This window comes from Mauremys reevesii, linkage group 2 (genome assembly GCF_016161935.1).
Source record: "Mauremys reevesii isolate NIE-2019 linkage group 2, ASM1616193v1, whole genome shotgun sequence".
Lineage (NCBI taxonomy): Eukaryota > Metazoa > Chordata > Testudines > Geoemydidae > Mauremys > Mauremys reevesii.
In genome coordinates this window covers 53397313-53469401 of record NC_052624.1, presented here as the reverse complement: position 1 = coordinate 53469401, position 72089 = coordinate 53397313, and the positions used below count along the sequence as shown (strand labels likewise).

Below are 72089 nucleotides of genomic sequence, written 5' to 3'. Positions count from 1 at the left end.
TCTCTCTATATATAGATTAATGGAGTTTGTAAAAAATTTGAGACAGTCTGTCTTTGTCCTGATTTGGGAAAAATGTTCAAAAATCTAATACATTCTCACAGGATGGGAAAACTGTTTAGTGCAAAGGAGCAGGGAGAATTAGGCCTGATAACTTACAACTAAGAGTAGTTTTACTTTTTAAAATTTTTTTCCTCTGGATAACTTGTACAGTTTCAGTCTTGGTTTTTCCTCAGTGTCACCTAGCTAATTCTTCCACCACTATCCTTGTACTGCAACAAACTCCATTTGAACATTTTTCTCTCTGTCGTGCTCTGGAGGCTGTTAGAATCATTTTTGCTGAAGTATTTGGAGCATGGCTATTAATACTTCAGAATGAAGTACCGGTATTATGCAGATCGACTCCTGTTCCTGAGTCTGTAGGACTCTGTACAGGAACCATCTGCGCAGAGCTCATTGCAGGATGAGGACCTACATTTTTAATCACAGATAACTGAAACCCATTCCATATATAGTATGATGGGGTTATATAAAGTAGCTAAGAGTGGACAAAAAGAGGGGGGAACATTATCAAATACAGTGTGAGATGCTACCTGGGTGTAATGATTTTTTGCTTATAATTATTACTGAATTGGAGGATTTATGTTTAGTGATCATTCTAAGCTAATTACATTTTTAGCAGGGTAGGGCAGATCATAAAAGAAAACCTTAGGACACACTGAAGGGATTGTCTTTTCCTTTCAGGTAGACAGGACTTTATGGTAGGAAACAATGACGGGCTAATATAAACAACTTATTTTGCCTACCTTTATGTTTCAATAGAGTAGTTCAATATAACCACATTTCTCAAAAGACTCATATTCTGTTATTGAAAGGTAATGGTGGGAACCAACTTAAGAACATGTAAAATGCAAGATTTTTTAATCAATGAGAAGCTATTAATTTAACCAACCCTTCCTGTAATAATATTGAGACAGACTGTCTGCCTGTTTTTACATTATAGCTAGCTTTGCAATCTGCGTAGAACCTAATGAGGTGTGTAATTTTTGTGAATTTATTGTGAATAGACCTAGGAATTAAATGCTGCCAAATTTTTAGCATTTCTCTCCATTTTTTTTAAATGAAGAACTTACTACACATAATATACTATTTTAGTATGAATTGTTGACTTTTGCCACTACACATGAAACTAATTTCACTGGTCTCAAATAGGCCATATTAAGCAGAGACCTGATGTGACCCAGTCCAGCATATAAAACCTGCTGTGTCTGCTGCTACAACTGCTTTCATTTAAATTATGTTCTGTCTGTCTGGGCAAATGGCAGCACAGGTCTTGCCAGCCTCAGGTGCCCAAATAACTACCCTTCTCTATACAGAGATGCTAAACATTTCCTGAATATACATAATCAGCAGCTGGACAAAGTTCAAAACCCCTCCTTGAGCTTTATTATAGATAAAGTGCTGCACCTTTAATGCCCACATAAATTCACCAGGGCTTCCCTAATTCAAAGTATATGCCTTCATTTAAGCATATACTACCCCACCCTTATGATTACCACCATTGGCTTAATGGCTTCCTGGATTGGGGCCATACTGCTCATAATGCTGTATGTGAGCCTGCTATTCACTGATGGGAGCTGTCTGACATGGACTTTGAGGATAACAGAATCTTACAACAGAGTCCAATTCACCAATAATTGACCTAGGTCTTCTTTCTTTCTTTCTTTCTTTCTTTCTTTCTTTCTTTCTTTCTTTCTTTCTTTCTTTCTTTCCCTTAATTCTATTCAATTCAATGTAGGTTCCTATACTGCGGTATCTGAATGCCTTCCATTAGTGCATTAAGGGCCATGACTAACATCCGAAATATGACTCATATCTGGCTTTTGCTCCGTCTTTGGAGAAATATAACAGATGTGTTATTGGCATATGGGATGCAGAGAATTTAAGAGGTGCCCCTCACCCTCAAGTAGGGTTGACCAGAAAACAAGAATTCCATCTTGTAAAAAAATTTGAGGTTTCACAGTTGGTTTTTGTTCTACATCAGAACAAAACTGAGACTTTTCATGGAAAAGCAGAGAGATCGACCCAAGACTAGCCAAAAGCCCAGTGGTAAGGGCACTGATTTGGGAGAAACAAGTTCAAGTCCCTGCTCTCAATCAGGCAGAGGAGGAACTTGAACTTGCATTCCACACATTGAGCTCAGTGCCCTATGCAGGCCCGACCTGGAACTGAGACACCTTCCTGAGAAGAATTTAATTGAAACCAGCATGTTTCCATGAAGTTTTGGTTTTGATTAATCAGCATTTTCCAATGAAATGTCAAAAATTCCTGACTGGCTGCCCCCACCCGGAAGATATGGGGAACTTCAGAATCTCCAGGGAGCTGACATTTTCTTGTGGTGAGCCTGTCCCAGGAGAGTTTATACTCTGATCCCACATGGCAGCAGAGTAGGTGGATTAATGGCACATGAGTGCATACATGCTACCTACCCACACAGTCTTGACTAAAGACTGGAAAAGCCTACCTGTCAATCAAGATTTGACACATACGTGTTGTACATCTCTTAAGACAGATAATATGTTTGAAATAAGTATCTGAATACACCTGTTGATCAGTGGTTGATCCTTCATTTATCAATTTTCTCTGCAATCTTTCCAAAATCTTTTAACCTACGCACAACCTAACACAATACTTCATGTAGTAGCTGCAGTACAACCACAAAGAATGGTTACATTTTCTGAAAAGGAGAGCTATATCTATACAGCTGCAGCTTGCAAAGAGTGTTAAATCATTTTTTTGGGTCATATGTTACTTATAATACCTTTTTAGTCAGGTACTCAAGAACCGCATTGCTTTTAAAAATATTGCACTTTCCCTTTAAGATTAGGGAAAGCCAAAATGGAAGCATCATTACCATGCAAATTATGTGGAAACCAAGGTCCCATTCAGCAAGGTACTTAACCACATGCCTAACTGAAAGTGTGTGAATGGTCCCTACTGGGTGAAATCCTGACTCCTCAGAAGTCAAAGGGGGTTTTGCCATTGTCTTTAATGGGGCCAGGATTTCACCCATTCAGTTCAATAGGGCTAACCACAAATAATAATATGCTGAAAGTTAGTCACAAGTTAGAATAACTTGATTAATCAGGGTCAAAATGGATCCTTTTATCAAACATTTTTCTCCATAGAAGGTAAGGTGTCAAAAAACAATATTAAAGTAGGCTGATCTATATTTGGTGCCTGAACTATAGTAACACCTGACACTTAAAACGGAAAGAAAACTGGCCAGTGTATGTAATAACTTTCTCAACAGGCCTGTTTTATGTTGTTTGAATCTAAACAGTTCTGAAATAAGCTCTCTCTCCTCACCCTTCTTTCATGAGGATCGGTTGTTGTTTTCAAATAAAATACTATTAAGTGAACATTAATACAGACTTACTAATGATAAGGAATGTACAGTTAGTAAATCAAAGACACTTGACAAATCTGCTACTGAGCAGTAAATGTAATTGTATTCCCCTTAAGTTAAAATGAAAAACTAGAACATAATTATAATAAGACCTCAGTTACCACAACAAAAATAAATAGCAAACAGTAACAAAGAACAAATAACATAAGAGAGGTTTATTTTATGGGAAAAGAAGAGTTAATGTGACTGGATAATGAATGGTAGACACATTCTAAAACTCAGGGATATGTACACACCAACCAACAGTGTATGACAAATGAAACATATTTAACAAGCCTAATTTTCTTTCTGATTTAATAGAACCCAATAAATGGAAACTGTGTGTCCAGAATAATGAAAAGAGCACAAAATTTATCTCATTCTGTTGCATCCTTTCTGTGTTCTTTTGTCCTTTGATTGCACTGGTGGATATTATTATTTTGTTCCCAAGGAAATATGTCCCTTTGATTAGGTTGCAGATATTCTCTCATTTGTCACTGTTCTATCAAGCTATGCCATGTAACAGCAGGAACCCTTGATTATTTAATTGCTTGTAAGAACTCATTAAATCTTACTATCAATCATAGGACATATGGTAAATATCACCCAATGGTATGAGAGGTTGTAATAGTTATCTGTCACTGGGGCATACCCTTTCTTTAGTAGCATAGGCCCTTTGTTTAGTTGCCTGATCATAATATTTTTTAATTAATATTGATTTACAAGAGAGGATTCATCTAGTGGCATTAATCTATGGTTAGAGGGAATAAACATAAGCTTTTGTAATTTCTTTATTAATTTTTAAAAAACCCTGAAAGAGGAGACATTCTTTTACAGTGTTATGTAGCTGATTTTGGTCCAATGATAATCTAATTTATTCCTAAAAGTGTACATGGCTCATTAAAAAAAACTATATAGTGATTCAAACAAGAAGTGAATAGGCTCTAAAATGTCAATATCAACACCTGGATGGGATCACTGGTGGAAAAAATTGTATCTGAATCAATTGATGTGGGAAAAAGACCCTTTAAAATTACATAAAATTAAAAGGAGCTACTTTCTTTGACTAACAAACGTAAATTTTTAGTTACCGTTGCTATTGGGAAGAAGCCATCTAAAACAGCATTGTGCTAAATATCTTCAAATATCATTATGATGCACTTTAACTTTAAAGATTAAGTGTGTACATGGGGTAAAACTGAAATACCCAACAGCCAAATGGCTTTGGGGAAATGTGACTCACATGATCCTCATGAAAATGATGTTTGGGTTTTTGTAGCCTAAAATAAGCTTCCATTGAAATTAATGAGGCAAATTCTTTCAAATGGGGAAATGCTAAAGGAAAAGCAATGCAGTAAAGATAAATGTGCTTCTCTGAAATAAGGCTGCAACAGCCAAATTCTATTGGAGTCTGCTGTGTGTTATTCCAGATTTGAGAGCAGCATTTGGTCCTCTTTTTATAATGACGAATCTTTCAATGTTTGCTAATGTGCACAGGCCTCACCAGCCTTTTCATGGTAATCCTCAGGAGCACCTTGAGGTCCTTCAAGAACAAAAGATTCTCATTTGCTGGGTGAATGTATTCTGCAAACCACCACTTTTATCCATGTTTATCATGGCTGTCAGTGCTGTGTCGATAGTATGTTTAGTTTTATTTTGGGGAAATTTCTCACTAAGATACTATTTTAATGATACTGAGTCTCCATAAATAGTAAAGAGCCACAGTCACTTCACCTTAAAATATATTGGAAGGGGAGTTGTGAAAGGCTAAACCCAGGGTTGTGAGTTCAGTGCTTGAGGGGACCACTTAGGGATCTAGGGCAAAATCAGTACTTGGTCCTGCTAGTGAAGGCAGGGGGCTGGACTTAATGACCCTTCAGGGTCCCTTCCAGTTCTAGGAGATAGGTATATCTCCATTAATCTAACTCATACTTCTATTAGTGATTTAGGAATTCATATTAACCTCAGAGACATTTGTCAGATAAGCATTTTTGGGAAAGGTGTCAAGTGCTGTACAATATTCTGATGTCATCTTGGAAACGCCAGAGACTAATTCAAAACAAAACCACAAACAAACAAAAATAACCCAACATCTGTAGATACTGGAGATATGACATATCAATTTCTTTCTATATGCAGAGGTATGATACATGTACAAAGATGATCTCTAGCAGGGATAGCACCACATATCAGGTGATGGGGATAAAAATCTCCTATGTTAAATGCTTTGAGATCTGTGTGTGTAAAACACTATATAAGAACTAAATATTATTAACAGTACAGAACAACTGAATATACTCTGGTATCAGGTGCATAGCCATGTTAGTCTGGATCTGTAAAAAGCGACAAAGAGTCCTGTGGCACTATGTAATGTAGTTCTCGTCAATAGATTAAGTCTGTGAGGTCCTTTTGGTTAAAACCATTATGGTCAGGAAAATAGAGTATATTCAGCGACAGAGAGTCCTGTGGCACGTATTGGAGCATAAGCTTTCGTGGGTGAATACCCACTTCATCAGATGCATGGGCTCATGCTCCAATATGTGCCACAGGACTCTCTGTCGCTGAATATACTCTATTTTCCTGACCATAATGGTTTTAACCAAAAGGACCTCACAGACTTAATCTATTGACGAGAACTACATTACATTACAGTAACTTTATTACTTTCAAGCTAGAGTTGGGCCAGTGAGGTCAACTCAAGAGTAATGAATGATACTTTAAAGTAGCAAAAAGAATGATTATTTACGTATGTAGTGATATCTTGGTGGAAGTATACCAAAGAGGCTGTGAGATTATGCCACAAAGTACAGAAAGTCTTCCAGGAAGTAAGTGCATAAGCTTTGCTGTGTGAGTGTTGAGCTAAACCCATTAAAACCCATTAAAGGAACCCAAACTGTAGACAAAAGGTAAAAAAAGATTGATTTGCTGTAGCCATAGAGGCAATAGAATGTCCATTTATTAATTAAAAGTACATTTTATGTATTGTGATGTGATAAATAGTTTGACTGTTTAGGTTAATTCCCTTACAAATGCACCTAGGGCTATTAACATTGATAAATTATGCACTACTACTTTTAAAGTTTCTGACAGTCAGTCTTCACAGATACCTGCTATTTTCTTTTTGTTTTAAAACAACAGTTTTATCTAGTTATAGCTGACATGTAACCCTTCTTATTACAAATTTCTTAGTCAGGAAGAAAAAAAAAGACAAACATCTGCAAACATCTCTGTCTCTCTCTCTCCCTCCCCCCACATATGCACACTCACACACACGGTGGACACATTTAAAAAGTAACTTCTGTTTTGAAAGAGTCCACTAGATTGACGATTATGCCCTACAGTTTAAATAAGGAATACTGTAATCATTCTTGAAAAAATAAACATTTTAAATGTGACCACTATATTTGTGTATGTGGTCACACACACACACACACACACACACACGCATTGACGCATATAATATGCTCAGGTGCTCAGTTTGGGGCCTGGGCTGAGTCCTCAACAACTAAAAAAACAGGCCTTTTAAAAGTGTCAAACTTAGTACCCAAAATTCAACACAAAATGGTATTTAAAAAAAAACTTAAGTGTGTGTATGTGTCTCCACACACACACACACACACACACACTCAGCAATATGAGTAAACCTTCCACAGTCGCATGCTGTGTCTGCATACATGCATTTCTTTCTTATGGCATTTAAAGGGTGTGTGTCTTAAAATGAAAGAGCTATTTAAAATAAGTTGTAATAATGCTATCTATCACAATTTTACAAGAGCAGGAGCTTTCAGCTTATGTGTATTTTGTCAGGAAAGCAATTTAAAGCTTATAAGCACAAATCTCATCACAAGAAACATACACAACACTGAACTACCACCATCCGTGTCTCAAGATATTCACAAAGTAGAACTATCCACCTGGAACACAAGCAGGAGTATGGGGGAAAGACTTGGACACAATATTGACTTTTAGGGGCAGATCAAGCACTGATGCCTCAATTCATGGACCATCAGAAGATCCTGAGATAAAAATGGAGCTGTTTACTTCCTGCCACAGGACAGGACTTATATGTTTCTACCTTCTCTCCAGGCATTTGTCATTTGCTATAATTAAACCTACCTTATGGACCACAAACAAAATATATCTAGCTAGCTAGCAAGAGGTTTCCTTGCCTCACAGGAAGGTATGGCACCAGGGGACTAGCTCTCCTCTTGGGAATATTCTACCTAGGTGCTCACGTGCCTTCCATCAACATAAGAGGTCAGATCCTTAGCTGGTATAAATCAGCAAAACTTCTTTGGAAACCAGCTGAAGATCTGGTTTTATATCCGAGCACCTCACAAATGCTAATTAGTGTATCCTACCAACACTCGTGCAAAGTAGGGAATTTTGTGAGACCTGAGGCACAGAGAGATTACATCATTTGCCGAAGGTCACAGTGATGTGCCTAAGTGAATTATCCAGTGTTGTCTCAGTCTAGTGTATTTGGGCTCTATCCCATCTTGATGTACCCATATAACTCTCTCTTCACCTAATTACCTGCTATAATGTGGATCTTGAAACATTATTCAGATCATTGCGATGCCTTTCTTTTGGGATGCATGCTTTTTCTACTCTATTGGACAAAAAATGTGTTTTGTCACCTTTGACATTGTGTTCAAAGTTTTCTAATTAGCTGCCAAGCTCTCTTGTTTAAAGATTTACCCAGGAACTCTGAACAAGATTAGCATTTGATGAACACTTTTCATACACAGTCATAATTTAGGCTTTCTAGGTTTAGGGATTGGCTGGGAGATGGCTAATTACTTCTCAGGGAAATGGTGTTTGACAAGGCCATCTCTATAGGGGGCCACATCTTGAGAACTGCTGAGCACCTGCAACTCCTTTTGGGGTGTATGGGAACTGCAAGTGCTCAGCACCATTGAGTACTGGGTCCGTGCTCTTAAAAAGAAATACTGGGGAAAGTTTACTGCAGCCTTAAAAAAATCATTTTGAAATAGAAAAATGAACATCTGGTTATGCACTGCAGTGTAGGATGATCCGTTCATTAACAGTGACAATCACGGTCACAAGCCAATAAGTGGACTTCAGAATGAAGCATCTAGTGCTACATATACTACTCAGGCTCTGCATTATAGCCTCATTGGTTTCCCCCCACCCCACCATAATCAAATTAGTATCCCCTGTTTCTACCATTGGGGACCATGCACTTTTGACGTTACTAAATGGCTGCATATTGCTTCTGGACTGTTAGCTTTTACTGGCTTGTTGGCACAACTGAAGGTTAGTCCCAAGTGAGTATTTTGTGTGGCGGAAGGCTTTCCAGCATACTAAGGAGCCAAACAGCAATAAAAGAAAATGGTAATTCTGAAATCTTTTCCTCAATTTGTTGATGCCAGCAGATTTTTTTTTTAAATTCACATCTTGCCTTTTCTATATATAAACTGTATAAAATCTGAGTCCAGCACAAGTTGGAATGTTTTAAAACAGATATAACTCTACACTTTCATAATATAATTTGCATTTAAAAAAATATTTGTTGTTCCAATTCAGTTCATGCTGCCCCAGATATAGAAATGGTGGAGGACAAATGTTTAAAAAATAATAATGCTATTTTCCTTTTCTAGGCAGCAAAATTATATTGGAGGAGAAAGTGCTGGGAGAAGAAAGAAAGAGACCAATTCAACCCTCAGTTATATGTTTACTTCAATGGGAGTTGCACATAGGAGTTATGCCTCTATATTTGAAGACAAAATATGGCCTCGGGGCCTGGCCCTAACCCAGACAGTTTGATAAATAAAAGAGGTGAGAGAGATCTTGGCAGCATCTATGCCATAGAGTCTTGCAGATGAGAGAGGATCATAGACAGAAGATACACAGTCATAATTTTTAAAGCAGAGAACAGTTACCATGAAAGCAGACATGGCAGCCAGGAAGTAGCAATTGGGACTTTGCAAGGGAAAAAAAAGGAAGAAAAAACCAAAAGCTTGGAATATTGGCTGTGTGTATGACACATCCCCACTCACACACACCTCTTCTCTGGGGCTAGCATTCCAGATGCCTTAGTAGCTCCCAAACGCCAATGTTAACAAAACAAAGACAAAAAACTCCCAGACAAATATTTGTTTCTTTCCCTGCAAATTTGGAATTCACAACCACACATGCTGAAACACCGTTATGATGGTCTGAGGTGCAGGGTTGACATCAATGGTGTGTTTAAGGGCTGATATCTCATGGCCTATCAGGGATAGAAATGGTAGTTTTATATCATTGGGAAAGGGAGATTCCCAGGGTTCCAGTAGAGAAAGGACTTGCTTCTAACCCTAGTAAACCATGAGATGCCTTTGATATCTGTACAGTAGGAATCATGGTACCATGAGAGAGGTAGTGTGGCAAATGGAACAGAGGACTGGACTTGGACTCAAGAGACTTGGTCTTTACACCCAGCTTTGCCTCGCTTAGTATCCTCAGCCAAGATAGGTGAAGTGACTTGCTCCCTTCCCCTCCCCCACAGCTCTAAAATGGGGAGAGATGAAAAATGACAATGCTGTTTTTAAAATCTCTATAAAATATTCCTAACATTTTCTTTTTTCTGTTAAATATGGCGTATTCGGAACACATAACACTGTCATGTGTAATTAGAATCCCGTGTACTCCAGGATTCTGTGTGCATAACATTTACTATAGAATCTCACCTTTCATTTTTTTGAGAAGGTTTAGAATTAATGGTTGCATAATGGATTAATGGAAAGCCATTTGCAGGGTTTCCCCCATCTCAAACAGCTGACAACTTAAACAAACTAGACAGGGAAATAAGTATTATAATCCCCATTTTACAGACAAGGAACTGAGGCACAGAGAGATCAAGTGGCTTGCTCAAAGTCTCAAAGGACATCTGTGACAGAGCCAGGAACCAAACCCAGATCTTCTGAGTCCTCACCCCATCCCTTGACCATCAAATCATCTTTCCTTTCTTTACCACAAGGCCGTCATCTTCCCATCATCCCATATTGTTTAGCATTTTAAGATTCACTCTGCTTGCTCAAACTCTGTAACCAAAAAGCTCTTTGTGACCCTTTTAAAAAGTGTATATTAATAAACACAAACAGGACTTGTTAATGCAGAAGAAAATAAAACAGTCTGTTATATGCAAAGCATCGCTTTAATGATGTTTAAAAAGGAGCTAAACTTCTCCATGGGAATTCTTAAAACACTTATCTCTGAGGCAGTTATTTAGTTTCACAAGTCTTTGTTGTTTAACAAGCTGGAGAAATGGGTCACCTAATGTTATATTAATCAGTAAATTAATATTTTAATTTGATTTTCTTTATAGTTGAGATGCTTGCAGCATCTCCAATGTTTTTTTCTCTCTCTGCACTGATGTTAAGCGGTATCATTATCATATTGTACCTTGGGGTCATGAGATAACAGGGTCCAGTGATAGCTCTATTCTTAGGAGAGTGGGAGGTTTATGATGACACTTATACATTTTAAATGGCACATGGAAGCTCTCTTGTAATGAAATGTCTTACAGCTGAGTCATAGGCTTTTCTACATCAGGTTTTTCAGTTCATATCCTGGAAATCACTGCTTTAAGATCCAAGTAGGTAATAAGTTTTGCCTTGTGGAAATAATATCTTTACAGTGTGCTGGAGTAAAAATCTATTCATTCAATTTTTATGAACAGTTCCTATTTCCAAGGTTCTTGATATGCTGAAAGATGGAGACAGAATTATCAATAGATGGAGAACAAAGAGAGAGACAGATATGGAGTTAATTCACTGTTTGCAAATGAATCCAGTTCGTGCAAGTAGTAATTGAATATAATTCTTCAACTGTTCAGTAATGTGAGTGCACCAAGAACTTTGGAGCCGAGACAAAGGTTTTATTTAGGACCATGAACTCTGATTATTTTTTAAAATCAGTTTTGGAAAATCTTTATATCTGTAGGACTGCTCATCCCTCTACAACCCCATTGACATCAATGGGGATCACCTGTGTGAATTGCAGAACAGAATTTGTTGCTACATAAGGCCTGATTGTGCCTGGTCCTTACGTGGCTTTTTGAGGGGTGACAGGAGTGAAGTATACAAGGAATCTTTTCCTTAGGGTCTCCATACAGGGATTTACAAATCCCTGAGCTCGGAATAGTGTCAGAATGGAAATTGTTGTAGGGCCCTGCATGGGGAGCACCAGAGGAGGAAAGCTTACATCCTTGGTCCACAGTCATTTTTTTCCCACAGATACAACCCAGCTCTACAGTCATTCTCCTTTCCACCACTCTGCAGAATGGAGAATTCTTACCATATCAGAGGATCTCATCATTCTATTGTATCTTCATTCTGACCGGAGGTTACATTTCTGAAATATGAAATGTGTTCATTGCTGTCCTGGGGCAAAGGTACATTCACAGTTTCCAAATTAAAGCCATTCTTCAGCCTAGTCTCCACAGTCACATGCGAGTGTTGAATTGCAGTTAATATGTTCCCTCAGTTTCACTTTTTTAGATGCCTAACTCCATGCTTTGTGTATGCAGTAAGATAGTCATCTCAATGGATGCAAGCAGGGGGCTTATTTGCACCCAAATTATGCAGGTACAAAATTGCCTGGACAATCTTGGAGACATTTTATATCTTTTAACAGTTTAGGCCTAAATATTCTTACATCCAAAATGCATGCAAGAAACAAAGAGAATTTTCTTGGTGCCCTAAAACAATGATCAGACAATGAATAATTGCCTGCTATTACGAGAGCTAGGAGAAATTTAGTGATGTTTGTTTCACAGAAGCTTGCATGAATGCTAGCTTTGGTTTTGACCAGCATGGGGTCATGCCCCTCTGTCAAAAATGCCTACGTTTCACCCAGGTTTGCAAAACCAGTAATAGGGCCATAGTTCACGCAATAGGTTTACAAATCTTCCCACAAACCCATAGTGAAATCCTGGCTCAAATGAAGAGAACAGCAAGACTCCCATTGACTTCAGTGGAGCTGGGATTTCACCCTGGTCTGAATTTTAAGAATCTGAAAACAGATGAGTTTGGGTTGGTTCAGGTTTCATTGTGGACATTTTGCACAGCCCTAGTTATGATTTTGCAAGTAGATGAGAGCAATGGGAGTGCTTGTGCAGTAAAGGAAGGCAGACTTGGGCTCCTGTTTGGTGCTTAGATGCCACAGAGGCAGATTCTGATATCCTTACACATGCTGAGTAGTCCTTTATTCCATAAATAGTCCCATTGACTTCAATAATTACTGATGGAATGAGTTAATACAATCAACATATGCAAGGGTGGCAGAATGGGACTTAAAGGTGATGGGTGCTCCAGAAATTGTTAGCTAAAAAGAGAATAGATAGCATGTTCGTGATAAAATAAATATCCCATGGAATGTGTTGTGCATTCTTATTGTACAACACATGCAAAAACAAATAAGGAAGGAGTTGCTTGGTTTAACTACATAAAAATATAGATTGAATTTCAATTTTATGTTCCAAAAGCACAGCAACCATTGATTATCAATCCACTTCAGTCAAAACAGTCCTGACTAAGATCAAAATCTCTTTGCAAAGTTGACTTTAAACTTGATGTAATACCACCCCCATTGCACTGTGCTATCAGATGGATATTTTTGGAAACTGAAGGTAAATCAATATTAATAATATAAACCAGAAATGGATTCACTTTGCTGCTAAGATATGTAATGGTAAAAAAAAGCCCAGATCTAATGATTTTTTTAAAAGTCTATAGTGACCTATTAATTAAATTGGATACAGAAAAAAAATTGAAGAAATTTGAAAGACTTACTTGGGTCAACCAATTTTTAGAAGTGAAAGTTCTATCATTAATAAATTTGGAAAGGCTCATAGCCATAAAACAATAAGGATGAAAGGCAAATGAAAAGATGATTATAAGAAATTTGTCAAAAGAATTTGTAATCTCCATCTTTCTCTGTCTCTTATAGTCTAATATGTTAACTTGTACTGACTGGCAAGAGAGGCGATAAAAACTGATAATTCTTTAAATGACACTAATTCCAGGATGTATGCAAAGCCTCACCAATGCCTGAGTATCTATCAAGTACGTATTAAATAACTCAAGATACCGGATTAACATTGTGTAACCATCTTCAGAAATTCTAAGCCATCTATCCCAACATCCTTACTAGCATTGATTGTGAGCAGTTGACTCAGTACTTTATGTTCATTTCCTTTTACTTGCCATTATTTTACACAAGGGAATATTTGCATCTCATCGCCAATATTTCATGTCTGCTTTAAGTCAAACACAATTTAAAACTCATACCTGCCTTAATGCAATAGTAACTTTGGTATCCTATTACTTCCTTGACAAGTATGATCTTTGCTTCCATGGAAAGACTGAGTGAAAAAGTCAGTGATATGATTCAAATATAGTAGTCAAGTAGCAACTGGGAGATTTTAAAATTAGCACTCAGTATGTTGTAGCAAAGAATTTCCGAAAGACTTAACAAAAACTAGAGTTAAAAAGTACAGTGTGAGAATCAGTAAATCATTTACACAAAGGATCAAAATCACTGCACAGATCTGAAAACCACTAAATCAATCCATATTCTCAGGCCTAATGTTATCCGATGTACTGTAGAGGGGGAATGGGAAGGAAGTGTCTACACCACATGTTGAATTAAACCAGCCATTTACTTTAATTTATTTAGTAACCTTCATGATGAGATCATCAAATGTACTGTCTGCTATGGAATTGTATAATGTTACTACATCACTCTCTTTTTCTCCTCCACTCTTTCCAGCCTGATATTTCTGTCAGGCTCCTGTATCTGTCAAATACATCAATTTATCTGGGCAAGGGTGAAAAAGTAAAATAGGACTTACTGTTCAATGAACAAATGGTATAGAAGGTGTATCTTAAATCACTATGAAACAGATGATTGCCAGCTTGTTAAGAATTACAGTGCTGTGTTAGTAACCAACAATGTTAACAACAGATTAAGATAACTGGTAATGATAGGAAATAATTTTATTTGAAAGTATTGCTGAGTCAAAAAAACCCAAAGGTTACATTTTCCCTGCTCTGCAAAAAAACACAACAAAAACTAAAAAAGGATAGAAAACAACATTTAACTCAAAATAAAAAGATAATCAAATTTAGTATTTCACACTAAAGTAAAATGTACTCCAACACATACACACGGTTTTCTTTAGCTCCTGACCTCAGACTGTGGAAATGATCTCCAAGGGGATTTGGTAATTACTGCTTGTAGTGATTATTATGGACTAGATCTTGCCTTTGGGCATAGTCCTGAGCACTGAGCGTTGCAGGGGTGCGGAGAGGGAAGAATATAAACTGTATCACCTCAGCTCAAAAGTAACCCTGGGGAGGCACTGAGCCTCAGAAACATCCCCCCTCTGAGTCCTCTCCAGCTCCAGAGGGTAGTGATTTACTGCTGGTTCTCGTGTGATGGGGAGTGGAATCAAAGCTCTACCTATTACCCACTGGTCCCAGGGCCGGCTCCAGGCACCAGCTCAGCAAGCATGTGCTTGGGGAGGCCAAGGGGAAGGGGCGGCATGTTGGGCTCTTCGGCGGTGGGTCCCTCTTGGAGGGAAGGACCTGCCGCGGAAGAAGAAAGCGGCACAGTGGAGCTGCTGCCGATCGCAATCGCAGCTTTTTTTTTTCTTCGCTGCTTGGGGCGGCAAAAACCCTGGAGCTGGCCCTGATTGGTCCTATCCCACTTGCTCCAAAGTGGGGAGCAGGCAGAAGTGCAGTGTCTGCACTACGGTGCACTCAGACTCAAAGTCCTGGTAGCCTGTACAGGGGCAAAAGTAGAGTTCCTACTTTCCTTTGTACCACAGTTCAAGTCACAATCTACCCTTTTATATGTAGAAAATCTTACTTTCCCAAAAGCATTCCCCATAAATTCTGATCTGGTGGCCTCTGCCCTTCATTTATGGTGATCAGTGGGCTGTAAGTAGTGCTAAGTGTATACTACAAAACAATAGCCATGAATATTTTGTTTGAATCTTTAAATTAATAATCCACTTTGAGCATGTTTAGGCTTTCATTAAATGTTCCAGCAAACGTGTTTACTAGAAGAAACATTTTCAAAAGCACCTAACTGACTTAATAACCTATGTCACATTGAACAAAAATATCAATGAGATTTAGGGTTCTCAGTGCATATGTCACTTTTGAAAATGGGACTTACACACTTTGGAAAATTTTACCATATACATGTGTGTATAATTAAATTTTAACATTTATTTCATGTAAGCAATAATAATAATAACCTCACATAATTATAGATGTTGATTACTGATATTTGTGAATGGTAAAAGGTTTCAACGGAACAAGAAGTCACATGAACCTTTCCCCCAAACAGGAACCAACGTTCTTCAAGCTTTGAAGAAGTTTGGTAATTTTTTTTTCCAATTATTTTTCTCTTTACATTATTTTGAATGTCTTCTTTACACCCAAACTTCCACCATGGAAATGGAAATGGCAAAATAATGTAATAGTTTAAAAAACAAAACAAAGAGAAAACATTTGTTTGAGTCCTCAGAACCGCAAACATAACGCGGCTGAAAGCCAAATAAATTTTAAAGGAATGCAGCAGAAGGTTAACTTGTTTATTGTCTCTTGGAATAAACTGAGACTTTTTCCCTATGAAGAGGCTACTGTACAGATTTTGTAGATTATACTTGGTAGTGTTGTAGATTGTATCTCTGAACAAAAGTTGAAGTTTGGCACATAAACGGTTCACAGACAACCAGGTCTTTTACCAAACAAGGTCAAGCTTGATTTTTTTTTTACATTGTATATGTGCAGTTAGAGCTGGCTGAGTGAATATATTATCTAAAAGGATATATTCCTTTTTTTTCTGTTTGCAAATCATTTGGTAAAGGACTTGGATTTCTATGAATGTATTCATTGTTTGTAATTGTTCTGGGAACAGCTTTATTGCCAAATTTCAGTCACGGGGTTGTTTTGCCAACTGTTCACTTTGACTATTCACTATACGACATGTATGTTAATTCACCTATGTCACAGGCTGGTGCTGGTGTATGATAGTTCACCTATGTCACAGGCTGGTGCTGTTTCCTCATCGGATGATCAATTTTATAAACAGGAGACTAATGATGGGCAAATAACAAATACTGCATAGTAAATAACAAATACTTAAAAAAAAACCCCACTGATTTCTGATTCCTTCTTCCCCCAACATTCATGCAAACTTAAACCTGTTTGTATGAATGTTCGTGAATGGCAAAACAAAGAGGCATAAATATACAGGAAAATGGTTCTAAATTAGTTGTTTAAACATCTAAAAGGCAGTTTAAAGGGAAGATATTTTGTAGTGGATATCACTCACATCTAAGGAAGGACAAAGTTATTTTCTGTGCCTTGTATAAATACTGCCATCTAGACTTGTAGAAAGGACTTGTTTTAAGAACAGGTCAGCCTCATAAGACATGTGATATCCATCAGCTGTACAAAGTCAGACTCAGAATCAATAGGATTTCTTGGACCACACCAGCAGAAAGTAACTGAAAAATCTTGTGATACCTGATCTCTTCCCCAGCTGTGAAGACCTATTGAAGCAGCTCTACTTATAATGCATTTGTCAGAATGCTAATTGGAAAAATGACTTCATTGTATGAGTCATACAGTCACCTTTGAGGACCTTATTAGACTTAAATGAGCAGACTGAAGGCCAGGGTAATCATTCTGAGCACAGCCATATGTTGGTGAAGAAGATCCCTCAGAGACAGGGCTCATGGCCAACTGTAGATTACTCTTCTAAAAAACTGGATTGGAGAAGGAGGTGTTTAGTGGCAAGTATACACTAAAAATGCCAGCATACATATTTTGTTCCCTTAAATGACCAGGATTAATTTTAAAAAAACTTTGATTGTAAAATTCACAGATTTGCTTAGCTGAAACATATATGTAACTTGAAACTGTGATGTTTTGCGTTTTATTGGTGATTTCTAAGATGGCAGTAGAACATACATGTGCTGTTTACAGTACAGTCCTTATCATTAGTTAGAATTCCCTGGGAACACAGAAACCTTTCACTGTTCGGTGTTTTTGTTCTGTTCTAACTTCAGAATCCAATGGCAATAAATGATTTAAAGACACTGGACAAGACTGTAGCTCTGTATGGACAACCCACATCATGGGTCACAGTACAATGGGGAAAGTGGCTTGGTGGTGTGGAAGTACAGAAAGAACGGACAGGGATTTGTAGGGGATCTTAATGCATGACAGTCTGCATTATTAGGGTTACAGTTAGCCTAACTCTTGCTAACACAGACTGTCATGCATTAAGATCCCCTAAAAACCCCTGTCAGTTCTTTCTGTACTTCCACACTTCCATTACTTACTCTCCTGTGCAAGTTGACAGGATGTGGGCAGGCACAGGTGGAGAACAGGAGAAGCTGTGACTTCAGCCTCAACCCACAAAGCACTCGCCAGCACACCTGAACTGGCACATAAACTGCTTTGCTACCATTGAGGCAGGTATCTCACAAAAGGTGAGAGAAATTTTATCTGCAAAGTAACAAGAAAATGCTTCACAGTGAATAAATCTTGATTCTTCAATCTATATGGAGGCAACATAGGCTGCCCAGCACCCATTCAAACAAGTCAGAAAGTTTATTGCAAATTTGGAGAAAATTACCTTTAAAATGAAATATGACATTTTTCAATTCTTAATATCAAAGGAGGAATTCAACTTATGTACATTCTTAGAATGGCAAAATGAAAAGACTTTGATCATTAAGAGCCAAGGAATTACCCTGCACCAAACAAAGTTACTAAAATACAAAACTGTTGAGATTACAGATTTGTTTATGTTAGCTAATCCTATTTTGAAGTTATGGGTTAAGTATTGGCATGAAAAACTGACTAGTTTGACCTTTATGAAGTTTATGCTAAATATTTATAGAAGTCTGGACTTCAAAGAAGGGCACTCTTTTCTGCTTTTTATCTCGGTTGATCAACAAAAAGTCCATCTTCTATTTGACCTTGAAATATACAAGCATGAAAGAAACAGTTACAGAACTGGAAGCTTACTACAACCATGCAGAAATCAAAGAGGACGCTTTTAAAACCCTACATTCTTAGTACTCTGTTTAAACTAATTTGAGAGCTGCTGAGAGCTATTTTAGTAGAGCTGCCAACAACAAACCACAGAATCCTGACATTCCCATCATCACGAGAGACAAAAATACACAATTCCTCCTTCCTGCATGATGGAAAAAAGCCCTCAGAGACCTGGGTCTGATAAACTAGATTCAAAGTAACCTTCCCATGGGGATCTATGTGATTCCAGAGGTGTGTTCTCATTGTGCTCCAGGAGTTTTATCATTGGTGACACCAAAAGTGAAAGTAGTCTAGAAAGAGAAGTCAGAATTTTTAAATTCCCATGTAACCAGCACTAAAGTTTCATTCAGTTTATAGTAGCACAAGTTTATCAAAGCCAGGAAATAATACACATCGGCCATTGCAAGTTTTGCCTTCAACGTACATATGAGTAATCCCATAAATGGGTGGGACGCTTGTTGTTTGTGCTGATCTGAGTGAAGAATATGACCCTAAAACTCAATGACTCTTTGTTTAAAGAAATATAAAGTGTATTGAACACATGTTTTGGCTGGGCATTGACACTAAACTATCTAATTCTCCAGAGTTCCTGTCTTAGTATGTACTGGGTTTTAGATAAGAATTGGAATTAATTGGGGCTAATCTGTTCTTCAGTTGTTCAAAAGTCCTGTGTCATACTCAAAGATCCTCAAATATATAAAGGGTAACAAGAAGGGTTTCTACAGGTATGTTAGCAACAAGAAAAAGGTCAGGGAAAGTGTGGGACTCTTAATGAATGGGGGAGGCAATCTAGTGATAGATGATGTGGAAAAAGCTGCAGTACTCAATGCTTTTTTTGCCTCGGTCTTCACAGACAAGGTCAGCTCCCACACTGCTGTCCTGGGCAACACGGTATGGGGAGGAGGTGAGCAGCTCTCAGTGGTGAAAGAACAGGTTAAGGACTATTTAGAAAAGCTGGACATGCACAAGTCTATGGGTCCAGATCTAATGCATCCAAGGGTGCTGAGGGAATTGGCTGATGTGATTGCAGAGCCATTGGCCATTATCTTTGAAAACTCGTGGCAATCGGGAGGGGAGGTCCCAGATGATTGCAAAAAGGCAAATATAGTGCCCATATTTAAAAAAGGGAAGAAGGAGAACCCAGAGAACAACAGACTGGTCAGCCTCACCTCAGTCCCTGGAAAAATCATGGAGCAGGTCCTCAAGGAAACCATTTTGAAGAACTTGGAGGAGAGGCAGATGATCAGGAACAGTCAACATGGATTCACCAAGGGCAAGTCATGCCTGACTAACCTGATTGCCTTCTATGATGAGATAACTGGCTTTGTGGATACAGGGAAAGCAGTGGATGTGATATATCTTGACTTTAGCAAAGCTTTTGACATGGTCTCCCACAGTATTCTTGCCAGAAAGTTTAAAAAGTTTGGATTGGATGAATGGAGTATAAGGTGGATAGAAATGTGGCTAGTTTGTTGGGCTCAATGGGTAGTGATCAATGATTCAATGACTAGTTGGCAGCTGGTATCAAGCAGAGTATCCCAGGGGTCGGTCCTGGGGCTGGTTTTGTTCAACATCTTTATTAATGATCTGGATGATGGGATGGACCGCACCCTCAGAAAGTTTGCAGATGACACTAAGCTGGAGGTGGATAGGTAGATATGCTGGAGGGTAGGGATAGGGTTCAGAGTGACCTAGACGAATTGGAGGATTGGGCCAAAAGAAATCTGATGAGGTTCAACAAGGAGAAGTGCAGAGTCCTGCACTTAGAATTGAAGAATCCCATGTACTGCTTAAGGCTGGGGACCGACTGGCTAAGCAGCAGTTCTGCAGAAAAGGACCTGGAGATTACAGTGGATGAGAAGCTGGATATGAGTCAGCAGTGTGCCCTTGTTGCTAAGAAGGCTAATGGCATACTGGACTGCATTAGTAGAAGTATTGTCAGCAGATTGAGGAAAGTGATTATTCCCCTCTATTCGGCACTGGTGAGGACACATCTGGAACATTGTGTCCAGTTTTGGGTCCCCCACTACAGAAAGGATGTGGAAAAATTGGAGAGAGTCCAGCGGAGGCCAACGAAAATGATCAGAGGGCTAGGGCAAATGACTTACGAGGAGAGACTGAGGGAACTGGGCTTGTTTAGTCTGCAGAAAAGAAGAGTGAGGGGGGGATTTGATAGCAGCCTTCAACTACCTGAAAGGGAGTTCCAAAGAGGATGGAGCTCGGCTCTTCTCAGTGGTGGCAGATGACAGAACAAGGATCAATGGTCTCAAGTTTCAGTGGGGGAGGTCTAGGTTGGATATTAGGAAACACTATTTCACTAGGAGGATGGTGAAGCACTGGAATGGGTTACCTAGGAAGGTGGTGGAATCTCCATCTGTAGAGGTTTTTAAGGCCCAACTTAAAAAGCCCTGGTTGGGATGATTTAGTTGGTGTTGGTCCTGCTTTGAGCAGGGGATTGGACTAGATGACCTCCTGAGTTCTCTTCCAACCCTAATCATCTATAAATCTATTATCCAGCAACTTCTTCAAACAATTTCCTGTTTATAAGAGTTAAGTTCATCCAGTCAGGGAACAGAAAAGCTGCTATATCACTTATGACCAAACGAATCTCTTTTGTTTTCCACTGCACTGAATGTATCATGATCAAACAATAAAAAACTAGGAAGAAAAAAGTTTGAAAAAAGCCTTTGAAGTCCACTTGCACTCACATTTCTGTTGATGGACTAGATCTGGCCCCAACAAAAAGCTGCATCACAGTAATTAGTTGCCAACTTTGTTGAAAGTTTCTGGAGACAGACCAATGGCTCAAAGTTCATGTAGTTTCCATGGCCAGACTCCTCACCTCCAGAGATGGTCATTCCAGGTAATCACAGTGTGGCAGCAAGATAGTGCAGTTTGCCTTTTCACTTTTGTGACAAATACACCCCTGTATTCAATAATATCATGGTAACATTAACATTACATAGGAACATAAGAACAGCCATACTGGGTCAGACCAATGATCTGTCTAGCCCAGTATCCTATCTTCCAACAATAGCCAGTGCTAGGTACTTCAAAGGAAATGAACAGAACAGGCATTCATCAAGTAATCCATCCCCTGTTGTCCACTCCCAGCTTCTGGCAATCAGAGGTTAGGGACACCCCGAGCATGGGGTTGCATCCCTAAGTATCTTGACTAATTGCAATTGATAGACCTATCCCCAATTAATTTATCTAGTTCTTTTCTGAACCCCATTATAGTTTGGCCTTCACAAGATCCCTGGGCAATGAGTTCCACAGGTTGACTGTGCATTGAGAGAAGAAGTACTTCTTCTTGTTTGTTTTAAGCCTGTTGCCTATTAATTTCATTGGGTGACCCCTGGTTCTTGTGTTATGTGGAGGGATAAATATTCCTTATTCACTTTCTCCACACCAGTCTAACATATCCCCTCCTAGTCATCTGTTTTCCAAGGTGAAATGTCCCAGTTTTTAAACTCTCCCCTCATACAGAAGCTGTTCCATACACTTAATCTTTTTGTTGCCCTTCTCCATACTTTTTCCATTTCTAAAATATATTTTTTGAGATGGGGTGACCATCTAAAAATTTTATCCTGCACTGAGTGCAGGCGACTGGACTAGAAGATCTCTCAAGGTCTCTTCTAGTCCAACTATTCTATGAGAACTGCATGCAGTATTCAAGGTTTCAGAGTAGCAGCTGTGTTAGTCTGTATCCGCAAAAAGAACAGGACTACTTGTGGCACCTTAGAGACTAACAAATTTATTTAAGCATAAGCATAAATATTCAAGGTGTGGGCGTACCATGGATTTATATAGTGGCATTATGATATTTTCTGCTTTTTATTATCTATCCATTTCTTAATGATTCCTAACATTCTGTTCGCTTTTCTGACTGCTGCTGCACATTGAGTGGATGTTTTCAGAGAATTATCCACAATGGCTCCAAGATCTCTTTCTTGAGTGGTAACAGCTAATTTAAACCCCATCATTTTATTTGTATAGTTGGGGTTATGTTTTCCATTTATCAACACTGAATTTCATCTGCCATTTTGTTGCCCAGTCACCCAGTTGTCAAGTTATGAAATTCCCCCATATAATATTAAAGGCATATGTTGAAACTCATGAAGCCTTGATTAGGCACAACTGGTCAAGCAGGTCTTAAACAAAGGACTGTGTGGTTACCTCAATTTTCATATAAACTGTAAACAGAATCCTTAGTCAGCGAGAGGGAAAAGAAAGGGGACAAAGGAAATCTGGGGACAAAGAAAACAGCATGAAGCTTCTTTCCTACTAGACTCTATGTCTTCTTCTGCTCAACTGAATAGAACTTTATGAGGGGCAAACACCCTGTTCACTTCCCTCTTTGTAGCTAAGATGACAAAAGAAACAGCTGTTGAACATTGGGGGAGGGGTCTGGACCCAAAAAGTTTAGTCAGTTATGCTGTTAGAAGGATGTGGCAAGGACTATACTTTGAATCAAGTATACTTTGTTAAGTTCGGCCCTAGGAAGTGTTTTACCTTTATTTTTCTTGTACTCATTTCTGATGTTTATGCCCTGTTATTTGTGCTCACTTGAAATCTCTTTGAAGTTAAATAAACTTATTTTATTCTTTCATTGAAACTAATCCAGTGTGTTTAAGTCCTACCACGAAAAACGTAATTATTAGAAATAATGATAATCAACATGGGAGAACAAGCACAAATATAATGCGACTGGATCCCATTTAATCAACATGGCACCTTTAACATGTCATATTTTAAAGAAAAAAATGATTTTTTTAAAAAAAAAATTCTATTGCCATTAGTGAAGCTTCTTCTAGATTCACAGCAGTGAATTACCATTTCTTAGACAGGTTTGCCAATATTTCTCATAGTTTTCACTGTAACAAGCAACACTGTTCAAATACCCAGTGTACCCTATTCTAGAACATGTGCATCATTTGCTACACGTAATTTATTGATGAAAGTGCTTTAGTTTTATCAATAAAATTTGACTTGGACTTGAACATTTTAGAACTGTTTTATGAAGTTTCAATTTGTCTTCAATTACACTATTTGCCTATATTATCTCAAATAATATTAACAACGGTTGTGCATCATTTCAAATGCATTTTAATAGGGCCATCATTCTGGTTAATTTTTCCTGTCCTCTTGGCAAAAATTAATCTATATGAATAAATATTTCTCTTACCTTTTGTTATCAGAAAGGATGCACACAGCTGACACTTTCTATATATTTCTCTAGCATGTATTTTATAAATTCTTGGTTCCTCCACTGTGCAACTAGTAGCATAAGAAAGTAACACCTCATAATAGAATGGTGCAAAATTTTTTGGCCCAAACTTTTTTTGGGACAGACAAATGCAGATTGGGGTTGACCAAAACACTTTGCGAATTTGTGTCAATTCTGGTGAATTGTTTTGGTCAAAGGGAAAGAAGAAAAAATTCAGAAATGTCAAAACAGTTCATTTAAACCCTTTCAAAATGAAACATTTCAATTTCAGTCTAGTAAGTGTGCTCAGAGCTTGTCTACTGGATTAGACCCCTAAAGGTGAGCCACAGAATGGCCAGAGGAGGATCTCCCTCATAAATTTTAGCCCAGTGTTTAGAGCAGGGCCAGCTTTAGGATGTGTGGGGCCCAATTCGAAAGAGCTGCTACCGAAATGCTGCCGAAGACGGCGGCAGCTCAATCAGTTGCTACTGTTTCCGGCAGCACTTCAGCAGAGGGTGTGGGGCCCCTCTTCCGGACGCTGCAGGGCCCGATTCCCGGGAATCGGGGGAATCGCCCTAAAGCCGGCCCTGGTTTAGAGCACCCACTTGAGATAAAAGAGACTCCTGGTTCAGGGCCCCCCTCCACTTGAGGGGAAGAAGGGATTTGAACTGGGATCTGCCACCTGTCAGCAGAGTATGGTATTCAATGGACTATGGGATATTCTGAGGTGGGTTTCCCCATCTTTCCTGTTAAAGCTGTTCCACTATGGATACATAATTTTTAAAAGTCATCCGAGCAGGGGGACTGGATCCAGGGTCTCCCACGAGTTATCCTACCCCCAGACCAGAGTCACTCATGCTTTCTCTCTCTGGCTCAGTGATTTTTTTCATTATTTATTCACAGTGGAACAACTTCAACAGGAGAAACAGAAGGAACCCCACCTCAGAATATCCCATAGTTCAGGGAGAGGGCACTCATCTGAGAGGTGGTAGATACCACTTCAAATCCCTTCTACCCCTCAGGTGGAGAGGGGACTTGAACTGGGGAACTCTCACATCCCATGCATGCTGGCTTTTTAAAATCCAATTCTGAGGAACCTCTCTTTCCCCATTCATGCTTAGCTAGGCACCTAACTCTGACTTTGTGAATTCCAATGATTGTCTAGTCTCCTAAAAGTTCGGCGTGGCAGTTCTCATTCCTATGTTTCATTGTGAATCTCACCCTAAGTGTATTGCAGCATTTTAATTTACTTTTCTGTTACCTCCACTTCAGAGATATTATACACCAAATACTTTCCTTTGCTGTTGTAATTCCATTGACTTCAGCAAAACTATGCCAATTTATAGCAGCCAGAGATCTGGTCCTAACTGTTTGACTAATCCCATTGCAATCAAGTGACCATCTTGCCCTCTCAAAGTTTAGAATGTGCATAAGCAGCTGCAGGACTGGGGCTTTACATGTTACATGAGTGAAAGGAGAAACAGTCTGTTTGACTTGGAATATAAAGCTATATAATGAAAGCACCTCCACATCATTGTAATTTTCTAGAGTTGTATACTTTAGTCTTAATTTTCATAGCAGTTGCTCTGATTTATACATTTTAATTTTTTTGTTATTTCTTTTTTTGCTGACAGTTTATTATCGGTATATATTTTTAGTATTTTTTCTTTGGAATTTTTTTAAAATTGACAAGATTTCATCTGTTTGTTAAAGAGAACCAGCTGTTTTCTTCTAAGATAATTTTCTGAAGCTGTTGTGTGCCATAATTACACAGCAATTACACAGCAATATCCATAAAGGCAGATGAGGATTCTATGTGTCCTTCTAACTCATTAGAAGTCGCAAAAATGATAGATGCAGCCTATCCAACTTGACTATTGCCCTCTGTTGGCACACTGAAGTCCTGTCAAAGCCTGGTATGAAGATAAAACCTTTGAAAGAGAATAAATTCTAGTCCTGGTCATGGAGTGAAATGATTGTGAAGTTACAGAAGGTTTTTAAAGGCATATTTGTTTTAATTTAAAAAAATTGGAGTGTTAAAAAAAGTTTTTAATACTTGCAAATTATGTATGATTTGGACTCTGCTTTATGAAAAAGTCCCCTCTCCCTCCTTATCTCCAGTTCATTTGAGCAATACCTCCTTTCCAATTTAACCTCATTCATATTCATTCACTCCTCTTACAAGTACCTTTAATTGGTATACTGCAGTATGTCTAAAGACTAGGCCAAAGTCTGATCTCAGTTGCTCTGGATTTACACAGATGTAACTGAGAGCAGAATCTGGCAACATCATTTTAGAATATCCAGGAATTTTCAAATTTTATAACCATGGTGATAAAAGCTGAGGGTCTGAGTCTGAGAATCAGGACTAATGCCATTCAAGTCAACAGGGAGGAAGTGAGATCAGAATCAGGCCTCAAATATTTTTGCTGGAAAAAGAGATTCATTTCAATTGGTTTGCTGAGGAAGGTTTTTATATTTTTGGCAAAATAGCGTAGTTATTAAGCTTTTCCTATTTAGGGTGTGGGTTTGGTGACTATAGGGTCCTACATTAAGAGCCTGATACAATACCCAATTAAATCAGTGGAAAAACATCCATTGAATTCAATGTACTTAGGAGCAGACAGAGATTCTGAGTTTCTCTAGGGCCTTGCAAGTTTTAACACAAGATGTAAAGTGGAAAAAAGACAAATCCACTAGTTTCTCTTACATAGACTCAGACTTTAAGGTCAGAAGGGACCATCATGATCTAGTCTGACCTCCTGCACATTGCAGGCCACAGAATCTCACCCATCCACTCCTGTAATAGACCCATAACCTCTGGCTAGTTACTGAAGTCCTCAAATCATGATTTAAAAACTCCTGTCCCACTAGCAGTCTCATGGCTTCTGGAAGATCTCGCTTGGATTAACGCTTCAGCTTTTTATCATTCCCCATACCATCACTTCCAACCAGAGCTGGGAACTACAAGGTTTTCAAAACATTTATTTTGGCAAGGGTAGCAGGAAATATTCTGGTTTTGTAGCCAGCGGGGCAACCAAAGGGTACAAGGCTCTTATTAACCCTCTACTGCCTTTCAACAAACAGAACCTTTGTAAACTATGAAGTTAAACAGAAGTCAGGCTTTAGTCTCAACACTGAACAGGGATCCCCTTTACACCTGTCTCATTTTCAATGACATCGTTGGCTGTTATAACACCTATAATTGGTTTTCAAATTGTAGAATTTCAAGACTGATGTCAGTTTTAGAAGTTGAGAGTTAAAAACTATCTTTATTTTGCCCATTTAAACAAACCATGGAATTAATTTTCCGAGACTCTCTAAGCATGTTGACAGCTAGGACAGCCAGGGAGGAAGCTTTAGAGATAAGAATGACTGCTCATTTAACATCATTATCTTCTCATGATACTACTCAAGTTGCCTTTTCTCCACTTCTTCAGTAACAACGTCTTCATTTTTCTGCCTTTCCTTTTTTTTTTTTTAAACAACACAAACATACTCCATGGAAAGTTGCACTCAGTACATTATCCAAATTATGGAAAAGGAAACTTTATCCAGATACAATGTTGTGACATCTCGCTTTAAGAGACACCTCTTTTCTTTCTGCTTTTGCAAATGTATTGCCAGATTTCTATTGCCATGCATGGCAGCACTTTCAATAAGAAGCACAACTGTATAATTTCCAAAGTGGTGTATTTTATCTCTAGAAATTCCATTTTGCGATTATAGGCTGAACAGTGTTGATTAGCTTTTAGCACGGTGTTTGACAATGGTTCTGCAATCATTTCCCACAGTTCATACCAAGTTTGTAAGCAGAAAGCCAGTCAAGTTTCTTTAGTATGACAAACACTTGATGAAGTTTAGAGTTGGAGTAGCAGCTTTTAATCTGTTAGTCTAGTAAAATATCTCACTTTTGATGCCACATACAATTTTTCTGTAATCTTCTGTCTCTTTCTTCTAGATCTACTTTTCATTCAATTTTCCATTATTTGGCTGCATTTTTGTTCTTATTACTGTAACACTAAAGTAGATAACAATGTGGCATTACTTGATTATAACTCTAGTATTTAAAATGTTGCATTTTTCAACGCCCTTGTGATGAATCTGTAGGTGTTACACTTTACATTAAAGCATCACTTTGTTCTGCTGGCTCAGTTCTGACTATTTTGTGCTACTGACACTGTATTTGTGTAAAGCATTATAACTAGGAAAATAAAATTCACCTAATGATACTGAGATACATTTTTGAATGTTGCAGAGAAGATTTTATGCATGCACAAGAACTACTGAAACCATGTTCATGAGTGCATACATCTCCAGTAAAACATGCAGCACTTAGAACATTTTGATTATTTCCACATTTACTGAACCTCAGACATTTTGACATAAAACTGGGCTGGTGATTTGTTGAACATGTTTCAAAGCGGTAACAGGGAGAACAAGCACAAATATAATGCGACTGGATCCCATTTAGGAAAAGTATTGTCCTGAACTCCTTTTAAACAACCATATATGAAGTACATAATATGAGTGTTAAACACCAGGTGCTTAAAAATTATAATGTAAGTTAATTTTACTGATGTGCAAAGTGGTTTTTAAATCTTCCTGAATGCTCATTTTATCTTTTTACCTTTAATTGTTTTTAAATCCAAGTTTGAATACCCCTCTCTCCAAGAAGTATAACAGAAACAGAAACTGAGGGCAAGTTAGTGCACAGCAAGCACTAAGGCAGTGGTTCCCGAACTTTAACAACCTGTGAACCCCTTTCACTAAAATGTCATCTCGCGAACCCCTCCTAAAAATGAATATTTCCAGGGATTTTCTCCTTTACTTGAGTATAAATTATAAAAGCAGTGATCTTGGAAATATAAAATTTGTTTTTATGACATGCTTATTACACACTTTATTATTACATATTATTTATCATTATAGTATTTTTATCACATTATGAAAATGGCAACACTCTTCCAAGATCTCACTTCCGTAGCTTTTATCACTTTGAATAAGCCTGTTATAAGACAAGGCTCCTATGTTTCATCAAGGAGTATCAGATGTAAAACAGCATGAAGGTATTTAAGAAGCCAACTCAAGGAGTTCCTCCTACATAAGCATTCAAGTCTTGAGCAGTCCAGGCAAACAATGCACGTTACAACAACGCTTAGCTGCCTATTTAATTTTAAAAAACAGCAAAATATATCCATCTCTCTTTCCATTTCTCATAAGGAGTCTTGAAGTTTAATCCAAAATATTGAAATGTCATTTTGAAAATATTGAAACAAAATGTTTTGATATTGATTTAACATGAGACATGAATGTCAATTTTGAGCATTTTAAAAAACATTTTGAATATTTTTAAATACAATTGGAGGATATTTTGAAACAAAAAGTCATTTTAATCCAAAATATTGAAATGTCATTTTGAAAATATTGAAACAATTTTTTTGCCCCAGATCCCTAAATGGCCCCCTCAAGGATTGAACTCACAATGCTGGGTTTAGCAGGTTAATGCTCAACCCACTTTACTTTTTTGCCTTATATAGTGTCACATTTTTGGCTCCCTGTAGCTAAATAACCACAATTGCTGCAAATTCCAAACTTAACACGCACATACGTTATTATAGCACATAAGACATGTGGCCTGATCCTTCATCATTAAAGTGAATGGGAATTTTGTTATGGACTTAAATGGCAGCAGGAGCAGGACGACTCTGGTCTACTTTTCAAATCTGACTTGCTTAGGCATTAGTCCCCTTTTTCATCATATCTTAAAAAGCTCCATTCAGAAAATATTACCACAGATTCACTAATTACTGCCATTTTCCAGTGCTGCCTTGTCTACATTTCTGTTTCTTGCCTATAGCCCTTGGCAGTCACTCATCCTTGATGTGAGCTTCTGAGGATACTGGTGATAAAATTTTAGGGGCTTGGTTCTTAGCCAGTGTACATTGGTGTAACACCATTGACTTGAATGAAGTTATTCCAGTTTCCATCAGCTGAGGATCCAGGCCTAGATATCTAACTTTCTGTTTGTTCCCATCAGCCTGCTAGTAATATACCTAAATTGGGTCATTTGCATCCATAGATTATTGTACCCACATCTGAGTATATATAAAAAAATGATAGGTTGAATTTAGGCTCATCTTAAAATTTGTTTTAGTGAAATTTATAATGAAGGTTCCAGATGTGCAACAATCTGGATGTCATTCAGCAGCACAGGGTATTTTTTCCTTTGGAAGGATATCATTAAGAACATGTTGCTTGCTAACATCCTAACACATGATCAAGGATTATTTTCTTGTTTATTTTAAACTCAACTGTTGTTGTATTGCTGCCACACACATATCAGAGGATGTTATATATATGTACAATATATTGGGTTCAGACACTATCACAGTTTCATTATTTCTGGATTAGGATTTGTCTTTTAAATTCACAGCTTCTGTCAACTGCAATCATTTTCTGGCTGCCTTTATACACAATATCAATGGTCTCAGACCACAGGTTTCTTCTAATGCTATCCCAAAGCTGATGGCATTTCTGGTCCTTTATTGCCTTCTAACATATCAGTACAATTTTTCCCCTGTTCCTGAGGCTGAGTTGACTGAAGTTACATCCTGTCATGTGTGTGTTGACCAGGACCTTCATGGTTTATTTGTGATTAAGAGGTTATGTCTCTCGTGCTCTAGGAATAACAATTTTGACTATTCCTTTAAAGAAAGTCTAATCATTTCAGACTATTTGTCTGAATACCTCTTTGTTGGCAGTCTCCCAGTTCTGCACAAGATTTTCCAGTAAGTGGTGGGAAACCAGCATGGACTTTATTTAAGAAAAACTTCTGGATACATTCCGGTCTGATCTTGGATTGTCACTACGCAAAGTCAGCCCTAGTGTTAAATGAAGTTCATAATTCACTATTTTGGAATACTGGATAGTTTGTCATTTCTGGACCATGCTATTTTCATCATCATGGTCCTTGGTATACATACAGATGGTCTCTTGTGCATAGGCACAGAGGTGATTCTGTATGTATCTCACTGCAGGATCAGGGCCTCAATTTGTGACTTTTGGAGAGCAAAACTCCACTACTGCAGAAATGCAATGTGAAGTTCACAGCTATCTTTATGGGAGTTCATGCTATATCGCTTCTCTGTGTCACTATGCTTCACAGAACCATTAAGTAGGTCTGTTAATTGAGGTGGGGGTTGGTTGGTGAGTTGCTGTTTTTTTTGTTTGTTTGTTTGTTTTTGCATTCAGCTGTTATCCACATAGACATAATTTGGGACTGATCCTTCACCTTTTACTCTCCTGAGTAATCCTTACTTACATGAGAAGCCTTGCTGAAGTAAATGGCGCTACTCACATCAGTAATGGTGGTAGGACCAACCAAATTTCTAGTGGACACAAAGTCAGCATAGGAGCATTATGTCAATGATGCTGGAAAAATTTGAAAAGTCTTACATGCATACAACTTGGCTGTGACTAACTGCTGAAAAGGCTGCTTGGTGGCTAAGTGAATAAATAAGAAGAGCTTCCCATATTTGCCTTTTGATAGGAGTAAATGTTATGCCAGGAAAAATCTATAAAGCATCTTGGTGGTGTCCAGAAGCATAACATTTCTTTTTACTCAACACATCTCTACAACCACTAGGTCATCTTTTTCTGAAAAGCACCTTAGAATTATTGCCCTGATGAGGTGTTCTGCTACCCAGGACAGTGCTATGACCTTCATCCAGGCATTCATCACAAGCAGGCTTTATTATTGCAATGTTCTTCATGCCAACTTTCCTGTAAATGCTCTGCATTCACTTCAGCATTTTCAGTCATATCTCTAAGACTGGTTGCCTAAATCATCTGATCACATCACCTCTATGCTCTGCCTATTGCATTGGCTCTAAGTGCATCAATGCAATGATTTTTAAATCTCAGATTTAATCCATAAAACACTGCCTGGTGTGGTCTCTTTAGCTAGAGGAGCGACCACTTGACTTGAATGATTTGCTGATTTCAGAGAGATTTAAGCATCAACGTAAGTGCTTTGCTGAATTAAAGCCTCAGTCCCAAGTTTGTCTGAATATATTTAGAACAGGATAAAGAAGGGCTTTCTTGAAAAGAGGGGCAGAGGTCTTAAAGATATACTATACAGAAGAGCCCTGATTCAGCAGTCCATCCCTACTTAAGAACGTCATTTTATTTTAGGCAATACTGAAATCCTACTGAAGTCCCATTCAATAGGACTTAAGAACCTGCTTAAAGTTGACAAGATGGTGGAACGCTTTGCTGAACCGAGCCAAGGAATTCAAGGCAGCATCCCCCAAAGGGCATGCAAGGACAAAAGCAACAGTGTAGGAGACGGCCTTCACTTCCATCATCCCCTTTGAAAAGATCATCTCCCTTTTAAAGAGACCCTTCTTCCCCTGCTAGAGGGTCATTTTCTCCTACTTTTCCAGGGCCTGACTGTAAGCAGAGGTGTGGCATTAAGACAAGACAGTAGCTAGTCTCAACCTGCAAACACAGAATCCTATGGGAGGTGACTTGTCAACTGCTATCCCATCTGTTATTTCTCTTTCTCAGGTTGGATGCTGCTGTTCCTAGGGTGGCGGCTACATCTACTGTTGCAGCCAGACTCTAAAGTGGGACCCAGAGCACTGAGATGTCCACCCATCTTCATAGGAAGCTGGGCTCAGTGGCCTAAAATCAGCATGTCCCAAGAGTTTCCACAAAGTGGTATCTGAGATTACAATAATCCCCTCTATAATTAGCATAGGAGATGTGTGTTAACTATGTGGTTGCAACTGGCGAACACTGACCTTGGCAAATGCTGACTTTGATTGCTTCTCTTGTACACATGCCCAGTACTCTGAGCTAAAGTGACCCAACCAAAAAATGAAATGAAGGATTAGTTGACCAGACATATTTATCTCAGAGACAGGGAAATGACGGGACACAGGCTTGGTAATGAGAATGTTGTAATCCAACCAAAGTATAAAATGTGATCAGAAAAGTAAAGCTAGCTAGTCAGCCTGTTAACAAATATAATATTTACTCTTTATTTAAACAATGTAATGTATCCAGAAACTTTTGAAAAAACAAAGCCAATAATACTTCGATTCATTAGTTCCAAAGAAATACATACTAAAGTTAAGTTATTAGCTGGTTAAACTAATTAAGGTTTAGATTACAAATCCTTTGATTTACTTGATTTGCCAGCAATCATAGCCTTGGTTTATTTTATACTTAACACTGAGGTGCTCTGTACAGGGACAAACAGACTAAGCAATTATTCTGAGCTATGTATGGAATTGATCTTACTGTTTCAAAAGATGTCTCAGTTGGTTCATGGTTGGTGACATTCACCCCGTGCAGAGAGCCAGCACAAGACTTATGCTCCAATTTAGTCCCAATTAAGACTATTTAGAGAAGTTAAATGGGATTTAAGTGGCCCACAAGCCTTTTGCAGGTCTTCTGATAGGGTGGGGAGATGAACTTTACTTTGACTTCATGGCTGCCTAGGTGCTCACCCATCCAAAATGTTTTGCCAAGCTACAATACCTGGAAGGAAAAAGGAATAATAGTTTAGAGGATGCAACTCCACTCTGTAGTTAACCTATTCTGAATACAGTTGGTTGGGGTTGAAGTCTGCATGGGGTGACCATACTTTCCAATTAAAATAAAGGCCATGTGTTTTACTCCTGCCCTCTTTTTTTCTGCTCTTTACTGAGCCTTAGGCACAAAAACTCTTGGGTTGCTTGTGGGGCATTCCTCTCCCTTACCAGTGTGTTAGGACCACCTTCAGAGCGCTGCCTTTTGGCCCTGGAAGCATGCTGCTCACAGCCCCCACTCTGACTCTCCCAGTCAGTTACCCAAATCCGAGTAGTTCAGAACACATCTCCCACCCACGACTTTCACGTGTGTGTGTGTGGGGGAGGGGTCTGTATAGTAATGCTTTTTTCAGCATGTAATGAACTTCCTTAGTTCATGCCCCCTCTGGTCCTGATAGGTTTTTCTTGCTCCTGGTCAGGAGGCTCCGCAGACCCCCTTCCTGGAGCTGTATTTTAAACAGTCACTCTCCCCATCAATCCTACCTAGAGCTGCCTTGTGATATAGGGAGTCCCTCTCCTGAAGGCAGAAGTCCCCAGATTTTCTCTTTAGAGCTCAACTGTAACATAGGACAACTGCAGGGCCTTCTCCTTCAGCTAGCTCCTTTCCCCCCTGTCAGCCCTCAGACTCAGAGGATTCAGCAGGCAGTTTTGTGCTGATGTCTCTCAGATATGTTGGTTGAGACAACTGGCTGGGAGAACCTACTCTGTAAGGTTTTCAATACTGGATCCTTAAAGGAACGATAACGTGATCTCCTCCCAAACTGTAGTTATTCCCAGGACTACTTCCTCTCTACCAATATCTCCTATGTCCCTGTATATATCAGACCTACCAAAATCTTAAAAGGGCTATACCATGTGGTGGGGGTGGGCTGACCTCTAGGCACCACTACCCTTAATTTTTGCACTACCTCACCTAAGCACAGGCAAAATAACGGGAGCTTTGCATTCCAGCCATGAGGTTGGAGGGTGAAGAAACAATATATTGATAGACTCCCTCATCTCTTCCAGCAGCCGCACTAGAAAGGAAAGTGTCTTCTTCAAATGCCTGAGTAAAGGTTACTTCCTCCAACTACAGGCCTTGTTAGAGAATGCCATGGAAACTATAGAAGAGGGAGTTTTTAGAGGCTTTGACTATGTAGAATCTGAGCCCTCAGACAAAATTGCAGGAGTTTGTTTATTGCAAATGAACTCCACAGAAGTCATCCACCACTGTCCACACTGCTATACTTGCAGAAAGTGGTATACTATCTTCAATGGTCTATAAGTTTTTAGGACATTGATTCTGTGTCTCATCAAAAGATCACACCTAAAACAGTGGCATGGGAACCCTAACACTGTGCTGAGGGCATTATTTCAATACTGACTCAAAGGAGAGAATCCAACTCGCTGAACCACCAACATGATTTCCTGCCACACCTTGATTTTCTCTAGTGCTCTTCTCTGCTATCAAAGTACTCACCCAGCCTGACCCTACTTATCTTGTAAGTACAAAAAGGATTAGATAGACACCCCTGGCTGAACTCCCACCAGAGGAATGTCTGAGGTTACCAGGCTCAAATGTTATAGCTCCAGCTTCCTTGAAGCAGAGAACCATGAAACTACATCTTTGCTTTTGTTTTCCCTCAACCTATTAGGCTTTGTGTTAGCCTCCACATTTAGACAATAATCAACAAGGAAAAAACTCTTATTCCTTTCCCTGGATTGAATCAGAGTGCAGACCCGTCACGTACAGTGTAGTACCTGATTCCATGGTCAAATAAAATACGAGAATACTATTGCTATACAACTCAAATTAACAGCAGTTTTTTAAAAAGAAAATCCAACGAGATAGTTGTCTTCTTTGTAGTAAACCAAAATTAAAGAAACATTCCCAGTGTCTTCAGTTAAAGTCAGCAATAGAAAAGAAAGATAAATCAACCTTCCGGTATTCTGCAACTAAAGGAACTGTGGTTTTCCAAATAAATATAGGTACTCATGTTCTTGCATTTTAACGCATAGTTTATTTTACTAAGCTATTTCAGTTTTGGTCAAAGAAAATACTGTCCAAGTATTACTGTATATCAGGTGAGGAAAACCTTATTCCAACTGTCTATGGCCTTGATCTAGAAAACCACTTACTTGAGTTCACCTCTATTCAGGAAAACACATACAGTACTTACTTTAATAGGGATGGAGTTAAGCACGTGTTTTAAGCCCCCTTTTTTTTGTATTGGAATGCTTTTCTGAATCAGGGCCCACGCTAGTCCATTGTTGAGAAATTTGGGTAAAGTTGAATGAATACTGCAAAATTTATTCTGCACATATGCTTACAAACATTTTTAAAGGGCTCACTTTGACTCTCTTTTTACCTCTTTTCCAGCCTATGCGTTTATAGTTAGGAATGTTCACTTAAAATTGATATTTTTGCAAATATTGCAGAATATTCATGAAAATTAAATTCAAATTCATAATGGTAAGTATATGTCCTAGAAACCGGATTCTAAAATCTGAACTCATCCTATCATGAAATAGAGCAAGTTGAATACTGAAAATTCATAATGAACTGCTTTCAAACAATCTGCAGATTGAGAATTATTTGCAGAAAATATTTGGAAAAATATAGTGAATAAAAAAAAAGAAAGCCAATCACAGTCCCTCTGTAGTCAATTCACAAACAGAAAAAAGATGGTGTTTCATCGGCTAAGTTAGTTGTTCTGAATTGCTAGCCTAGCTGTACATCTGACATTTTAAAAGAATTCTGACTGGTGGCAACAAATACTGTCCAAATTATTACCACAACTAGTACACACTTCATTTTAAATTCCTGGATAACAAATATTCTGTAGAGAGAATGGGACTTCTAGCCATCCAATCAGGTAATGAGCTTTAGCTTCCAAGCTATTAATTCCAGCAACTTTCCAAAGAATTAGATAATAATAATACACAGCTTTTGTATAGCACTTTTAATCAGTAGAGCTCAAAGTGCTTTATAAAGGAGGTCAGTATCATCACCCCCACTTTAGAGATGGGAAAACTGAGGCACAGAGGAGGGATGTGACTTATCCAAGGTCACCCAGGAGACAGTAGTAAGCAATGTATGAAAAGTGGTTGGCTTTAATTTTGGCATCTTAACTAGTGATATTAGATTTGTTCTGCTACACTTAGTTCAGTAACATGTTAAAATACAAAGGAAAAACTCTTCCCAGCGCTAATGTCAGTTCCATCTTGATTATTACTTATGTAGTGAATGAGAGAGGGTGTGCCAGTTTTTCAGCGCCCCTTAAAAGCAATCCTGCAGCCTTAGCACACCTTATCCCAGAGGTGGGGTGACCAGATGTTCCATTTTTAAAGGGACAGTCCCATTTTGGGGGACTTTTTCTTATATAGGCGCCTATTATCCCCCACCCTGTCCCGTTTTTTCACAGTTGCTATCTGGTAACCCTACCCAGAGGAGTCCCTAAGAAAAGGCATGACTGAGACAGACAGCTGCCTAGAGTTTGGTGTGTTCATGACTTGTGAGATGCCATAAGAATCAGTGATAGGACCAGGCTCATTTACATCTGGCCTGGAAGAGGGAACTAACAGCATGTTTATGAAATTCACAGATAATAAACTGGTGTGTGTGGGGGGGAGGCGGTAGTTACCAAGAACAGTAATGGCAGAGAAATAATACCAAGGGGTTTAGAGAGAGATTAGAAATTAAAAGCTTGATCCCACAAAAATTTACAGATGGGTAATTCTAATCACCTGAGTTATTGGCATTGGGCAAATTCGTGTGAGCAAAGTTACTCACTATATGTGTCTCTTAGAAAAATCCACACTACTACATCTAGAGGAAAACTGTCAAACACAGTTTATCAGTCCAAGGGAGAAATCTGTAATGGCAAAATAGCATCAGGCACAAACAAAAGCCAGTGCAGTTTTGGGACTGACATAGAGGGATCATAGAAGCAGTGAGATTACAGCCCCACCTCTGCCTCACCTTTCTGGTGAGAGCATGCATGGAGTGCTGCAAACCTGGATACCTCTTAACAGAAGCTGAAGGGAGTTTAGAGGAGAGAAACTGAAATGATTAAGGGGTTGAAGGAATTAAGAGGAACAATTAACAAATTTATGGTGAGATTATAACTCCCAGGCCATGTTCACACAAGCTCCTAGGTAGTAGCTCAAGGTAAAGGAAGAAGGGAGAGAAGTCTCCACAGGGTTGTTACTCACCCTCCTTTGCAGGTGGGAAGGCAAGAGGGCGGGGCAGAGCATTAGCCTCCCTCCTCCAACATACCAGCCAGTACAGCTGAACTTCTGCGCAGGGGGAGAGCACTCTATGCCAGCCATAGGGCTCACTTCTTGCTCTTTTCCCCTGCCGCCCAGAGCAAGGAGTGGGGTTGGGGGATCCAGGAATCAGACTCTGACTCTCAGCATCACAGTCTGATTCTGGGCTGGCTCCTGAACAAGCACAGGTCCTCAGGGCCTATGGCAATGCCACAATTGAGCGCATGGTTTGGATGATAGCTTGGCGAAGTGCTGAGTGTTTGGGGAACACGACAGCCATCTGCAAATACAACCAGGGTATAGACACCATACGCAGAAAGTAATTGGGTGCAGCACAAGGGGTGTCACTGGGAGCACTGGAATTAAATTAAGGGAAGAAAAATATATTCTAAACATCAGGAAAAACTTTCTGACAGCATGCACAGGTAAGCAAATCTCACACAGGGTTTTAAGAGGTTGACTCAAATATGGGGCTTCTATTTGCACTTTGGAGGAAATAGTGCCACTTGCTAAAATGTATTCTTTGGTTTAGTCATATCTCAGGAGTTAATAGTGAATTAATCATCTGTACACCAGGGAAGAGTGGTTCAATCAATATCCAAAGTATAAGCTCCACTAAGGCAACACATTTGGTAAGTACATCTTGAATAAAACTCCTTCATGCACTGAGTCATTTTTCTTAAAACATTAAACCAATAAGCATTAGAATGTGTTTGGAGTAAGGGTGATCTCAGCAACCCTTCTGACTGGTCTAACCAAAGCGTGCCCATCTATACATCCACAGCTATGCAATAAGCACATCTAATGCATTATTAAAACAAAGTGAAAATAATAATGGATCAAGGATTAATCTTTCATGAGCAATATGAAGCTCTGGTGCTGCGCCTACAAAAGAAACAACTGAATTTATCTAGAGAGAGAGAAATTTTCTTCTAAAGCAAACTAAATTAGGAAAAATCTACAGCGAAATTCCAAACCATTTCGCCATAAGATTAAGTGCTTCAAATGATATAAAATGGAGATGACTTTTCCAAGGTATAAGTAATTGATACATTGTAATCCAGGAGTCTGTGGATCTCAAAGGTGTGTTCTGAGTCAAAAGATCCTCTTTAGATTCAATTTGTACTTTATGATACGAGGTTTTCTGTTTGTTTCTTTCAATAACTGGCTAGTTGAGGTATCACTTTTCCAAGAGCATTAGCTGGAGTTAGAATCAGAGACTGAGAGTAACATCACCACTTCTGCTTGTAATATATAGATTACTTTTCATTTTCAAACCACTTTGCAATCATATGGGGCCATTTCATCCCTCAATTAACTCCACCAAAGTCACTGGAGTTACACTAGGAATCAAGTTAGCCTATGAACTATAAAATATTTTCCACTGTTTTCCCCCCAAAAAACACTTCCAAGTAAACTGTATTGCAGTCTATTCCATGTGCTATAGTAACCAAAAATAAGAAAGAATCATTAATGTAAAACAATCAGTAGGCAAGTGCATTACAATGCAGACACAATATTGCTACAATATTTTAAAACAATCTGGGGCCGAATTGTCTCCTCTACCTCCACTTCATATAGAATCATCCTCTTCTTGACCCAGTTGGGACTTTCTGGCCATGTCTGAATTAATATGGGTTGATTCCTCTTAGAATTCTATAAACTTTTTTTTAAAATTCCTCGGATTTACATTGACCTTAAATAAAATCTATGAGTGTCACTGACAAGCTAAGCCTAGAAAAAAAGATTTCTGAGAGGCTAACGGTTCCATAGATTAGGAACCCCCCCTTACAAATTAGAAGGACTATCCTAGAGACAAAGGAGGGAAAAGAACAGTTGTTTGGGATGAGTAAAGGAGCAACAGGGAGCTAGATAGGAGGAAGAGAATTTGTTCTAAGTTACAGCACCTTAGACAGCTCAAAATTACTGTATAAAATGTAAGAGATGTACACTGGGAGAAAAGTAAGAATGTCCAGAGCTTAGAACAAGAGAAAATAGTTGTTCTAAGCTAGGTTTAATGAAGATATGTCTTTGGCATAGTGTGGTGGAAGAAAATAGATCTGAAATCCAAACCTTACGGTGCCAAAAAATACACATATCAGAACCAAATTGCTTGAATAACTTATTGTATTTTATTACAAATTTTTAATTAAGTACCACACATATGACCTCAATAGGAGTTGTGCCTAAGTAACGACTGATCAGAGATTTAGGATGGGAGCACAGCATCTGAAAAACCAGAGATTATTATTGTAAGCATAAGAGCAACACTTCCTGGATGGTTCATTTAACTCTATTTGACAAATGCTGTGGGGCAGTATTAGGCTCAAATCCTGCAAAGATTTATTCTCATGCTTAACTTTGAACGCATTCTTAAACTTTGCAAGACCATCAGGGCATTAAACAGTCTCTTCTCTGTAACACACGCTTTCAGCAAAATTGTGTCTGGCCTGCATAGGTGCACAAAGATGGGGCTGAAATTGTTTTCTGCAAGGGTCTCTCCCATCAAGAAATAAGTAACCATTTAAACTGCAATGATATTTAAAATAGGGAGGGGGGAAGTTGTACAAAACCTAATGTTAATGGAAATGTTTGCAGGCAGTATTTTAAAATTTTCAACACTGAGGCTCTAGCTATTTTTTTCAACAGTTAAGTACAATAACCAATTATGGCTACATATTCTTACATACAGAGGTATTATATGTGGTTGCTGCTGCTCTCATTTGTCTGTGAACCCTCAGTGAAACTAACTAAACAGAGCTGTGTAGTTCCATTACCCAAACTGAATGAAGTACAAAAAGTAAACGGAGGAAAATAAATTATAGTTTCAAAATTCTTTCAGTTTTAATAATTTAGGCTGCTATTAGTAACAGAGGGAAGGACCAAAAGTTAAAAGATCCTTAGCCTGACAGTGTCCTTTCTAATTGCATTTTCAAGTCCATGGTTGGCTTCATTATTGTTATGCCGTGAAAAGCCTGGTTTGCCAAGTGAAGGTTAAACAGTCTGACGGGTGATACAATACCCTCACGTCTCCTCCTCTTTCAGCAATCAGATGGTCATACACCAGTGCTGGTACCTGGATTGTGGCTCCTTCTTCTTACATGCTACTTACAAAGTTTGACTTATTTTTAATGTTGCCTTTGTAAAAATGTCTACCTGATTCTATGGCCCCACGATCATAGTGTCTGAGCACTTGACCATCTTTAATGTGTTTCCCCCATTTGATACAGAGGTTCAGAGAGACTAGAAGTAAAAGTCACAAAAGCACCTATGTGACTTAGGAGCCTAATTCCTACTTTGAAAAGTCTAACTGAAAACCAAAGGGACTTAGATTCCTAAGTCATACCGATTCTTTTGAAAATTCACAAAGATATTTCAGTGCCTAGCTCCCATTGATTTCAATAAGAGTTTGGTGCCTAAGTACCTTTGTGAATCCCACTCTAAGTGACTTGCCCCACACAGGGAGCCTGTGGCAGAGCAGGAAGGATAGTGCCCTAGCTACTGAACTATCCTTCTTTTCATATATATTACTAACACCAAGAGAAAATTTAATATAAACATAACTGGGTCTGCAGGGAACTTGCGACTTGAAAAAGAATAAGACTATTGATGAGTGCCAAAAATACGATTAAATAAATCAGCACTTCTGAATATCAGAAGCTGGGAGGAGAGAGAGAGTAGAAAAATTATTGTTACCTATTCAGAACTAGCTGAGTTTTAGGAGAGAGACTAGGGGCTTGATTGTTCATCAGTTATTCTGAAATGTGCAAGGAATGTAGGATCCAAGTCTGTGTTCTGGTCTCCCTTCCACGCCCTGAACTCCCATTATTACTGAAAGGACAAGAATGCAGACAAAACACATTGATTCACACACCACAAACATTATCTTGCTTTTGCCCCCCACCTCCATGAAGTTCAAAAGTTCCTCTTCAACTGTTCAAAAACATCTTTGTTGAAGCTTGCCAATGGGTTTAAAACACATAAGGTAAATAGTGAAATGTTAAAATTGCTCTTTCTATGATGGTCACTTCCATGCTGATTAGAGATGCTTAAAATAGAAAAATGCAAGTCATCAACACTGAATTGGAAAGAAAAATAACCAGCGCTATTAATTCCTGCAAAGGAACTAGTAGGTGGAAGCCTAGAATCATGGCCTTCTTCATTTCATTTTTTCAGACATGATGCTTAATAAGATCTGCTTGGGACCTGAACTACTTGGGTTGCAGAACTCACACTTCAGATACATCTACCATACTAGCTATATAATAAATGACCACATGACTAAATTTTGTGATAACCAGCTATCCATATTGCTACCTAACCTGAAAACAGAAGCAGTCTGCACAGCATAAGACTAAACTACAGACTTTAGTTGCTCACCTCTTTCAGTTTAACCTCCCCTTCAGTCAAAGGCACGTAGCTGTAAGATACTTAAAATTAAACTCAGCCATCATGACAGCATAAATCTTTCCCCATCTCCCTGTTGAAAAAGGCTTTGCTAATTTACCTAAACTTGCCCACAGTTTCTGCATTGCTTTACAGTATGAAATCAGGAACTGATTTCATTAGATTCTTCCCGTTCCCTTACTCCCATTTCCTCCTCCCCCTCTTCACAGAGAGAGAGAGTGAGAGAAAGAGAGAGACAGAAATGTGCACTGGGCAATTCACAATAATTAAAAAAGACTTAGGAATCAGAAGCATAACATTTCCCCCAGTTAACTTTATGACTTTATACTTTACTGAGCAGAAAAATACCTCCTGAAATTCAGCCAACATTTGCAATCTTAACTCATGATCACAGCCAGTTTTGCTTAAACTGTTCTAACTGCAAGTTTTTCCTCTGGGTTTTAAGAAAAAAAGTCATCTATTATCTGCTTGTTGCCTTAAACCTTAAATTTGCTGAGCTGATGAGTTCCCTTACACCAAAAAATACCATATCACTTATAAAACACTTCCAGCTTCATCATCTGAGTGAAGATATGACAAGGCTGTTTATCAGTAGGTAATAAGACAGATAATTTAACTGTACAAGCTCTAATTGGTCTAATTCACTAACTGACCTCTCTCCACTTGATTCACTAGTACAATTGAGCTCTGATAAAGCCTTTAATTGTAAATTGCACACAGCTGTGAGCTGCTTCGCACGCTGGCACAAAAACACTATCATCGACTGTTTCATCTCTGCGACCTGCTAATTTGGAGCATATGTAACTGTTTTTAATGCTGAAGGCTTGACATACCACAAACAGCAGATGTTGCAGCTGCCCCTGAGACGCTTTATTTAATTCAATTACGTCTTTTGGAGATATGTAAAAAAGCTAGGCGAGATGAGAGAGGGCAGGAGAATGTTAAAAATGGAGCCCCTGGTTGAGGCCCAGGTGGCTCGATAGGCAAATGATTGGGTGAATGTCTAAATGATCTTTTTAATTGAGTAGACTGACGGCTAATCAGGGTCATGAAGTGTTATCACACTGATGAGCTGAGTGGAGCCCTGGGCTGCTCTGCAATTAATGCTGCTTTTGTGAAAGGAGAAAAAAGAAAGATAATGTATACCATCTGGCAATTGTTTATGATAAAAGCAGCAGTTTGCTACAAATTCAAGTTAAATGCTATTCATAACATTATTTCTGCTGCTACTGAGGGCAAGGACACGGATCCCAGGCCTTTGTCTGACTTTCTCATTCTCTTTCAACAAGCAAAACATTCATTTGCTTCCACGTGTGGTATTATTAATTACTTGGCTGCTTACTAATGGACGGCCCAAACGATACTCTCTTTGATATGCCACTAAGAAGTCCCGCAATATACTTCTTGGATGCACACTCAGCCTTCATGCCAAAGCATCAGATTACAAGCAAACAAAGCAAGGGCTAAGCTCACCACAAAAAGCCAGAGAAAACAAATCATTCCCCCCCACCCCCATTTCATTTCAAAGAGCTTGTCTCTTTGGCAGATATGGGTAAAGAATCAGAAAAGAGCTTATTTTTGAGAAGGGGAGGCATTAAAAGCTGTGACAGCAAACGTCTTTGCAGAGTGTTTTACTGTTGGCACAAGGAGACCAGCTTGTGCAAATCTCAAAGCAGTTCCGGAGAATCACTCAACCAATGATCAAGAATGTTCCTGGGACTTGCCTCCTTAGAATCGTGCAGGGAAGTTGACAGGCCTTAATAATGACATAACATTGAATTGAAAACTAACATGACTGCAGGTGGAATAATATGCTACTGGTATGTGTGAGGACCTGTCAGCTGCGCATCCAACTTTGAATCCAGGGTAAATTGGAAATGAGAATCCTGGTGAGATGCAGAATAATGGCAGACAGAAGAATATAAAAGAATGTACCATAATGATTCTCCTAGCCATACAGAGTCAAGAACACGTAGACAATTGTAAAAGCGGCAAAGAGTTCTGTGGCACCTTATAGACTAACAAACATATTGGAGCATGAGCTTTCATGGGTGAATACCCACTTCGTTGGATGCACGTATTCACCCACGAAAGCTCATGCTCCAATACATCTGTTAGTCTGTAAGGTGCCACAGGACTCTTTGCTGCTTTTACAGATCCAGACTAACACGGCTACCCCTCTGATACTTAAACAATCGTCTGTTTAAAATGTTAGCAGGAACATGGTCCTTCAAAGCACCACATCGGGAGTTCAAAAGCAAAGCAACAGCACAGCAACTGGTCTAGTGGTGAGTGCTCAGAATGGAGAGTTAGTTGAGTTGGGCTCTATTTCCTACTCTGCCACTGGCACATTGTGTGACAAAGTCACTTAACCACATTGGCCAAGTCACTTAACCTCTCTCTCTGGTTATATATCTATAAACATTAGAAATAACAGTACTGCAACCTAAAACAGGAACTACTTCAATATCCAGCGCATGTCAATGAATACATGTCCCTCGTTTCTCCATGAGGCACACTAGCAGTTGCTATGAAGGGTCCTTTCTCCCTTGCAAAATATGCCTTTAAAAAGAAGGACTATGTTAACGTGAAGTAGGTAGTTTTTAGTTTGTGCCTGCAGCATCCACACGAGGGAATTACAGTGCAGCACACTAGTGCAGGGTATAGTGCAGGGGCTGTGTAGATAAGCTCCAGAACAAGATTGCAAGAACCTCTATAATGGAAAATGTTCTAAATGTAGAACTCACTATCATATAATTATAAACATTTTACAGATGGGTGAATTTAGGAACAGGGGCTATGGCTTCAACTATGTCTACATCTAAGCTGGGAGGTATGATTCCCAGCTCACGATGTACCCACACTAGCTGTGCTCATGCTAGCACACTAAAAATAGCATTGTGGAAGAGTGGCAGCTTAGGCTAGCACCTGAGTATGTACTTTGGATGTCCAGGTGGGTTTGCACTCTGGCAGCTAGCCAGAGCCACCACTGTGCTACCCCAGCCACACAGCTATTTTTCATGTGCTAGCTCCAGCAGAGCTAATGCGGGGACATCTATGCAAGCTGGGAATCGCACATCCCAGCTAAAATGTAGATATACCCTCAGATCAGAAGTACGGATGCAGTGCTAGACCAGTAAATGCCTTAAAAATAGGATAGCAGTAGTGATCAGGGGAGGTGAGTTATATGGGCCCGTGGTGCCCATGCTCCAGCAAATTCAGGGCATGGGGGCCCAGCTCTACCAATGTTTGGGGCTGGGTCTCTCCCACAGTCCCACCTGCTGCCCCATGCCCCTACCCTAGAGCGTCCCTGCCTGTGCCCTGGGCGGCTGCCCTGCCACACCGTGCTGCACTCCCTCCCTGGTGGCTGCCGGCTACAAAAAGGAGCGGTACACATGTGATGGCAGCCCCCCCCCCCCCGCCCTCCCCAGCACCCAGCACAGGGGAAGCGAAGGGGCTTCCTGGACCTGAGAGGGGCCCGGCCCCTAGGAGCACATGCAGTGATGGTGCAGGGTGAGTGTGCTGCTGGCAGGGAGAGGGGGGCCCCTCTCCCAGAGCTCGCTGCTGCCGGCGGGGAGAGGGGGGCTCCTCCCCCGGAGCTTGCTGCTGCTGGTGGGGAGAGGACTGGGGGAACTGTGGAGTTCTCCTCTCTCATCCCAGCCCCAGGACATCCTGCCTGTACCCCAAACTCTTTATCCCCAGCCCTTCCCACCCCAGAGCCCACACCCCCAGCCAGAGCCCTCATCCCTCCCCTGGTAGAGGTCATGGCTCTGAAAGAAACCCTAAGAGAGAGGGTTGTAAGAACTGAATGTGAGATTGGCAGCTGTCTTTAATCTTTTTGGTTTCTTACAGGAGCTCTTGTCCTTAACAGTTTTTTCAATGAGGGAAGATGTTGGGGAGTACCAACCATTGTGCTATATACCTTGTTTGCCTCGGGCTGAGCTTAAGTAATGACATTGTGTACATTTCAAGAAGTGTGTTTTGCACCCCTTGGTCCTTCACCGGAGCTGGGTGGCATAACAGTGGAAGCTTTTCCTGCTGGCATCACGGAGAGGTGGCTAGGCCAAATCTGAATGGCACTGAGTAACACTATTCAAATTTGGATAGCTAGGCAGGTAACTTGGGCCGCCTAGTTAGCAAAATTCGAGTTCATAGAGTCATAGAATATCAGGGTTTGAAGGGACCTCAGGAGGTCATCTAGTCCAACCCCCTGCTCAAAGCAGGACCAATCCCCAATTTAAATATCCCAGCCAGGGCTTTGTCAAGCCTGACCTTAAAAAACTCTAAGGAAGGAGATTTCACCAACTCCCCAGGTAACCCATTCCAGTGCTTCACCACCCTCCTAGTGAAAAAGTTTTTCCTAATATCCAACCTAATCCCCGCCCCTCTGCAACTTGAGACCATTACTCCTTGTTCTGTCATCTGGTACTACTGAGAACAGCCTAGATCCTCTTTGGAACCCCCTTTCACGTAGTTGAAAGCAGCTATCAAATCCCTCCTCATTCTTCTCTTCTGCAGATTAAACAATCCCAGTTCCCTCAGCCTCTCCTCATAAGTCATGTGCTCCAGCCCCCTAATCATTTTTGTTGCCCTCTGTGGGACTCTTTCCAATTTTTCCACATCCTTCTTGTAGTGTGGGACCCAAAACTGGACACAGTACTCCAGATGAGGCCTCACCAATGTCAAATAGAGGGGAATGATCACGTCCCTTGATCTGCTTGACAGCCTAAAATGCCGTTAGCCTTCTTGGCAACAATGGCACACTGTTGACTCATATCCAGCTTCTCATCCACTGTAACCCCTAGGTCCTTTTCTGCAGAACTGCTGCTAGCCATTCAGTTCCTAATCTGTAGTAGTGCATGGGATTCTTCCGTCCTAAGTGCAGGACTCTGCACTTGTTCTTGTTGAACCTCATCAGATTTCTTTTGGCCCAATCCTCTCATTTATCTAGGTCCCTCTGTATCCTATCGCTACCCTCCAGCATATCTACCACTTCTCCCAGTTTAGTGTCAGTTGATGCCAGTTGATGGTGGGATGGAAATTGTTAAAATCACGGTGGAATTTCCATCCCACCATCAACCTCAGCCTAGACCAAACCACACAAGCGGTCCATTTCCTAGACACTACTGTGCTAATAAACGATGGTCACATAAATACTGCCCTATACCGGAAACCCACTGACCGCTATACTTACTTACATGCCTCCAGCTTCCATCCCGGACACACCACACGATCCATTGTCTACAGCCAAGCTCTAAGATACAACCGTATTTGCTCCAATCCCTCAGACAGAGATAAACACCTACAAGATCTCTATCAAGCATTCTTAAAACTACAATACCCACCTGCTGAAGTGAAAAAACAGATTGACAGAGCCAGAAGAGTACCCAGAAGCCACCTACTACAGGACAGGCCTAAAAAAGAAAATAACAGAACGCCACTAGCCATCACCTACAGCCCCCAACTAAAACCTCTCCAGCGCATCATCAAAGATTTACAACCTATCCTTAAAGATGATCCCTCACTCTCACAGATCTTGGGAGACAGGCCAGTCCTCGCTTATAGACAGCCTCCCAACCTGAAGCAAATACTCACCAGCAACCGCACACCATACAACATAAACACTAACCCAGGAACCTATCCTTGCAACAAAGCCCGATGCCAACTCTGTCCACATATCCATTCAAGTGACACCATCATAGGACCTAATTACATCAGACACGCCATCAGGGGCTCATACACCTGCACATCTACCAACGTGATATATGCCATCATGTGCCAGCAATGCCCCTCTGCCATGTACATTGGCCAAACCGGACAGTCTCTACGCAAAAGACTAAATGGACACAAATCTGACATCAGGAATCATAACATTCAAAAATCAGTGGGAGAACACGTCAACCTTTCTAACCACTCAGTGACAGACTTGAAGGTGGCAATTTTGCAACAAAAAAACTTCAAAAACAGACTCCAAAGAGAAACTGCTGAACTCGAATTAATATGCAAATTAGATACAATTAACACTGGCCTAAACAGAGACTGGGAATGGTTGGGTCATTACACTAATTGAATCTATTTCCCTATGTTAAATTCTCCTCACACCTTCTATGGGCCATCTTAATTATCACTTCAAAAAGTTTTTTTTCCTCCTGCTGATGATAGCTCATCTCAATTGATTAGACTTTTCCTGTTGTTATGCATACTTCCACCTTTTCATGTTCTCTGTATGTATAAATATCTCCTGTCTGTGTGTTCCATTCTATGCATCCGAAGAAGTGAGCTGTAGCTCACGAAAGCTCATGCTAAAATAAATTTGTTAGTCTTTAAGGTGCCACAAGTACTCCTGTTCTTTTTGCGGATACAGACTAACACGGCTGCTACTCTGAAACCAGATCATTAATGAAGATATTGAACAAAACTGGCCCCAGGACTGACCCTTGGGGCACTCTGCATGATACTGGCTGCCAACTAGACATAAAGCCATTGATCACTACCTGTTGAGCCCGATGATCTAGCCAGTTTTCTATCCACCTTATAGTCCATTCATCCAGTCCCTACTTCTTTAACTTGCCAGCAAGAACACTGTGGGAGACCGTATCAAAAGCTTTGCTAAAGTCAAGGAATAACACGTCCACTGCTTTCCCCTCATCCACAGAGCCAATTATCTCGTCATAGAAGGCAATCAGGTTAGTCAGGCATGACTTGCGCTTGGTGAATCCATGCTGACTGTTCCTGATCACTTTCCTCTCTTCTAAGGGCTTCAGAATTGATTCCTTGAGGACCTGCTCCATGATTTTTCCAGGGACTGAGGTGAGACTTACTGGCCTGTAATTCCCTGGATCCTCCTCCTTCTGTTTTTTAAAGATGGGCACTACATTAGCCCTTTTCTAGTCATCTGGGACCTGCCCCGATCACCATGAGTTTTCAGCGATAATGGCCAATGGCTCTGCAATCACAAAGTTGTGTCTTTGGTTTTGTTGAACCGTTCTCTAGTGACATTGACTTTCTCATCAGCAGCCGAGGAAGTGTCAGTATTGTCCTCACTCCCAGACCTCTGGCAACTTTTGTTAGTGTTGTAGAATCCAGGAATTCTAGAGCAGCCAAAATGTTAATGACTTCTGTCAGTAGTACGGGGCCACTCTCTGATACCAGTTACACCTGATGTAAGACCATCAAAGTGAAGAGAATGATCACAGATCCCAGTGCCACAGAGATCAGAATGTGGTAATTTGGTCATTCCATGCTGGTTCTAATTAAGTTTGGTCCAGGCTCGTATCTCAAGAGCTGTGGGCAACAGAGCTGAACTATAAGAAATACCCTTATAAAAAAAACAATACACCAGCAATACAGTAATTGCTCACAGCACTGCAGCATCACTGTTGAACAGGGTAGCATAGTTGGCTATAACAGTAGAATACTGCCCTTCTTCAGTCTTAAGTAAGTGCAGAAAAACAAAATAGTGGACAAATTGTAGGGAAAAATATTGTGTTGTGAATTTTGCTAGAAAGGCATGCCTGCTGAGTATATTTTGACAGCATCAATAAGTTATCACGTATCATACCAGGCTGCTACTCTTGTTAAGACACAGATACAGACAGAAACCTCATTACTAACACCGTGCTTTATGAGATAACTCAAAAATAATACTTAGATACTCTTTGTGGCTCTTTGAAATCAGTGTATTAAGCTGAGAATTATATATGAATGCTGTTTTACTTTAGTTTAATAAAAATATCTCACTTTCTCTGACTAGTATTAGGTACAACAAAAAAGAAAGACTCTTTCAGAGATTTAATTTGCTTTTTTATTTTTCTTCCACAATTCCATAATCACAAAGTTCCTTATTCCATATCTCATTTTTCAAACACAGAATGTTGTAAAAGATACCAAAAAACATTTATGGTTGTACCCCTATTCATTTTCTCAAGTGTAGGAGGGGTCCTGTATATCATCTACATATTATGAGACATTGTATGAACTGGACTGGTTGAACATGGCCATTGTGTGACAGATTGCTCTCATGACAACACAAATTGCTATCACTTTAAGAATGTCATTGCAGACATACCTCTACCGCACAAGCTCATAGCTACCACCTTGCAATCGCTTAGGCCTAGAAGAGTGCTAGGGAATTTCTCGTTAAAGCAATTAAAGCTCTATTCCTTATACAAATATACATCTGAGCACAGACTCGTGCAATTTTAAGACTCCCCCCCACACCTCCCTTAGGACACTCAAATGGCTTTTAGGAACTTTTGTTGTTTTTTGCAAAGGCAGGTTTACAATGTAGTGAATGACCAGTAGCTGTCATTTTGGAAATGTTCCTGGGAATTGCATTCCACCAACTGCTTTTAAAGCTCTCTTTTCTTATCCACATACCTTTGAAATGTTGGTGATATGATCATATATTTCTGTAAAAATTTGGCACTTTCTGTCTTGTCTGCTAGCCAATAAAAAATAAATCAAAACAAGGATGTGAGGAATTGCGTACAATTTTCCCTCCACTGAGAATTCCATGTTTTGTCAATTCTGCCACTGAGGCATGAATCCAGTGCTGAGAGAGCATTCTTCCTGTCAGAGGCCTGTCATACTCACCAATAAGATATTGGTTTTGTTCCAATGAGGAATAAAATAAAACTGCGACCTCTCAACATTTTTTGCAAAAATCGGAGAGAGAGAGAGAGCGCACACGTGTGCATCCAACACAGCAGATAAGCCAACTGCTGCTATTTAGAGCACTAGCTGGGGGTGGGGGAAACCCAGTTTCTAGCCCCTGCTCTGCAAAATTCAGAGCTGTTCCATTTTGGTGGTCAGGGCACTGGCTTGGGATGTGGGAGACCCGGCTTCAAATCCCTGCTCCAAATCAGGTAGAGCAATAACTCAAACCTGAATTTGCCAGATAAATGCCTTAACCACTAGGCTGTTTTGGGACCTGGTCTGTCTCTCCCCACCCAGTCGTGGACCTGAGAAACCTTCCCAATGGAAATCACCATCCTGACTTTTATCAGAGTTCAGTTGGTCTCACCTAAGAAACTATCATCTCTTAGCTTGCGTTCTGAACTCTGTTACATCTTCCCACTTTCTTCTTTTTGCAGCAACAAAGTGCTACTAAATACAATAACAGCAGCCCAGAGTGTCCCACTGCCCCTTGACGCTGGAAGGAATGGAGCCACTAGATCTCTGGTTCATACCCAGCTCTGGTAGTGAGCAAAGTTACCACTGTCTGTTCACTGAGAAATCATGAATGCCCAGATCACAAAAACTGACTCTAGAGTTGGCACTTTTCAGTACTTTTGAGGGTAGTTTCAGCAGATGCACAAAGGATTTCATGGGCACAGAGAAAGGTCTACTACCCTCTAGACATGATCTCACCAGATCAGAGATGAGGCACACTGGCAGGGAAAGGTGGGTAGGCTTGCATGGCTCCCTCACTGTACCTGCTATGAAGATAAACAGAGGAATTTACTGTTTGATTGAGATTTTCAAAGACTTCTTAGCAATTTGGATGCCCCCCTCCAAAAAAGAATGGAAATTGGGAATCCTAATCTGTAAAATAACTTTGAACATCTCAAGGTTCATGTTTTTCTATCCAGGGCCTTGAATTCACATTGGGGGAAAAAAGCCAACCATGTTCTACACTCCAGAGAACAGCTCTGAAATAAATCTAAGAACAAAACTATCCAAATGTAAACAACATGAAATAACTTGGGACGCTCTAACTGGCCACAGTTCTTGGAAACATGAATCTAATACAGTATATATAAACTCTGTCACAGTGACAAAAAACACCCACAGAGCAGGGAGTTTATATACTGCATTTGTGTTTTAAGTTTACACTAAAACCAAAGGGGAAGATTTTCAGTGGCACAAAGGGTATTTAAGTTCCCAACTCCCTTGAAAATTAATGGGAATTAGACACTCAGTGTAAAATTTTCAAAAGCACCTCAGTGACTTAGTAGCCTAAATCCCATTTTCTAAAGTGATTTAGGTACTTAGGAGACAAAGGCTATATCTAGACAACCCCTAAGTTTGGACTATGGGGGTATAAATTACAGCATGCATTAGTGTGCTGTGCTGTAACTCCCCCATGTGGATGCTGCAGGTGTGAGCTAAAAGTACATAGTTCACTTTAACGTAAGCCTTTTTTAAAAGGACTATGTTAATGTGAAGTAGGTAGTTTTTAGTTTGCACCTGCAGCATCCACATGAGGGAGTTACAGTGCAGCACACTAGTGCAGGGTGTAATCCACTCCTCGTAGTCTGAACTGAGGGGCTGTGTAGATGAGCTCCAGAACAAGATTGCAAGCACCTCTATAATGGAAAATGTTCTGCATTCTAAATATAGGACTCACTATCATATAATTATAAACATTTTACAGATGGGTGAATTTAGGATCAGAAGTTTAATTACTAATATCAGGTATGTTGCATTACACCATTAATTTCAATGGAGTTACTTCTCATTTACACCAGTGTAACAAAGAAGAATCTACATTATTTGCCAAAGTCACTGCCTTCTGACTGCTTGTACACAATACATCACAGAAGGGTGGGAACAGAATCTAGGAGTCTTAACTCTCAGTCCATTTCTCTACCCACCAGATAACAATTCCACCTCCTGACAGAACCAACATAAATCAATGTAGATTAAAAGTGGCCTACACAATTCAATGAATGACAACTAATATTTGAAGCTAGTGGGAGAGACAAGCACCAAATATTATGAGGTGGAAGAGTGTAGCATAAAAATACAAATTGTACAAATGTGCCTAATCAGATTCAGAGGGTATCCAAATGGATCATCTTAATGAGGATTTGATTTGGAGACCAAATTGATCCGAGCTAGCATAACTCCACTGAAGATATGCCAGGGATGTACAAGGCCCTTGATGTCTGTCCTTTTCCTATATCATTTTAGCACTGATTTGGCACATGTAACCAGGGTATTCTGTTTTGAGAGTTCTCTCATATGTTGCTGTTGTGCTCTGATAGTTCATATAATTTCACATATCCTTTTGAGTGTTTTCAATTTGGAATTTTCTCTCCTTTACTGTCCAGTTTTCTAAAAGCCAGGTGTTTATAGCACAATGAAAAGCTGCTTATTTCCAGATATAAGCTAATGGACTCTGAGACTGATCCTTCTCTCATAAATTCATTTATGCCCGCCCTTCATTGGAGGTAGTCCTGATTTACACTGTCAGGACATCTGTTGCAGGCCCTGTATATTTAACACCCTGCCAGAATCTGATGATGAAATAACACGGGATTGGCGAACCAACCTGGCTATAAGGTCTGACACAGACCTTCAGTCTAAACTTGAACCAAACATCTGGGGTTTTAAAACATTTGGGTAACTTTTAGCTTTGTATTTGCTTAGGTGCAATTAATGTTTCCAGACTGACATTGAAGTGGAAGTGGAAAATAAAGGGAGAATAAAGCTGAATTAAGCTCTGTTATCCTAGGGCACAGAGTCCCTATGGTGTTATCTTCCTGGAGTGGGATTGCAGCAGCACAAGGTCTTTGCACTCCCTGTTCAGGTGGGAACTTGAAGCCAATCAGCACAGCTTAAAAGTAAGTGTTACTGAAAGGAGAGGGGTGTGTGATCATGGTTCCTAAGGGATGCACCAAGTCCAAACATCTCCTGAGTTGCCTCCACTAGTAGGGAAGGAAGCAGTTTAAAAAACTGCCATTTGCTGGTGGAGTTTCCGGGGCTGATTTCCCCCAGGGCTCACTGGTATTGATGCAAGAAGTGTACTTTGCACCCATCTGCCAACAAGGGTGAATCAAGCCCCCAAACTGTTCTTGTTCGGGCCAGGTGAAATAGGAAATACAGCAAATCACATACAAAATCCTGATCTGTGAGGTTTCCAGACCAAAGAGGGTTAAGTAAATTTTCATTAAATATTTTTGAACCCATAACAACCAAACTTTTAATTATAAACAATTCCTTGCAGCCTCAGTGTAGATTTACCTCATTAGATTATAAAAATAGGGTTAAATACTGACGGCTGAATTTATCTGTAAGGATCCACAGCCTGCTACACTGCAAAAGGCCACAGAAAAAGCAGATCTCAGCTCTTCAGCAGCACAGCCTATTTGGCGAGATGTTGGCAGGTCCATGGAAACCTTTTTTCCCCTTGAGTGTATGGTAGATGTATTGATCTACAGGGGTGAGAGAGCTCATGCTAATGAACTCTCCACTTCATGCGGATCTTTATGCCTAATTCATCAGGCACTTTAAAGTGTGATCAGCTCATCAACAGCCACACACTGAATTTTTTAGCTCAAGGCTGGCATATGCTCTCCCCCCTGGATGGTTGTGGTTAAAGAAGCTTGAGTACATATTAATAAATGAAATGTAAAAAACACCTCAGACCCCTGGCTTCCTGCCCGCTAGACACTTCTTCCTCTATTGGTTTGGAGGACTCTCTGCCTTTGGTAGTTGAAAGGGACGTTGCCAATTTGCTTTTCCTCCCCCCCCATTGTCTTATTTAAAATAATTCAATTTTATGACAAAGCAGACTTCAAATAAGATGCCACAAGTACAACACGGATGCAGACTAACATGGCTGCTACTCTGAAACTTTCAAATAAATAGCATGTCCCAATATATATTTTTATTAGAAGGGTTTTTCTGCTCCCCTGTTTATTTTTAGACAAGTCTTTTTGGAGAATATGAGAACCCCATCATGACATGATCTGGCCCACTTCCGCTCCCTTCTCTGTGGGTTAGTACCCATTTGCTGCCTGTTAGCTTTCAGTTTCATCTGCAGGCTTGCTGTTGCCATTATCCTTCCCCAGGCGCTGCAAGAGCAGTATGTTCCTGTAACAAACAGGAAATTGAAAGGAAAAAAATTGAAAAAAGTGGTTTTTCCTCTTGTTCTCCTTGGTTATACTGATCTTAGTGCTTGCTTGTGACAGTAGCAACTATCAGCTTTTCAAATAGAGATATGATGACCAACCTTTTTGAGGCCTTTATAACTTTAAATAGCAGACCAGCCTCATTCTGGTAAGCATTCCTGATGAGCAGACAATAAGTGTCAGCCACTAAAAAGGAGGGGTTAGTGGATGTAACTGCAAAACTACCATGAAATTAACCTGATCTGTATTCAAAATGTGCATTTGTGAACTTAAATATAGGCTTCTAAAGGGAACAATGGGTGTTCCCACATTAACAATGGGCCTTTTAGTCCCTCCATTGACACTTTCACTCCAAGGATACAACAAGAAGCTCTATATTTGTCTGGTGTTGTACCTGACAGTTTGCTATATGGGCTGAAGGATTAAGTACTGTCTACTAGTCCTGGGTCCTCCACTAAAGAGATTAAATAACTTGTAAGGCTTTTGCAGAACACTTTTATCAAAAAAATGAACAGAGCCCTGAATCAATCTTTTAAAAAACTGTACAACTCTATCTAGAAAATACATTATCTCATAGGACAATGGAAGCTGCATGTGCGTATTGCACTGACTAGTTCTTTGAGTCTTCATTTTTCCTTGAAGTGTCAGTACACATTAGGAGACTCGTGTTTTATTTGGCTGGCATTCAGGGCCGACGAGAGGGGCGGGAAGCTGGTACAAATTACCGGGGCCCGGGGCCCAGCTTCCCCGGCTTTGTCAGCCCGGTTTAGCTGGTCTGCCCTTGCTGGGGGGGGCGACAATTTTTTTTTCTCTGGGGCCAAAACCCGCTCTCGACGGCCCTGCTGGCATTGTGCCTTTTAAACACTGACCAATACTGAAGGCAGTGCAGAGCCCCATTTTCAAAGTAGGAGCTCCAGGCAGCATTCTTCCTCAAGAAGCCTCAACAGCTCACAGAGTTCCCGGGAGTGCAAGTCTTCCACCATCTCTTAAGTGGCTACAGCAGCTTGCACTATATATGTGGTGATATAGCTCTGATGGTCAGTGCAGGCTTTGGAAGTCAGAGCCATTCCCTCCCACTTCTCCTTTTTCACTTTTGGATGGCTATCACCACCTATGGTGCTAATACTGTGTAGTCCTTGTGCTCAGCTGAACCCAGAATTTGTGATTGGGTCCGGCCCCTGCACAGGCACACAAGTAGCATGGGAATGGCATCTTGTCTCGGAACCATGCACTCACATAAGTACTGGGCCCAAATATGGCACTAATATCTATCTACATACAATCCTTCATAAAACAGTAGCTAAATTTAGACTACACAATCCTTGATGATTATATAACTAATATTTATAGTACTGTTCATATTTTGAAACAGCTTCTCTTTCTTTGCATATAATATTTTTGTGGGTTTTAAAAAATAATAATGAGCAGCTTTTTACAATTTGTATATACTTGGGGACGATTCTCTTTTATACCACTCTGGCAGTGTAAAAATTGAAGGCTCCTTTGCATTGTTAAATAACTGTAAACGGGGCCTTAGTGCAAATGAGGATCAGGCCCTCAATGATGAGGCCCAAATTTGCAAACTTAGCTGCCTAGAGTAGGCATGTAAATTCAAAGATGCTGACTATGCACCCACAACTCGCCCTCAACTTCAGTGAGGTTTGGGTACACGTGCATTGGGACTAGAGCTGTTGAGATGAAGTGGGTTTTTGTTGGGAAATGCAATTTCCTGGAAACTGAAACATTTGGTGGAGACATACAGATTAAGATGACTTTTTCAATGGAAAGATTCCTGAGGTCTAGGATGGACTTTTTTGGTCAGTTCCAGAGAATGTGAGGGAGAGAGACCCAAATAGAAAATCTGACCTATTCACTCTGAAAATGACATTTCACCAAAATCCCATTTCACAACACTTTTGAAAGGCCTAGGTTTTCTGCCATTGTAGAAAATGCACAAATTTCAAGGCCTCAAACATTTTTGCAAAATGGAATTGTCAGTCTCCATCCAGCACCAGTTGGGACTTACATTTATATAGTAGCATGATGAAATAACTGCTGATCCATCAGGCTTCTAAACTCCAATATGTATAGTCTCGGGACTGGAGTTTTAAAAGCTGAAACCCCACTTGATTACATTTGTAAGTACAGTAATTTTTACTAAACTTTTTAAGGAAGTGAATAGTGATACCCAACAAAAACAAAAGGCAAGTCCCACATTTATCATTTACATTACTAGATTTAAGTCTCACAAACAGCAACAGGTTGTTTCAATAGGGACTTTCTGTAATTTTGTCTGTAGCAGAACAAAGATTTACTAGTAACAGAACTATTTGCAAAAGTTCAGGGGAAAATATTTGAATCTCTCTGGTAGCATTTACAGTTTACAAGATCTATTTCATGAAAAAGTCCAAGCAACAAAGAACTAAGCTATTGTGCCTAAATCTAAAGGTCTGACCTAGTCATGAATTGTTCCTGTTTTTTTATAGACCATCAATTGACAAATATTTAGACGAGTTAGGAGTTCATATTACTCACTAGAATTAAACAAAAAAATAAATCTGAGATTTAACAAAGAAGCTATATAGAAGTGCTAGTCCACATACATTTTTAAGAGTCATGCAGTTCCTACTTTGATTTTGGACATATTTACTAGACTAGAGAGGCTCTAAGATGTAATGCTTCTTGTAAAGGGAGCTAGAAAGATACACAATGATTTTAGTGAGTTTGGTCTGTACACTTTGCAGCAGCTGTGTTCCTTACAGATGGACTCTCACAAGTTTAGCAACACTGGAGTATATCAGAAGTATAGCAGAGAGATAGTGTGTGTGTGCATGTGAGGCGGTCCACAATTGCCATCTGCAGATAACCAGAACCATCATGCATTATACAGGGTCGATAAGAATGGTAGGAATGAAGCAAAATGTGCTCTATTTTTTCACAAAGTTAGTAATGCCTTAGCAGTGTTCACTGTGAAATACAATACATATACAAACCAGGTGCTCAGATACCAAAGTGATTAGCCAATATACGCACATAGACCTAGAGTCTTATCTGGTGTAATGAACGTAATTCTGTTAACTTCAAGGGAACTGTACTGATCTGCACCAGATGAAGATTTCTTCATGTATAAAACTAATAAGCTATTTGTAAGTAATCATATATTCTTCCATTCAAACTAGCCTAATTTATGCAGAAGCCTCAAATTTAGCTGCCAGGCAATCAAACTAGTGATATATATAAAGTACCAAAACATTCCTTATATTTCCTGTATTTAGGGTCTGAGCCAAAGATCATTGAAATCAATGAGTCTTTTCACTACCTACTATAGGTTTTGGATCAGGCCCTTCCTTCTTGGGGAAGAGGGTCCGCACCTTCTACAAACATCCCAGATTTTGATTTTATAGGTAGAGAAGTGGATTTTTTGTAAAGTCTTTCTTTTTTTTAAAGTAGCTAATGGAACTCAGTAAAATAATTGGAACAATTTAGATTTCTTTTAAAAAATTCTCCTTCAAATTTTCTCCGCTATAACTTTCTTGTTTACACATCTAAACCGGAGTAAGAAATTCTCTCTTTACAAGTGAACATGCACCACAAATGTTCAGCTTAAACCTGTCAAGCCACACATAAAATATTGATACCTCACATTGGCAGGGTTAACACAGTGTTATTTTAATTGCAAACACACTGTGGGTGATTAGTCAAACTTGGTGTGTCTTGAATTCTAAGATAAAGATGCCTTCTGGCTGGACCTCCTATGCAATTAGCATTATGACCCTCTTGTGCCCATCTCTGTTATTAATATGATTGGTCTAATAAGAATATTAGATATCTTTCATTAACCTCTTGTGAACCATGCTGGAAACCATCCTTGAATAATAGACTATGTTCCTTTATGAAGCCAGTTACCAGTGAGGAGAGTGAAAGGTAGGGTGACCAGACAGCAAGTGTGAAAAATTGGGACAGGGGGTGGGGGGTAATAGGTGCCTATTGTAAGAAAAAGCTCCAAATATCAGGACTGTCCCTATAAAATCGGGACATCTGGTCACCCTAGTGAAAGGGATGAAGGAGCGTTTTCTTCTTTCTTTGAATGTAACTCACTGGTTTGGACTTAAATGTAATACACTATGAAGTTATGAAAGAGCAAATAAATAACAGAGCCTATCTTACCCTCATTAGTACTGGCTTATTAGTAATGGTGATCAGTTGTTCGTTATGCTGAATTTCCACGCAGTTCAGAAGGTGAATGTACATGCTAGAATAGAAATGTTAACTGACCTTCTGCCCCTGGAAAATGCAAACTAATGAACATCTGGAAGTGCACTTTCACTCTCTCTGTTTACGAATTACTCTTATTTTTTCTTTTTTTTTAAGCAAGCCGTTTCAGTAAAACTCTCACCTTTTACTTAACTGGGATTTCATTTAACTACTGATCACTCAGGATCAGAGCTGGCCCACAACATTTTGGCACCTGAGGCGGGGAGCTCAAATGACGCCCTCATGCCCACTCGATTGGGCCAAAACTTTGAAAGGTCTCAATTCTGCCTTCTTCCTGTTCTACTCCTCTCATGATACTGCTCTGCTACCTACCCCAATAAAGGAGAACTAACACAAATTTTAACACTTAACTTTCAAACGCCTGAACAGCAAATGTAACTTTTTTTGTCTACATAGTAAAAACTGGCATTTTTATCAGTTTGAATAGTCAAAGTGGTGCTTTCCATGCCTTCTTGGTTGCAAAGATTTGAACTGCTTCCTAAAGGTCCACAGTCTGGGCCAGCTCATGCTCTATTGAGATGGTTGCAATGCCGACCAGCCTCTTCTGTGTTGTTGTGGAGCGTAGATGTGTTTTTATTAACTTCAGCTTGAAGAAGCTGCATTCTTCACTGGCAACTGTTACAGGAAGTGTTTGAAGTATGCGCAGAGCAACAAAAGCATTTGGAAAGACGGTGATCATCTTATTTGTGCATATATATTCCAGAACAGCCTTTCGAGTTGAGCCTGCTGAAATGTATCTTGAAAGGGCTTTCACTCGCATCAATATTGCATATGTCATCATGTGTCAACACTGTCTCTTGTGCCGTGCATTGGTGGTGTAGGTCTTCTTCAGGTATAGTGAGGAGTTTTGGAATATCATACAACATCCCAAATATATTGCTGTGTTTCTTGAGTTGCATGAAACGTTCTTCAACTGCCTGTATTGCACAATCTAGCACCTGGTTAAAGAATTCAACTTTGAATTGTTGTTTGGAATCTCTTATGGGATTATCCCGTGCCTCATAATCAAAATGTCTTCTTCGGTGACTCTTGTACTCTTGAATGGGTGGGAAAATAGCTTCAGTGTGAAGTTTCTCTGCCAACTTCTGTGCACTCTTCAGAACGTTTTGAAATCCCTCATCTGACTGGTAAGACTGTAGGTATGACTTTGCTTTGTCCAGTTGTTCCATTGCTCCAGATATATTAAGGGCAACACCTTGGAGTCTCTTGCTTACAACATTTATTTCGAACAGTATGGCATGCCACAACACTAAGCCACACAGAAGTTTGAAGTTATGTATGTTTCTGGTGATTCCATTTCCCTCTGCCACTGTACTCCCACAAACAGTTCCTGTCATAGCATTATCCTGCATACTGGCAACTATGGCATCATCTATCTTCCCAATTTGGTGTTTGATAGGCTTTATCGCCTCCACTCGACTTTCCCATCGTGTGACACTCAGTGGTTTCAGTGTCAGAGAGGATGTTCCCAGATGTTGCTTCAAAATTTGCCATCGATGAATTGATGCCGAGAAAAATTCAGCAGCCTCACTAGCTGCATCACTGACCACCAAGTTCAATGAATGAGAACTGCATGGGACAAAAAAAGCTCAAGGGTTTAACTCTCGAATCCATTTCTGCACTTCTCTGTTCTTTCCTCTCATATTGGCACCATTATTTTAGCCCTGACCTCTCATGTCAGCTATCGCAATTCCCATATCTTCCAGCTTTTTAAGAAGCGCATTTGTCATACCAGCTCCTGTAGTATCATCAATGTCAATATATTCTAGAAAATGCTCTCTGACAGTCACCATTGCAGGGACATTTTCACTAAGTTCTGTTGTTGCTACAAAACGCATCATTAAAGCCATTTATTCCATATGCCTGATGTCAGGTGCGCAGTCCAGAGTAGTATCTTGCTGACTTCAGATCTGCCACAATCTTCTGTTTGACTTTTGTTGTCAGTAACTGTCTGATCTCATTTTGAATTGTTTTTCCAAGGTAGTGGTGTTTGTACCTTTCTTGGGTGGTGACTCTTCTTAGATGCCCCAGGAGTACAGCATCAAACTCAGCCATCAGCGCCACAATTTTAAGGAAGTTTCCATTGTTTGGCACATACAGCTGATCTGAAGTGCCATGAGGTGCTAGGTTTTGGGTAGCTAGCATTCTCACAATGGCAATGAGCCTTTTCAGAACATTTTGCTAGTAAAGAGACTTTGATGCAATCTTCTCTTGATCCTGATCATCTATGGTGGCCTTTAACTTTAGTCTCATCTCAAGCTCCTTCCACCTATGGAATGCTCTCTGGTGATTTGCTGCCTTCCCATGGCATGCCAGATTTCTAGCCAGATTTTTCCAGTCCTTTGTTCCTGTAGAACCCAATGTAGCTGGAACATTAGACTGGAAGAGTTTGCAACAAAAACAGTATGCAGCATTCTGGGTTTTTGAGTACATAAGCCATGGCCTCTCCTCTTTGTCACCATTGGGGATTTCATGCCAGTAATGTGTTGGATGGAAACTTCTGTTTTCATTGTCTTTGGGGAACGTGAAGTTTTTCACTTGCTGTGGCCCATGCAGTACAAGGAAGTCCCTCAGGCTACTGCTCAAGGGGGTCCACAGCCCTGGATCATCTAGACTTAAGGAACTAAACTCAGCAGCAGCTGTTCCTTGTGCCTCCACCACACTCTTCTCTGATCTACACTTTTCTTCAGGAATGTGCATGGTTACATCCATTTGAGATGGAGATATGGATGCTGCAGTAGCTACCACGTCACCTGCACTCTGACTAACGTGAAGATCAGTCCTCTCCTCACCACTCACATCCTCACTAGGGCTGGAAGGCTCACCGTGAATATTTGTATCTATGTATCTCAGGAGAGCTCCTTACTGCTTAGATAGGAAAAGTTCCTTTGCTTTCTTTCTTTTTCTGAATGCTGCCCCAGAGGGGCATTTTCTTCTTTCATAGATTCTTAGACTTTAAGGTCAGAAGAGACCATTATGATCATCACTCATGACTGTTGTTCTGTGCCAGCTATAGTGGCTCTTAACGCTCAATTGAAGGGGACAAATAAGCAGGCTGGTAGCAGGGCCTGAGTGAGGGAAGATATCAGCGTCTTAAGGGCCTAACTGGCTCCTACTACTTCAGTTGACTGCCTGTTCTCCTCAAGTGGGTTCAGGGAAGCAGCAGGAAACAGGAAACTCCTTGAGAAGTTGGTGTTAATCAGTCCAGGCTCTTGGGGGTGCTAGAGAGGTACATAAGAGGCTCCTCATCCTCTCTCTCCCTGCAACTCTGGGTGCTTTCTGTTATTCCCTCTCATCTTTTCTCTTGCCTGCCCGTTATGTTTCTTGTGCCCTCTTTCCTCCAGCACAGCACTCCACCATCTCTGTGCCTCTAGAGCAGAGAGAATACATATGCACCAGCAGCAGATACAATTTTCTACACTCTGGGTCCTAGTGGCGCCCCCTCCCCAACCCCCACCACAATCTGGCACCTGAGGCAGCCGCCTTAGTTCGCCTCATGGTAAGACCAGCCCTGCTCAGGATTTACAAAAAATAATTAGAATGAAGGAGAAAATGGGGTGGGAGGAGTTGAACATTGCAAATGTGCTGCAAACTTAATTGTCCAGATTCTCAGATGCTCAGAGGTACTCCACTGGTTTCAGTGGAGCCATGCTGATTTACACCAACTGAGGATCTGGCCCGATAACTGTCCTGCAGAGAAATTACCTAGCTCCTATAATGATCATAGACCAAATCCTCAGCTGGTATATAGCGGAGTAGTTTCAATAACTTTCAATGATCCCATATTTTGGTCATGTAATGCTTTGAATTTTGGGTTGTTAGTAGGTCCATGTGTGAAGTTTCTACCATTTGACTTTAAGTTATACTTGTCGACTATACTGATGGAATGCAAAAAACTTTTCTCCTGGAAATAAAATATATTAATATTTGATAATCTTTAATTATATAAAGGCAGAAGACTATTTTCGTGTGTGCTTAAAATTTTAGTGGGGGTATTATTATGATGCAAGTTTCCTGAGTGTGTCAAAGCTTGATCTGTCTGCCTGCTTCAGGAAGGGCTGGACAGACCACAACAATGACTTTTGTTTGATTCTTCACTTTAGAATTGAGCTTGAAATTGAAAAGGAAATTAAATTAAGACCATTTTTAAAATAATCGTTCAAAATTCCTTGTAAAACATGCATATTTCTCAAAAGAATAAGAACAGCTCAGCATGGCTGTTTTGTGTGACTAGGAAAAACAGGAAGGAGAAGTAGTTAAGTAAGGAAATATCTAATGTGTTGGTAGTCAAATGGGCACTCTGTTTTCAAAGGAGACTTGCAGAACCTATTTAAGAAGGAATAGTTGTTAGATTTACTACTTAAATTATACAGTATACCTTATGCAACCTCTAGAGAGGTCAGCTAGTAATTATTTAAAACAACTGTTAATCATCTGCTAATACCCTGAAGGACATTTCAATTGTTAGGAATTCTAGGGATGTAAAGATTACTATTGAGCTGAATTATTAACAGGCTGTATCAAAGTATGAGCTTAAGTTGCTTTGGTCTTGTGTAAAAATTCCTCTGATCTTTGGCAATCATAATTTATTTACAGCTTCCATACATTCTCCCCTTTGCAAAGAAACAGGGGATTCTTAACTATGGCCAGGAGGCACTGAATTTTTATATGTAGTACTGTCTCTTGGTTAGAAAGACAGGAAAGAACTGCTGGCTTGAAGGTTGAGCAGCCAGCTTTTCTGTGTGAAAGGCAGGTTATCTAAACATTTTCTTCCCCTGAGAGAGATATTCTTAATATTTATTCTAAAATACAAATATTAGGGCTCTTTGCTCCATGTGAATTATCCTGAGGTATAGTAAATAGAGTTCAGGTTAAAATAAAATCAGGGCATAGTTACAGCTGATGTTTACATTTATGTGAAGATTACAGAGAGAAAATGTTCCAGAATTAAATAAAAGTCCTCCTTTCAGCTGGATGAAGAGCATTTTAGCATTTGGATTTGAACCTAAATTGGCTGTAACCATGTATTGTGGCTTACACAGAAAAGGTCTATGTTTAATGTGGATGTCTTCCCAAAAATTGGGATTGGTTCCATTTGCAGAAGGCAGATTAATACCAAATGTCCTGGTTTACAAATTGCACAAAAGAGGATTTTTTTATTCAGCTTAGATCTATCAACTCATGCCTTGACAATCTTTAAAGATCAGGATCACACATTTATCCAGTGTTACTTGATTGTGTGCAAAAGGCCTTTTCAGTTAGATACATAATTATCTGAAACAATTGGTCAGGCACAGTGGAAAGTGAATAGTGAAACAAAGGAGGACATACTTGAGACTTCTATCGCTGTAGGTCATACTTAAAGTTGCAACATACTTTAAATAGGGCATGAGGATGCTTATACAAACACATTTCATTAATTAAAAAGAAACAAAAAGCTGCATTTTAGTATAAAATAATCAACTATATAGTCACTCAGAACTAATGTCCCTTTGATGACAATCTGTTTAAATTCTCTTCACAAGTAGGATATTTTAAATATATTTCACTGCCATAGCAAGATGCTGATCTCAGGCCTGGTCTACACTAGGAGTTTATGTCGAATTTAGCAGCGTTAATTCGAATTAACCCTGCACCCGTCCACACAACGAAGCTATTTAGTTCGACATAGAGGTCTCTTTAGTTCGATTTCTGTATTCCTCCTCAACGAGGGGAGTAGCGCTAAATTCAACATGGCCATGTCGAATTAGGCTAGGTGTGGATGGAATTCAACGCTAATAGCTCCGGGAGCTATCCCGCAGTGCACCACTATGTTGACGCTCTGGACAGCAGTCCGAGCTCGGATGCTCTGACCAGCCACACAGGAAAAGCCCCGGGAAAATTTGAATTCCTTTTCCTGTCTGGCCAGTTTGAATCTCATTTCCTGGTTGGACATCGTGGCGAGCTCAGCAGCACTGGCAACGATGCAGAGCTCTCCAGCAGAGGAGTCCATGCAATCTCAGAATAGAAAGAGGGCCCCAGCATGGACTGACCAGGACGTCTTGGATCTGATCGCTGTGTGGGGCGATGAGTCTGTGCTTTCGGAGCTGCGCTCCAAAAAACGGAATGCAAAGACCTACGAGAAGGTCTCCAAAGCCATGGCAGACAGAGGATACAGCCAGGATACGACGCAGTGCCGCGTGAAAATCAAGGACCTGAGACAAGGCTACCAAAAAATCAAAGCAGCAAACAGACGCTCCGGATCCCAGCCCCAGACATGCCGCTTCTACGAGGCACTGCATGCCATTCTCGGTGGGTCTGCCACCACTGTCCCACCAGTGTGCGTGGACTCTGACGATGGGATACGGTCGACGGCTGGTTCCTCGGTGATGTTCGCGGATAGGGAAGATGAGGAAGGAGATGAGGAGGACAAGGCAGTCGACAGCGCTTACAACGCTGATTTCCCCGACAGCCAGGATCTCTTCATCACCCTCACGGAGATCCCCTACCAACCCTCCCCGGCCGTTAACCCGGACCCTGAATCAGGGGAAGGATCAGTCGGTAAGTGCTTTAAACATGTAAACATTTATTTTTAATGGAACAGGAATCTGAACTATGTGAAAAGAAGGTCAATATATATGGGGATAGAACAGAAATCCTCTTGGGAGATCTCCACGAAGCTCTCCTGGAGGTAATCAAAAAGCCTACGCATGAGGTTCCTGGGGAGAGCTGCCTTATTGGGTGCTCCGTGGTAGGACACTTTTCCGCGCCAGGCTATCATCAGGTACTCTGGGAGCATTGCCTCCACGAGCATGGCAGCATAGGCCCCTGGTTTGTGCTGGCTTTCACACAGGATGCGCTCTCTATCTCTGTCAGTGATCCTCCTCAGGGTGATCTTGCTCGGCGACTCCTGCATTGAATTAGGGGAATTAGGGTAATGTTAGTATTGGGAATGCTTCACTGTTTCTTTGCATAACAATAAGCGTCGGTTTACAGCCACATGGTGGAGGCCGCAGAGAGGCAGCATACAGGGATCTTTCCCAGGGACAGCCGTGAGAGGGTGGAACAGGGGCAGAGTTCATGCTTTCCGGATTGCCTGCAGCAGGAGGGCACTGCTATACATTAAGTTTTAAGCAGCCAAAAGTCTACGGCTTACCATGCCTGCCTGCTCCACGGATTCTGCTGTCCTGCCCCGCTTGTCTGATCTCCAGTGCAAGACCCCAGGCAATGAATGCGAAGGCCGAAAATTCGAACTTGTCCTGAGTGCGCATGAGATAGGTGCTGTGCATGGTCTTGTTCACAGAGACAGACTAGACTGTGTTCATTGTTCGCAAAAATGTATCTTTGTAAGGAATTCACTCCCTTTTTCCCATCACACAGCTGCGACTGTCTCCCGACCTGCCCCAGCATCCCCCTCACAGAGGCTGGCGCAGATTAGGCGGTGAAAGAAAAGGACACGGGACGAGATGTTCGCTGAACTTATGGGTTGCTCCCGAGCCAAGGCGGCCCAGCAGAGCCAGTGGAGGGAGAACCTCTCTCAGTACCAGCGCTCACACAGTGAACGGGAGGACAGGTGGCGTCAAGAGGACCAGCAGGCGACTCAAAACGCTGCTTGGACTAATGAGGGAGCAAATGGACACGCTCCGGTGCCTTGTGGATGTTCTGCACAGGACCGCAGGCAGGAGGACAGAGCCCCCCTGCAGTGTATCTGCAACCGCCCTCCCCCGCCACAAAGTCCCATACCCCCCTCACCCAAAGTAACAAGAAGGAGGGGCACCAGGGGCCGTGAAAACTGTCACTCCACCCCTGCAGAGTGCTCAATTACCAAAAAGCTCTCATTCCCTAAATTTTGAGAAGTCCTTCCCTTCCTGACTCACCCAAGCCCCAATCCCAGTTTCATCCCCTAACTGTCTAGTTGATTATTAAAAATACTCTGCTGTTAATTACTGTTTCCGTCATGTTCTTGTACAGAAGACTGTGTTTGAAGGGGGGAGGAAGGGGGTTGGTAATTGCATAGGACAGTCACCTTTACCAGAGTACAGACACGGGGGCAGGATCAGCAACAGGTCACACACACAGTGCAGTCAGTAGGTACCCTGGTCGGTCTGGGAGGTGGTTTTCATGTTCTGTGTGGGTGGGGTGTACGTGACTTTGTGGTGGGGGAGGGCGGTTACAGATCTTATGCAGCGGTCCTTGTCCTGGACCACAGAGCCATGCAGCAGGGGAATCTGTAACCGTCCTCCCCCGCCACAAGGTCACATAGCCCCCGCACATAGAGTCCCGAAAAGGAGGGATGGCAGGCTCCGTTGAAACAACCAGTCCGGCACTGCAGACCGCTCTAGGAGCAGGAGCCTGTCATTCCTCGAGTTTAGAAGCGGTCTTTACATCACTACACACCCAACCCAGCACAGTCTGAGTCCCAGTTTCAACCCTTTAACGCGAAGTCATTAATAGAGAAAACGTTGTTAATTAACAATGTTCCATGTATTTTATTTTTAAACGTGTGTTGGAAGGGGGGAAACGGGGTGAACGGGGTATGTAACTGCAGAGGATAGTCAACAGTAACTGGGTAAAGAAACAGGGGCAGGTTCAGCTTCTCTGTAAAGAAACTCAACAGTCACAGGTCACACTGCTCGCTGAGGAACCTAGCTTTCAAAGCCTCCCAGATGCATAGCGCTTCCTGCTGGGCTCTTCTAATCGCACGGCTGTCTGGCTGAGCGTAATCAGCAGCCAGGCGATTTGCCTCAACCTCCCATCCCACCATAAAGGTCTCCCCCTTGCTCTCACAGAGATTGTGGAGCACACAGCAAGCTGCAATAACAATGGGGATATTGGTTTCGCTGAGATCCGAGTGAGTCAGTAAGCTCCGCCATCTCCCCTTGAGACGTCCAAAAGCACACTCCACCACCATTCTGCACTTGCTCAGACAGTAGTTGAAGAGTTCCTTGTCACTATCCAAGGCGCCTGTATAGGGCTTCATGAGCCAGGGCATTAGCGGGTAGGCTGGGTCCCCGAGGATCACTATAGGCATCTGCACATCCCCAACAGTTATTTTGTGGTCCGGGAAGAAACTACCTTCTAGTAGTTTAGGCGTCTAAACAGACCAGAGTTCCTGAAAACACGCGCGTCATGAACCTTGCCCAGCCACCCGACGTTGATGTTGGTAAAGCGTCCCCTATGGTCCACCAGTGCTTGCAGCACCATTGAAAAGTAGCCCTTTCGGTTAATGTACTGGCTGGCTTGGTGGTCCGGTCCCAGGATAGGGATGTGAGTTCCATCTATAGCCCCACCGCAGTTTGGGAATCCCATCGCGGCGAAGCCATCTATGACGACCTGGATGTTTCCCAGGGTCACTACCTTTGAGAGCAGTAGCTCAACGATTGCGTGGGCTACTTGCATCACAGCATCCCCCACAGTAGATTTGCCCATGCCAAAGTGGTTCGCTACTGACCGGTAGCTGTCTGGCGTTGCAAGTTTCCAGAGGGCTATGGCCACTCGCTTCTGCACAGTCAGGGCTGCTCGCATCCGGGTGTCCTTGCGTTTCAGGGCAGGAGACAGCAACTCACAGAGTTCAAGGAAAGTGCCCTTACGCATGCGAAAGTTTCACAGCCACTGTGATTCATCCCAGACCTGCAGCACTATGCAGTCCCACCAGTCTGTGCTTGTTTCCCGGGCCCAGAATCGCCGTTTCAGAGCATGAACATGACCCATTGCCACCATGATGTCCACGGCGCGGGGTCCCGTGCTTTGTGAGAGGTCTGTGCCACTCTCACACTTCATGTCCTCACCGCGCTGCCGGAGCCTCCTCGCCCGATTTCTCAGCAGCTGACTGTGGAAGAGGTGGACGATAAGGTGCGAGGAGTTGACAACGGCCATAAGTGCAGCGATGATCGCAGCGGGCTCCATGCTCGCAGTGCTGTGGCGTCCGCACTGTCACTGACCAGAAAAGTGCGCAAACAGATTTCCCGCCGGTGCTTTCAGGGAGGGAGGGCGGGAGTGACGGTTGAATGACAACAGTTACCCAAAACCACCTTTGACACATTTTTCCCCCAGCAGGCATTGCGAGCTCTACCCAGAATTCCAATGGGCAGCGGTGACTGCGGGAACTGTGGGATAGCAGCCCACAGTGCACCGCTTCCAATGTCGACGCTTGCCCCGTTAGTGTGGACTCACAAAGTCGAATTACTGTCCTTAGTGTGGATACACACGTTCGACTTTGTAAAGTCAATTCCACAAATTCGAGTTAAATCGAACTACTCTGGTACTGTAGACATACCCTCAGATCTGCACTGCAGGTCTCAACACTGACATTCTTAATTTATACTATTTATACATTAGGGAATAAAAGCATTGTTATTTTTCTTAATTTTATTACTACTTACTTGCGTTTTGTGCTCTCTTCTACACAACAAATGCAACTGGAAGGATCCATGTGGGCACAGTGGGGCCCAACTGCCTGTGTTTACTTACAATATGCAAGGCCTAACTACATAATTGCTGCTCTAAATAAATAATAATTGGAGATGTGCCTATCTCCTAGAACTGGAAGGGACCTTGAAAGGTCATTGAGTCCAGCCCCCTGCCTTCACTAGCTGAACTAAGTACTGATTTTTGCCCCAGATCCCCAAGTGGCCCCCTCAAGGATTGAACTTGTAACCCTGGGTTTAGCAGGCTAATGCTCAAACCACTGAGCTATCCCTTCCCCCCAACCTCCAGTAGGGTTCTGGTAGCTTCTGAAATGGAGAAGAGAGAGGGAGATGCTGGAGGGCTCACAAACTATTTAAAGGGATACTACCAAGTTCCTGGACACTACGGTAGTCCTTGAAGATGGCAGCAAATCATTTCTTTCTGACTCTCTGGCCAAAATGCTTATGGCTGTTAGCCTATGACTATGCTTTCTGTCTTCTCATTGGCTGATTTTCCACCCAATTCCTATAACAGTAAATATATGGTAGGTACAAGTGCCTCTATATACACTTAGGGTACGTCTTCACTACCCGCCGTATCGGCAGGTAGCAATCGATTTCTCGGGGATCGATATATCGCGTCTCATCTAGACGCGATATATCGATCCCCAAACGTGCTCATGTCGACTCCGTAACTCCACCAACGCGAACGGCGGTAGTGGAGTCAACATGGGGAGCCATGGACGTTGATCCCGCGCCGTGAGGACGGTAAGTAATTCGATATCAGATACTTCGACTTCAGCTACGTTATTCACGTAGCTGAAGTTGCGTATCTTATATCGATTTTCCCCCATAGTGTAGACCTGCCCTTAGTGCAATTGTCCCTGGCCAGCTAACTCCTTCTTCACCACATTCTTTGAGTGGAACTACACAGAACCTGTGCGCACAAACATTCATATTTAACTCAATCTCTGTCTCAAACAACCGCTCTGACAATAGGTCAGTAACGACTGATCTCTCTGGATATCTGTCCACTCCACTTGACTAGCAACTCCTGCTGCATGAACATGGAAGGACACACAACACAAATAGAGGTGGAGAGGGCACTGTATTATTGGGAACTCCTTAGAGCCCAGAATGAAAGCCTCCTGAAAGCCTTCCTGCCTCTTGAAGCAGAGTTGATGAACTTTGGGAAGACAGCATTGTGTCTACCCCCAAGCAGGAGAGTGAAGACCGATCTGGGCCTACTTTTTGAAGAATACAGTTCAAAGATTTACTGGACTATAAGAAGAAAAGTTATCCATCACTTGGTTGGTTCAAGGGGTCAGAGCTCTTGAAATCATAGAACATTGGGTCCTTCAACCAAGGGGTTGAAGTCTCTGGGAACTGAATATAGGTGAGAAACCCGCTTAAGAAAAGATTGTAAGTTGCTGAATTTAAGTTTTAGTCTTAGAAGCGTCACTAAGTAGTATAACTGATTGTGTGTGTGTGTAAATCAGGTAGCAAGCTATTCAGCTGCTAATATTCATGCTCACAATTCAAGTTGCCAGCACAAAAAAAAAGGGACATGATTTTGTGTGTGTGAGATAACTGGGGTGAAAATTTGGACCAAAGGGTGTCCTAGTGTGTACAGGCAAAGATTTTATTATTAGTATTCGCTGTTATCTATTAGGTACTGATAAGATTCATGTCACTGTAGTGCTTTCATGCATACACAAATATTAATAATTATCTTCTTTCTCAGCCTGAAGGAGAAATAGCTTGATACATTTTTGTTTATTCTCTTATTTATGTTTGAGCTTGTGTATGGATACCACATAAGTCTGTGTGAAAATTATTAGTCTCACAGTCATTCTTAGCTCTTGTGGGAGTGAGCTGTATGAGCTGCATAGTCTGAAAGTACTGTCTCTAGCACTTGGCAGCCTCCCTTATTGGTAGGGTGACCATACGTCCCATTTTGGCCAGGACAGTCCCCTTTTAAAGCCCTGTTCTGGCCATCCTGACTTCCTCCTTCCCCCATCCCCCCAAAAAAGGAGACATTTGTCCCATTTTCTCTTGCTGACTTGATCAGTTGGCAAGAGCAAAAAGGACAAATGCCCACTTTTGTCAAAATGGTGTGTGTAAAAGGGAGGTTCAGAGTGGGTGAGCGGAGATGCCAACCCCCCGCAGGGGAGAGGTAGGGTTCAGTGGGGAGGGGGTAAGCAGCGTTCCAGCATGCAAGGCCCCCACAGCGCAGGGTTCCAGCATCATGACTACAACATCACAAAACTACTATAGAGATATTTTGGTAAAGCCCAGTCCCAAGGGTTGATTGCAGAATGATCAAAAGCTTGGATTAAATTTATGAATTTTCACCTAGGTTGTTTTACAATATTGCTTTGGTCCTTTGAATTTAATTGGTTTTTCAAAAGTGATATGTGCTCCTTTTCTGGGTTTCCCCCAGTTAATTAGTTAAATGGATGAACAATTAATTTCCTGGGTACCGATAACTACAGGAGATGGTTTCAAGGCCAAAAGAAACAGGCCTCCAAAATTCTAAAGTTTATTAAGGGTTTATGGTGGGGCCTGAAGT

At 40.7% G+C, this 72089-nt stretch overlaps 1 long non-coding RNA gene across 2 annotated transcripts; it reads right to left on the bottom strand.

The window, feature by feature from the left end:
- Window positions 1-32901: 32901 nt before the first annotated feature.
- Window positions 32902-42534, bottom strand: LOC120398915. Of its 2 annotated transcripts, XR_005594805.1 has the most exons (4): window positions 42346-42534; window positions 41971-42010; window positions 41287-41421; window positions 32902-33292 (listed from the first exon to the last, which is right to left on the bottom strand). It is a non-coding gene; the product is annotated as an uncharacterized LOC120398915 (long non-coding RNA). The 2 variants fall into 2 exon arrangements; XR_005594804.1 differs by lacking the exon at window positions 41971-42010.
- Between the last annotated feature and the right edge of the window lie 29555 nt (window positions 42535-72089).